Source organism: Pan troglodytes, chromosome 8 (assembly GCF_028858775.2).
Source record: "Pan troglodytes isolate AG18354 chromosome 8, NHGRI_mPanTro3-v2.0_pri, whole genome shotgun sequence".
Lineage (NCBI taxonomy): Eukaryota > Metazoa > Chordata > Mammalia > Primates > Hominidae > Pan > Pan troglodytes.
In genome coordinates, this window is record NC_072406.2 from 55,398,707 (window position 1) to 55,470,795 (window position 72,089).

At 40.4% G+C, this 72,089-nt stretch overlaps 2 long non-coding RNA genes and 1 pseudogene across 5 annotated transcripts; 2 read left to right on the plus strand and 1 right to left on the minus strand.

The window, feature by feature from the left end:
• On the plus strand, nucleotides 16,638-17,527 carry PANTROV1R-PS246 (vomeronasal 1 receptor panTroV1R-ps246 pseudogene; annotated as a pseudogene).
• LOC101058911 (uncharacterized) lies at nucleotides 30,168-50,734 on the minus strand. Of its 3 annotated transcripts, XR_010146862.1 has the most exons (7): nucleotides 50,506-50,734; nucleotides 49,703-49,812; nucleotides 46,113-46,252; nucleotides 44,937-45,002; nucleotides 42,242-42,344; nucleotides 33,143-33,212; nucleotides 30,168-33,044 (listed from the first exon to the last, which is right to left on the minus strand). It is a non-coding gene; the product is annotated as an uncharacterized LOC101058911 (long non-coding RNA). The 3 variants fall into 3 exon arrangements; XR_010146863.1 differs by lacking the exon at nucleotides 46,113-46,252 and having other exon boundaries at nucleotides 30,168-33,039; nucleotides 50,506-50,730; XR_010146861.1 differs by lacking the exon at nucleotides 46,113-46,252 and having other exon boundaries at nucleotides 50,506-50,730.
• Nucleotides 50,735-55,029: 4,295 nt separating this feature from the next.
• On the plus strand, nucleotides 55,030-65,400 carry LOC112204594 (uncharacterized). 2 transcript variants are annotated; one of them, XR_008537631.2, is made up of 4 exons: nucleotides 55,030-55,206; nucleotides 60,452-60,511; nucleotides 60,967-61,207; nucleotides 62,372-65,400. It is a non-coding gene; the product is annotated as an uncharacterized LOC112204594 (long non-coding RNA). The 2 variants fall into 2 exon arrangements; XR_008537630.2 differs by having other exon boundaries at nucleotides 63,337-65,400.
• Nucleotides 65,401-72,089: the final 6,689 nt, after the last annotated feature.

A 72,089-nucleotide genomic window follows, 5' to 3' on the forward strand; every position in this document is an offset into this window, starting at 1 on the left:
GTTGATTTTTGTATACGGTGACAGGTAGGGATCAAGTTTTGTCCTTCTGCATATGGATATCCAGTTTTCCCAGCACAATTTATTGAACAGGTGGCCCTTTACACAATGTACGTTCTTGGCATTTTAATTAAACGTTAAAGGACTTATAATATTATAATTCCACTTATATGACTTTGTAATAATAAAATAAATTATTGTTGATATATGTGCAAGTATATTTACATCAATCAGAGTTCAAATGGTAACAGAGAGATCACTCAAGTATTACAACTGAGAGAATTTGATGAAGATTATTTAAAGCAGGTGTTTTAATGGTAAAAATGAACACTGAGCTAACACAGGATGACAACATCAGGTAGCAGCTACCTGTCTAGGGCTGGGCAACAATGGAAAAGATTAAGGTTCTCGGAACCTAGAAACTCACAAGAGTGGCCCCAGAGAGCTAGAATTAGACAAGACAGCGGAGGCAGGGGCAGTGCCAGGATCATGCTGGTACCTCAGGTATTCAGAGAAGAGCTTTGCAGAACTGGAATTCAGATGCTGTCCAGTTGCTAACTGAACTTTCAGGAAGGCATGTTGAAGCACATTGTGTTCAGCTCTGAAAGTCGTTACTGTCCAGCTGGTGCTGGTAGCCAGAGTGGGATCAATGTGGAGAGTTCTGGGAGAGCTAAAAGAAGCTGGAGGGTGATCAACATGTTCTGGAATTAGATAGTGGTGATGGTTGTGTAACTTTGTGACTATAATTATTGAATTACACACTTTTAAAGGAGTAAATTTTGTATGTAAATTGTATGCCAATGTTACAAATACTTTTTTTTTTTTTTTTAAGACGGAGTCTAGCTCTGTCACCAGGCTGGAGTGCAGTGGCATGATCTCGACTCACTGCAACCTCCACTGAAGAAGGAATTCATGAATTTTACAAGTATAATCAAAGACCACCAAGAAATTTTTACTTTTTCCTTCAAAAGCTAAGTGTAGTGTAGCACCCCCTGCCCATAGTCTAAGTTACAGAAGAATACTAACTGCCTGTTTTTCTTTCTGTGTTCAGTGAGCCTTATCTGTACTCACCAGTTTCACATTCCTTGAGGCTCAGCGAGTTCCTGCTGCACCTCCCTAGCACAGCTGCAAAGTTACAAGGTTGATATGCATATGTTACAGAAACATAGTTTCCCAAGGATGTGGAACATGTAGTATAGATAAATGTAAAAGACTGATCAACTGCCTTTGTTCTCGCTTCTGTAAGTAGACTTCATGAATCACATAGCTCCCAGCCACTGACTGCTTAAAAGGTGGCTGCATTCTTTATCCAGGGCTCAGACTTTCCTGGACGCTAGTCCTACTGAGCCAGGTGATCCCCTTAATAAAGGCTTTCCTGAACTCTCTTCAGTCTCTCCCGTCTCTGATTGTCCCGTAACATTTCTGGGGGCCTGTCTGGGATTGGAGATGGCAGGTTTCTGTCTCCTTTGCCTGTGGGCTAAAGCCACAGGACGCGGGAGATTTGGGAACTTTGGTGCCACTGGGGAAGACTTAGCCCAGAAGGAGAACGGCTCCCGTGTATTGGAGCCTCGCCCTGACAGCGCAAACGGAACCGACTCAGGAGTTGCAGGACAGTCACAGGAGCAGTGCGCTGGCAGACTACTGAACCGCCATAAGGTTGGGCCCTGGAAAAACCCATCCCATAAGGACAGAAGGGGAGCTTGATCACCTTCCCCGGAACGATCACTTATCCAACCCAGAGTGGCTGGGGGCAGCAGGAGTGGCCTGCCAATTTGGATGAATCTCGTGTCCCCACACAAGTGAAAGTGGTTCACTGGATCTGGAGACAGAAACTGGGAGTGTTTTGGTGTGTGTGAACCTACTCGGGACATAAAGAAGGCTTCTTTCATCTGATCAGTCCTGGGGTAGGAGTGGTTTGTGTATGTGTGTGAATGTGGAAGCCTAACTAAGCTCACTCAGGACATGAGAGAGGCTTGTTTCATCCGATGAGGAGTCCTGGGGCAGGGGAGGTGTGTGAAAGTGTGTGAAAGAGGTGGTCTCGGAGAAGCCAACACGGGGAGTGATGTGGGGAGTTGCAGATCTTAGTGCAGACTGTGTCCCTCAAGGTGAGTGTGGGACAAGCCAGACCTAGGTCACTGCATAAGACCGACAAGATTCACTTCATGGTAGCTTCACAGCAATAGTTGGCTGTGACCTGGCCAAGCAGCATCCAAACCTCCTGTAATAGGACCCTGTCTGGTGCATCCAAGAGTGAAAGTGAGAGTGAAAGTGTGCCATGAGGGAGGCAATAGGAGGAAAAGTATTGAAGCCAACTCCATTAGAACATATGTTGAAGAACTTTAAGAAAGGCTCTGATGGTGATTATGGAATGAAGTTAACACCGCAGAGGCTAAGAACACTTTGTGAAATTGACTGCCTCTCCTTCAATGTAGGGAGGTCGGCCAAGGGAACCATAGATAGGGAAATAATTGGCCGAGTATTTAGGGTGGTCACTGGGGTTGGAGAACAGCCTGGACAACCTGATCAGTTTCCATACATAGACTCCTAGCTGAGCGTGATTCAAACCCATCTGAAATGGCTACAGGCCTGTTTTGAAAATTATTGTAAGACTCTAGTGGCTAGTACAAAACAAGGAACCATAGAAAAGACCCACAAAGTGTAGGCCCAGGAGAAAGAACAGCAAGGAAAACAGGAAAAACCTGTCCTACAGGCCCCACTAGAAGAGCTAGAGACTCCACCCCCTTATGTTCCAATTTATCCGCCTCTGGCAAGGCTTAGGCAGGAAGTCACTCCAGCAGCTGCCTGTGGAGGGTCAGACTCAGAGGAGAGTACCCTTCAAACTTCACCACATAGGGAAGAGCCAAGGTCACTGCCCGATAATTCAAAGGAGGAACTCCAGGATGACGTTGGCCATCTCCGGTCAGGACACGCCCGAGCCTTGCAGATGCCATTCAGAGAACCTAGGGGACAGATCTATTTAGATGCACAAAATGAGGTTCAAGGAGGAGAACGGCTTTATGTTTATCAGCCCTTCTCTACTACAGATATTTTCAACTGGAAACAGCATACTCCCTCCTATACAGAAAAACCCCAGGCTCTTATCGACCTGATGCAGTCCATCTTCTTAACTCACAACCCAACCTGGGCTGACTGCAAGCAGTTCCTTCTGTCACTGTTCAATACAGAAAAACACTGCAGAGTAATACAAGTGGCTTATCAGTGACTAGAAAGCAATGCTCCAGTAGGCACAGGAGATGTCAGAAAGTATGCTCAGCAGGCTTTGCCAATAGAAACTGACCCAGGCTGGGACCCAAATCAGGCCTAAGGGCTGCTGAACTTGCTGAGATACCAAGGGGCTCTGATACAAGGAATAAAAGCTGGAGGGAAAAAGGCAACAAACACTGGAAAGGTTTCAGAGGTCCATCAGAAACCAGATGAAAGTGCCAGTGAGTTCTATGAGAAGCTTTGTGAGGTTTACCGGCTCTACACACCTTTTGACCCAGAAGTGGCAGGGAATCAGTGCATGGTTAATGCGGCATTTGTGAGTCAGGCACAAAATGACATTAAGTGAAAGTTGCAGAAGCTGGAGGGGTTTGAAGTTATGAACATTTCCCAGCTTATCCAAGTGGCAACTAAAGTGTTTGTAAATCAAGATGAAGAAGCAAAGTGGGAGGCCAAGCATAGAGTGAAGGAAAAGGCAGAGTTCTTGGCTGCAGCCCTGATTGAAAGAGAGGCTGGATTTGCAAGAGGACATGGACATGGTCGTGGATGCAGTCATGGTAAAGGACAAGCTAGGGCTAGGCCGGGTCAGGAGACCAGGACAGGTCAGGAAGGTTGGCCTAGACTAGAGAGAAATCAATGTGCGAGATGCAAGCAAAGAGGGTATTGGAAAGATGAATGTCCAGAGAAAGAAAAGAATAAAGGCTACAAGCAGGGACAGAATGGCTGGACAAGGCCTCCTTCTGCTGCTGGGCAGGGCATAGTAGGATGCGATGTGGATCTAATTGGGCTGGCAGGAGCCAGTGACTACCTTGAAGACTGAGACAGACTGGGCTTCATCTCATTAGGCCCTGAGGAGCCCATGGTCTCAATGGTAGTAGGGGGCCGAAAAATAGACCTTATGGTAGACACAGGTGCTGAACACTCAGCTGTGACTCAAACAATTAGGGTGTTATCAAAACTCTATGCTAATATTATTGGGGCCACAGGTATCACAGAAAAAACACCTTTTTTCACATCAAAGAGAGGTATAATTGGAAACCAAGAAGTCCAACACAAGTTCTTATACTTGCCAAACTGCCCAGTGCCGTTGTTGGGAGAGACTTGTTGCAGAAGCTGCAGGCTCAAATCTCCTTCACACTGAATGCAGATATGACCTTGAGCCTAGGGCAAAAGAAGGCTATGGTACTAACTCTTACAGTACCCAAGGCAGAGGAGTGGAGACTTTATGAAAGTAGTTGTCAGAAGTGTGGAAAGGAGTACAGCTGAGAAAGAAAAACTGTTCACAGACTTACTCCTTAAGTTACCAGGAGTCTGGGTGGAGGACAATCCCCCAGGGTTAGCAGTAAATCAAGCACCTGTCATAGTAGAGCTACTACGAGGAATCTACCCAGTGTGGATCCATCAGTATCCCATTCCCATAGAGGCTCACCAAGGGATTGCAAAACACTTAAAATGACTCCCTGAATTTGGAATAATAGAGAGATGTGTCTCCTCATGGAATACTCCCCTACTGCTGGTGTTAAAACCTTCTGGCAACTACCAGCCTGTACAAGATTTAAGGACAGTCAACAAGGTAGCCAGTACACTGCATGCTATTGTGCCTAACCTGTACACTATGCTTGGACAAATACCTGCTAGTGCTGCTTGGTTCATATGCTTGGACATTAAAGATGTGTTCTTCTGCATCTGATTAGCCCCTATAAGCCAAGACATTTTTGCCTTTGAGTGAGGCCCATCTCAGTATACCTGGACTAGACTTCCCCAAAGATTTAAAAACTCCTCAACTATCTTTGGAGAAGCACTAGCCTCAGACTTAAAGGCTTTCACACCACCAAGTGATCACTTGTCTTACTGCAATATATAGATGATCTGCTGTTAGCCAAACCCACAAGAAAATAATGTATCCAAGGAACAGAGAGTCTCCTTCAAGTGCTGTGGGAAGCTGGCTATAAAGTGTCTAAGAAAAAGGCACAGATCTGTGGCTGAGGAGTTCAGTATCTTGGATTTTACTTCTCCCAAGGACAGTGTGAGCTTGGACAGGAGCGAAAAGAGATTGTCTGTAGCATTCCTCAGCCAGACAGAAGGCAGCAAGTGCAGGAATTCCTAGGGGCAGCTGGTTTTTGCCAATTATGGATTCCTGACTACTGGCTCCTAGCAAAGCCTTTATATGAGGCAACCAAAGGAGGGGAAAAGGAGCCCCTCCTTTAGGGAAAAGAACAGGACATGGCTTTCAAGGAAATCAAGAAAGCTTCAATCCAGGCCCCAGCACTAGGACTGCCAGACATGACAAAGCCCTTTTACCTGTATGTTCATGAAAGAAAAGAAACGGCTACAGGAGTCTAAGTGCCAATGCTAGCATCGTAGTATCAGCCTATAGCATATTTGTCCAAGCAACTAGACTTGGTGGCTATGGGATTGCCACCCTGTTTCAAGGTGCTGGCCGCCACTGCCTTGTTAGCCAAAGATGCTAACAAGCTCACATTTGGGCAGCAGCTGATAATTCAGGTGCCCCACACAATTGTCACCTTGATGGAACAGAGAGGACATTGTTGGCTCTCTAACCATAGGATGCTAAGATACCAAGGACTCCTATGTGAGAATCCATACATCACCTTAGAGACTGTGAATACCCTAAATCTGGCCACACTGTTACCAATAGAATGTGCAGAACATGGAAAGTCCCTGTTATGTGCCCCAGGGTACCACTGCTGTGTAGAAACAGTGGATGAAGTATTTTCAAGCTGGAAAGACTTAAAGGATCAACCCTTAAGAAACCCAGATGTTGAATATTTTACTGATGGAAGCAGCTTCATATCTGAGGGTATCAGAAAGGCCAGATATGCCGTAGTCACATTAAGCTCGGTGGCTGAAGCCTGCCCCCTACCAGTAGGAACCTCAGCGCAGAAGGCAGAACTAATAGCGCTCACAAGAGCACTATTTCTAGTGAAGGGAAAGTCAGTCAATATCTATGCTGACTCAAAATATGCTTTTGCCACCTTGCATGCTCATGGAGCCATTTACGATGAAAGAGGACTGTTAACTACTGAAGGAAAATAAATAAAGAACAAAAAGGAAATAGAGCAGCTCCTAGAGGCTGTGTGGGCTCCAAAGGAAGTAGCAGTCATCCATTGTAAAGGACAACAAACAGGAGGAAGTGATAAGGCTACAGGAAACAGCAAAGCAGACAAGGAAGCAAGAAAGACTGCAATGACAGAAAAAAAAAAGAAAGAAGAGACTTATGCCATGCCCTTATTAGAGCCTCCCCTTGCAGACACTCCTAATTACTCGTCCAATGAGAAGGCATCGTTTGTGCAGGAAAACGGGAGTTATCAGAAAGAAGGCTGGTGGAAGTTTTCAGATGGGAGACTTACCATTCCAGAAGCCATTGCCCCCCAATTTATAAAGCAGTTTCACCAAGGAACACACATGGGGAAGACAGATTTAAAGATTCTCATAGGGCGGTATTTCATTGTGCCATGCCTAACTGCCATGACTCGAGCCATCTACGAGCAGTGTGTTACTTGTGCCCAGAATAACCCAAGGCAAGGGCCTACTTGGCCTCAAGGAATTCAGGAAACAGGAGCAGTGCCATGTGAAAACCTACTTGTAGACTTTACCGAACTGCCTCAGGCTGGAGGCTATCGGTACATGTTAGTGTTTGTCTGCACCTTTTCAAGGTGAGTTGAGGCATTCCCCATCAGGACAGAAAAGGCACGAGAAGTAACCAGGATATTATTCAAAGACATTATTCCTAGATTTGGACTGCCTCTAACCTTAGGCTCAGAAAATGGACCAGATTTTGTGGCAGTAGTAGTATAGCAACTAACTCAGATGTTAAAAATTAAATGGAAACTGCATACAGCCTAACATCCACAAAGATCTAGAAAGGTTGTAAGGATGAACTGGACACTGAAACAACTGTTGAAGAAGTTTTGCCAAGAGACTCATTTAAGGTGGGACCAGGTATTGCCCATGGTCCTTCTCTGAGTCAGGTGTACCCCTACAAAATTAACTGGGTGTTCACCTATGAGATAGTGCATGGCCCACCACCCCCACTTATATCTCAAGTAAAAGGAGATTTAAAGGAAATTGGAGAACTGACCCTAGGAAGACAAATGCAGGTATATTAGGTGAGGTAATGCAAGAAGTACAAGGGTGAGTAAGAGAAAGAATACCTGTTAGCCTTACAGATGCAATACATTCCTTTCAACCTGGGGACTTCGTATGGGTTAAATGCTGGAATCCTACCACCCTTGGGCCCTTATGAGATGGCCCCCATATTGTGACCATGTCTACCCCTACTGCTGTTAAAGTTGCAGGTATTACACCTTAGATCCATCACAGCTGACTGAAACCTGCAGCCTCAGTTCAAGACCTGTGGACGAGTCAGCAAGATCCAGATCATCCAACTCAACTGATCTTGCAGAGGAACCAAGGCACAGTAGGAAAAGACGACCACCCTGCTCCGACCACACCAGAAGCTGGTCTGTCAATGCACAGCTGAAGCTTAAGGAAACGTCAAGCCCTGCTCTAGTCACACAGCTGGAAGGTGACTAGTCTACGCATGGCTGAAGCTTAAGGAAAAGTCAAGTCCTGCTCTAGTCACACAACTGTAAGCTGACTAGCCTATGCACGGCCAAAGCCTGAGGAAGCCAGCACTAGATAAGTAAATGTAGATTGAATTTGCAAGTGTAGTTATACTATTGCTTATACTGATTGTCTTGCTGTCATGCTATCTTTGCAATTGCTATCAAACTTGTTGCCCGGGAGGATGCCCGTGCATAGTATAAACTTAATCACACTAATGACAATAATGTTAACAGGCATGGGAGGAAATCAAGATAACTGTCATTGTATGATAGAAAGTTGGTCTGGTAAAGGTATAACTAAAACCCTGTTATATCAAACTTATTATGAGTGTACAGGAACTCCCCTGGGGACATGTGTTTATAATCAAACCAGCTACTCCATCTATAACCCAGGAAATAGGCAACCTCAAGTATGTTACAATTCAGGCCTCCTACCCTGTGGCTTCTGGTTTGAAATTAAAATAGGGAAACCTTTATTACCCTCATATGCCAATCCTAAAGATGTTAGAACTGGGAAACTCATAAGCAAAACACAGGTATTCCCTTATTTACATAAAGGATCTGTTTCTATATATTTTGATGCCTGTCAGGCTGCACACCTCAGCAACCTAAATAATCTAGGAGTAGTCTGCAAGAACTTAGGACAAGAAAGACTCAGCAGCAAGGCTGCTAAGATCGTAACAGGAGAACCAGAAGAAGAATGTCCTGATTGTAACATTCAAAGGACCACACATGAGTTCAGCCAATGCCTTTATGCAGGAAGAGTAGCTCTGCTAACCAGCCAAGAAGCAAAGATTGGTTGTGCAACTAAAATATGCAACCCCCTTAATCTGACCATATTAAAGCCAAACATGCCTTTTTGGACTAAAGAACACCAAGGAGAGCTAAGCTGTGCTCGAGAAGGAGCAAATCTGGGTGTTCTGTTAATCATTATTAAAAAGACACAGTGAGCTAAAGCTCAAGTCAGTCCGATGTCACAGTTCAGATTTTTCAAATCCTTCAATAAACATTTTAACCCCAAGGAGCCAAAAGTTCAGATTCCACCAATGTTAGCCAAGAACCTATTCACTCAGCTAGCTGAAAGTATTGCTACTAATCTTAGAGTCATCTCATGTTATATATGTGGAGGTACCAGTGTAGGTGACCAATGGCCCTGGGAGGCTAGAGAAATAATACCACAAGATAACTTTACCATACCAGAATTTGTTACAAAGTTCAATTGAAACCCAGGTGTCTGGCTATTAAAAACCCCTATCATTGGAAGATACTGCATAGCACAATGGGGAAAAGACTTTCAAACTCAAGTAGGAGATATGACTTGTTTAGAAATATGACTTGTTTAGGTCAGCAGTATTTTGAAGAGTCTAAGAACAAGACACAGTGGAGAAGCTTTATAAACAATTTCTCTACCATATTTTAACTCTCTCTCTCAGTTTCCAGTGCTAAATGAGTCGTAGCATTAACTAGACACTCCAAATGTTTGGAAAGCACTGGCAGGACTACATTGGATCTATGGGACAAAAGCCTATTAACTATTGCCAGAGAAGTGGACCGGAGCCTGTATTTTAGGGACAATAAGGCCGTCCTTCTTCTTGCTCCCACTGAAACAAGGGGAAGATTTTAGTTACCCAGTCTATAATGAAGAAAGAACAAAAGAAATGTCTTTACTCAGATAAGTACTGTAGAAAACATAAGCACAAACATAAAGAAGGACATTCAGATAGGTAGCTGGAAAGATAAAGAATGGCTTCCTGAAAGAATTATCAAATACTATGGGCCAGCTACATGGGCCCAAGACAGATCATGGGGCTACCACACCCCTATTTACATGTTAAACCAAATTATAAGATTGCAAGCAGTACTAGAAATCATAGTCAATGAAACAGCCTGAGCCTTGGATCTGTTAGCCATACAGGCCACTCAAATGAGAGATGCTACATATCAAAATAGGCTAGCATTAGACCACCTCCTAGCCTCAGAAGGAGGAGTCTGTGGCAGGTTTAATTTGACCAACTGTTGCTTACAAATCTATGATAATGGAAGAGCTGTTACGGAAATTACTGCTAGAATATGGAAGTTAGCCCATGTCCCAGTCCAGACTTGGTCTGGGTGGAGCCCAAACTCACATTTTAGAGGTTGGTTCTCATGGTTTGGAGGCTTTAAAACCTTGATAATTGGTTTTATAACTATAGTAGGAAGATGTCTAATACTGCCTTGTCTTTTACCTCTCCTCAACAGAAGCATCCAGTCTACTATGGAAGCCATAGTGGACCGAAAAACTACCACCAAAATAATGGCATTACAAAAATACCAACCTGTCCCCCAGGAAGAATATGAGCCTACACAGGAAGAGATAAATGATTGTGGTGCTCTTTATTAATCTACATTTATGGTGAGCACCAAAGGTGGGGGATGAAGAAGGAATTCATGAATTTTACAAGTATAATCAAAGACCAAGAAATTTTCACTTTTTCCCTCAAAAGCTAAGTGTAGTGTAGCCCCCACTCCCCGTCCCGTAGTCCAAGTTAGAGAAGAATACTAACTGCCTGTTTTTCCTTCTGCGCTCAGCAAGCCTTATCTCTACTCACCGGTTTCATATTCCTTGAGGCTCAGCGAGTTCCTGCTTCACCTCGCCAGCACAGCTGCAAAGTTACAAGGTTGATACGCATATGTTACAGAAACATAGTTTCCCAAGGATGTGGAACATGTAGTATAGATAAGTGTAAAAGACTGATCAACTGCCTTTGTTCTCGCTTCTGTAAGTACACTTCCTACATCATGTAGCTCCCGGCCACTGATTGCTTAAAATGTGGCTGTTTCTTTGTCTGGAGCTCAGAATTTCCTTGACGCTAGTCCTACTTGAGCCAGACGGTCACCTTAATAAAGGCTTTCCTGAACTCTATTCGGTCTCTCCCATCTCTGATTGTCCCACAACACCACCTCTCAGGTTCAAGTGAATCTCCTGCCTCAGCCTCCGGAGTAGCAGGGATTACAGGCAAGCACTGCCACATCCAGCTAATTTTTGTATTTTTAGTAGAGACGAGGTTTCACCATGTTGGCCAGCATGGCCTCGATCTCCTGACCTCGTGATCCGCCCACCTTGGCCTCCCAAAGTGGTGGGATTACAGGCATGAGCCACTGCGCCCAGCCCAAATACTTTTTTAAAAGAAGAAGCTGGAGACCAGACCTAATGGATAAAGTAAAGGGCTACTGCTGGGGTGAGATTAACAAGAGCATACTGCAGACAGGAAGGAGGAGGAAATTCCTTAATCTGTTATCCTTCCTACAGTCATCATTATAAAAATTTTAAAATTAGGCCAGGTGCGGTGGCTCATGCCTGTAATCTCAGCACTGTGGGAGGCCGAGGTGGGCAGACCACTTGGGGTCAGGTGTTTGAGACAAAACTGGCCTACATGGTGAAACCCCACCTCTACTAAAAATACAAAAATTAACCGGGCATGGTCGCAGGTGCCTCGAATTCCAGCTACTCAGGCAGCTGAGGTGGGAGAATTGCTTGAACCTGGGAGGCAGAGGCCTCAATGAGCAGAGATGTGCACCGCTGCACTCTAACCTGGGCAACACAGCAAAACTCTGCTTCAAAAAAATAAAAATTAGTCTGGGCATGGTGGCTCACACCTGTAATCCCAGCACTTTTGGAGGTTGAGGCGGTTGGATCACCTGAGGTCGGGAGTTCGAGACCAGCCTGACCAACATGGAGAAATCCCATCTCTACTAAAAATACAAAATTAGCCACATGTGGTGGCGCATGCCTATAATCCCAGCTACTTGGGAGGCTGAGGCAGGAGAATCACTTGAACCCGGGAGGCAGAGGTTGCGGTGAGCCAAGATCACACCATTGTACTCTAGCCTAGGCAACAAGAGCGAAACTCTGTCTCAAAAAAAAAAAAAAAATAGAATGATATTAAATGTTAAAAATACAATGCTTCATTAGCTCACCCAGAAAAGATTCCAAAGCACATAAGACAAGCCTATGCTTTATTTGTAGGCCCTTGACATAAATGAAGTTAAGGGCACCACCACTTAGCTTTCACATAAACATGGGTCACAAACCACTGTTGACACTGTGAAATTCTGTAATTCCTAAGACTCTTTCAAAAATTTTGAGGGAATTGAACTATTTCAACTTTTGAGCATAACATGAGAATTTATTTGCAAACATGATTTAGAATTCCCTTAAAGTATGACAATTTAAATTCTTATGAAATATGAGAGAATATATGTTTTCTATAGGCTCATGTATAATGGATAAAATACAAGGTAAAAGTTGAAAAGAGCCTCACAAAACTGATAGCAGTCATTATCTTTGTGGAAGAGGCAACACTGGGAACGCTGGTCAAAAGAGCTTTTGTACTTACATGAAAAGGCAATGCATTTTACTATTACTTGTGACAGTGTAAATTCATAATTTTAAAGAATAGACAACACAAACCTGATACATACACTCACATTTGGGACAGCAGGAGAGGGGACAACCTAACATGGCTCTTTCTCTATGGCATGGGAACTTCCCCTCTCTGGTTTTCACTCTTGACATCTTCAAACTGGGTCAATCTACTCTACCACCCAGGGTTCTGAAAATAAAATGTAGGAGCTCCTAGCCCAAGGCCTACCTAGAATATTGTAATTCCTCATTAAATGTGCTTAAGTATTATATCAGAGTTCTCCAGAGAAACTAAGTTTGTGTGTGTGCGTGTGTTTGTACACTTGCATATATGTTTGTGTATATATTTATGTATGTGTGTATGTGTATATACACACACACACACACACACACATATATATGGGAGAGATTTATTATAAGGAATTGACTTATGCAATCTTGCAATTATGGAGGTTGACAACTCTCCAGATCTGAAGGATGATGAGTCCATGTTTGGGGACCCAGGACAGCCAATTGTGTAGTTCCAGGCTGAAGGCCTGCAAGCTTGAGATGCAGGAAGAGCAGATGTTTCAGTTCAAGTCCAAAGGCAGGAAAAAGCTAATGTGTCAGTAAGAAGGCTTATTTTACTCAATCCTTCAACTGACCAGATGAGGCCCACTCACATCAGGAAGACAGTCTACTCAGCCTACCAGTTTTGTTTTCTCTTGTGTTAGTGGGGGCTTTTGCTGTTTTTCTTTGAGGGGGGGAGTTATTTTTAGCGTAATTAAACTTTTCATGTTTTTAACTTTGTTTGATTTTAGATTTGGGGGTAGATGTGCATGTTTGCTACATGGGCGTATTGTGAACTAGTGGGGATTGGACTTCTAGTGTACCCCATTACCTAAATAGGCAACATTATCCAAATAGTGAGCCCTCACCCCCTTCCCACCCTCCCCCCTTTTGGAGTCCACAGTTGTCTATTATTTCCAAAACAAACAGAAAAACATTCTACATTCATGGATATGAAGGATCAATGTTGCTAAAATGGCCATACTACCGAAAGAAATTTACTTTTTAATTCAATGTTATTCCTATCAAACTACCAACAACGCTTTTAACAGAATTTTTTAAAAATGAAAAATCTTATTTGAAACAAACAAAAAAGAGGCTGAATATTCAAAGCTTTCTATGCAAAGGAACAAAGCTGGAGTGATCGTACTACTCAATTTCAAACTATACTATAAGGCTACAATACCTAAAGGAGCATGTGTACTGGTACAAAAATAGACATATAGACCAATGGAACACACTAGAGAACCCAGAAATAAAGCCACACATCTAAAACCATCTGATCTTTCACAAAGTCAACAATAACAAACAATAAGGAAAGGACTCCCTATTCAACAAATAGTGCTGGGATAACTGGCTAGTCATATGCAGAAGATTGAAGCTGGACCACTTCATTATACCATATACAAAAATTAACTCAAGATGGATTAAAGACTTAAATGTAATATTTAAAAGTGTAAAAAACCCTAGAAGAAAACCCAGGAAATATCATGCTGTACATTGGCCCTGGCAAAGAATTCATGACAAAGACTCTAAAAGCAATTGAAACACCACCACCACAAAATTGACAAGTGAGACCTAATTAAGCTAAAGAGCTTCTGCACAGCAAGAGAAACTACAAACAATAAACACGCAACCTACAGAATGAGAGAAAAAACTTATGTATCCAGCAAAGGTATAATAGCTACAATCTATAAAAAAGGTAACTCAACAAGCAAAAAACACACAACCTTATTTAAAAATGAAAAAAGAACATTAACATACACTTCTCAAAAGACACACATGTATCCGACAAGCATATAAAAATACTCAATATCAGTAATTATTTAAAAAATGCAAATCGAAGTCGTGAGATACCATCTCACATCAGTCACAACAGCCATATTAAAAAGGCAAAGAATAATAGATGCTGGTGGGTAGTGAATAGTAAAAGCTTATACACTGCCAGTGGGAATGTAAATTTTTCCTGCCACTGTGGAAAGCAGTCTGAAGATTTCTCAAAGAATTTAAAACCAAACTTTCATTAGACCCAGCAATCCAATTTTTTGGTATATACCCCAAAGATAGAAATAATTCAACTATAAAGACACATGCATACTTATGTTCATCACAGTACTATTTACAATAGCAAAGACATGGAATCATCTGATGTCCTTCAATAGATAAATGGATTTTACAAATGTGATATATATGTATACACACACACACACACACACACAATGAAATGGTATTCAGTCACTAAAAAAGATAAAATTCTGTCCTTTGCAGCAACAGGGATGAACCTGGAGGACATTAAGTGAAACACACCAGGCATAAAAAAAAAAAAAAAACACTACACATTCTAATCTATAGAATCTAATAAAGTTGGTATCATTGAAGTAGAGAGTAGAATGGTGGTTACTAGAAACTAGAGTGTGTAAGAGAGTGCAAAACGGGGAGAAAATGGTCAATGGGCAATAAGTTACAGTTACATAGCAGGAATATATTCAAGTGCACAGTAGGGTGACAATGGTGAACAATTTTGTATTAAATATTTCAAACGGCTAGAAAAGAGAATTTTGAATGTTCTCACCACAAAGAAATAACATGAGATGTCAAACATGATAAATCCCATAATTTATTACATATATATACACACATATCTAATGCTCACATTATGCTCCATCTGTATGTAAAATTACTGTGTCAATTAAAAACAAAATTAAAGGCCAGGCGCGGTGACTCATGCCTGTAATCCCAGCAATTTGGGAGACTTAGGCCGGCAGATCACCTGAGGCCGGGTGTTTGAGACCTGTCTGGCCAACATGGTGAAACCCCATCTCTACTAAAAATTCAAAAATTAGCCGGGCATGGTGGCAGGTGTCTGTAATCCCAGCTACTTGGGAGGCTGAGGCATGAGAACTGCTTAAACCTGGGAGGCAGAGGTTGCAGTGAGCCATGATCATGCCACTGCACGCCAGACTGGGTGATAGAGACTCCGTCTCAAAAAAAATTATAGAAGGAAAAAATGAGGTCATAAACTAACCATCTGTCCCCAAATTGTATGGAAAGACATACAAATAAAGATAATGACAACTCACCAGAAGAAAAACCTGTAAGAAAAAACTTCAGTAGCAATTAGTACTATGGTAGAAAACGTACACCGTAATTGAGGAGTTGCTGAAGCCTAAGAGTGGAAAAGTTTGAGAGTTAAAATCTCCATGGAGGCCAGTCTTAGTTCCTCCTCACTTTTGAGAGTTTTATTTTCAGAAGCCTTACCAGATTCTCACAGTAGAAATAGAAAAATCTTTTCTTTCTGGCATAGGGAAGGGAAATGTACCCTTCTAAAAGCCACTCAGGGCATTCTGTTCTTCTTACCAAGCTCTGCCATCATTAAACTATTTTAGCAAAGCCTGACCTACTGGGGTTTTGTCTGAGTTTATATGACCTGAGGTAAGGGAAATACCCATCACCAAACTGCTGCAGTATTCAGTTGGGAAGAAGAGAAATATTCAATTTCAGACCACTTGAGCCCTTCATGTGAGCAAAGGGACATACCCAACTCCCATTCTCTCTAGCCTTCCTGTTAAACCTAAGAGGATGGGAAATGTGAAGCATTTTCTAAGATAACAACACAGGCACAGACTCACTAAAAGACACAACACTCACAGTGGTTGGAATGAACATATCCATCTGTTCTCAATAAATGTACCTGGACAAACTGATGGGAGCAGAGGTAATAAGCAACCTACATTTTCCTCCCTGTATCTCATGTTCTGTGTCAACAGATGTGTCCTCTGGAGGACAGAGCAGTTCTCCTATGTTTCTTTAAAAGAAGTAAGATTTTTCTGACTCCCAAAGTAATTTTGATCTAGTTCAATTCTGAAAACTAAAATCCACTAAGGAACATATACAAAGAACACCACAAATCACCCGTACGGAACTCACAGGGACACATTAGGAAATGTGACACTGGGTTGTACTAATTTTGAAGGCTGTATTATTGGGAGTTATACTTTGTTGACAACTTCTGGGAATATACAATCCACTAGGCAGAAGCTACATAGAAAAATGAGCTTTGACATTAAAATGTCTGAAATCCAGATGGTACAACAAAAGTTTCAAAATCGTATACTCTCTACAGCATGACTGTGAATGTGTTGATATTATATATATAATATATATATATATTATATATGTTATTTGATGTGGAAATGAGTGAGGAGGCTGGATTATCCAGAATGTATATGAGATAATCAGAGTTAACCACGAAGTGGGTAAAATTAATATGAAGATGGTAATCATTTGGAACACTAAAGAACACTGATAATGTGAGATCTATTGTTTTTCCCAGATACAAGAAATAGGTTTGTTATTAAGACTAACACGCTTTCCGCTTCTGTTATGCTTAAAAATGCCTTTTTTTCCCCCAAGCTTCCACTGGACTTTCACCCAACACCTTTTTTTTTCTTCAACATCTTCACATTCCTTTAGGATCACAAATCTAAGCACCATGGCCTAATCAGCTATCACTTGGCCTTCATTAATATTCCTCACTGTGGTGGATGGTTGGTCTCCAGGTATGCTTGAATCGCTGCACTTAGAGAATGAGTTCAAACTTAAGTCCTTGTTCTACATAAACAGAGTGAGGATGGCCTATGTATCTGTAACACCTGTCTCCTGAGTGTACACCCAGCCAGCACCATCAGCCCCAGCAACTGCCAGTTGGCAAGGTTTAAACAGAAATTCACAAATAACATTATCACTGTCATCTCTTTTTATTTTTTTGCTTTTATTTTTTGGTCAGTTTGTCTTTCAGTAGTGATATAATATTCTTCACTGTGGCTTCTTCCAATGTGATGCATACCAGTCTACTTAAGGTCAGCAAATACTGTTCCCTTTCTCCCATGAAGTCCTTTTTTTACTCTGACATTATCCGGGGATGTCTTCATTATAGGAATTACACTGCATTCAATCGCACACATGGTGATCTTTTTGTCCCAGCATCAGAGGCAATCCCAGCACCTTCACAGCACCAGGATCTCTCCAAGAGCCTTCCCAGAGAAAAGGGCCATTCAGACCATCCTGCTGTTAGTGAGCTACTTTGGGTGCTGGGTGGACCTCATCATATCATGCTCTTCAACCCTGCTGTGGACATATAACCCAGTCATCCTGAGTGTGCAGAACCTTGTGGGCAATGTCTATGCCACTGTTGTTCCACTGGTACGAATCAGCTGATAAAAGGATAGCTGACATTCTCCAAAACATGCAAAGTGCTATAAAGATTTAACGAGTTAGCAATGGAAAACATTTCTAAAAGAATAGTCTTATCCTATAAATTGTTCAAGTAGCCTTGGAATTCTTTTTATCTTATTTAATAAATTGCATGGAATCACACTTTTATTAATATTTATATGCTTTCAAAACTGATGCATCCAATGTCTACCATGGATAGACATTTCCATATCAAGTCTCTTACACTTTTATTTTCATTTTATCTTGGTAGCAGAAAATGTTTCTCTCGAAGTATACTCTTAACAATCTTCTATTGGTAATCAAATCTCTCAAAAGTTTTTACTTCTGAAAAAATTTAATTTACTCTTATTTATGAAAGACACTTTAGCTAAATATCAATTTTAGCTTTTATACTAAGCTTGTTCATTAGAACTTCCCTGACTGGAAATAATATGTTAATTTGGATTTTACATTTAATCTATAATTTATTTTAAAGGGTTTAAAATAAAATTTACATGTAAATAGTTGGTCTTCTTTATTAATGAAATTTACTTATACATTAACTATAGCCTCCATGCTGTACATTAGGTCTCCAGTCCTTATTCATATTATAAAACAGGTTTGTACCATTTGACCAATATCTGATTCCCCCAAGACACAGCCCTTGGTCACTAGCATTCTATTGTCTGTAACTATAATTCAAACCCTTTTTTAGACTCCACATATGATTGAAATAATGCCGTGTTCATCTTTCTGTGCCTGGTTTATTTCATTTAGCCTAAAGACCTCAAGATGATCCATGTGGTTGCAAATGGCAAGGTTTTTTTCAAGACCTGAACTGTGACACACACACGTGCACACACGCACATACCTATACATATACATATATATATATATATAATTTCCTTTTTGTTGTTGTTGTTGTTAGATACAACAGGCTGGAGGGCAGTGGCATGATTATAGCTCACTGTAACCTCTGAATTCTGGGTTCAAATTATTCTTCCACCTCAGCCTCCAAAGTAGCAAGGACCACAGGGGTACACCACCATGCCTAGCTAATTCGTAAAGACATGGTCTTGCTATGTTACCCAGGCTGATCTTGAACTCCTGGCCTCAAGTAATCCTACTCCCTCAGTATCCCAAAGCACTGAGATTACAGGCTTGAGCCACCATGCTCAGCTATATAATATTTTACTTACTTCTGTGTTAATGGACATTTAGGTTGTTTTCATATCTTATCTATTGTTAATAATGCTTCAATAAACATAGGAGTGAAAATATCTCTTCAAGATAGCGATTTTATGTTCCTTGGATATTTACTTAGATGTAAGATTGATGACTCATATGATAGTTACATTTTTAATTATTTGATGAACCTCCATGCCGTTTTCCATAATCGCTTTACCATTTACATTCCCAGTGATAGTGTACGAAGGTCCCTTTTCTCTTCATTCTTGACAACACTTGCTTTCTTTTGAATTTTTGATAAATATCACCTTAATCTTTGTTTGAATGCAATCTCATTGTGGTTTTGATTTGCATTTTTCTCATAATTACTAATGGCTTCTTTAAAAAAATAACCTATTAGTTTTTGGCTACTTTTCAAAAAAATGTGTCACTTTTTATTGTTACTTTTATTTCGGGGGGTTAAGTTTCATGAGTTTCTGGCAGATTTCGAATACTAATCCTTTATCTGATATTTGGCGTACAAGTATTTTTCTCCAATTCTGTAAACAGCCTTTTAAAGACACTGAACTGTCTTTTGCTATGCAGTAGACTTTTTATTTTGATGAAGTCCCACTTTTTTTCCTGTGCTTTTGGCGTCAAATACAAAAAAATTATGGCTAGGACCAATGCCAAAGAATTTTCCTCAGTGTTGTCTTCTACAAGATTTTTCATTTCAAGTCCAGTGTCTACGTCTTTAATGTATTTTAAATTAATTTTATGTATGCTGTAAAGGCTGGGTGCAATTTGTTTTTGCATGTGGATATCGCCATTTTCCCATCACCATTTACTGAGCAGTTTTTTTCTTTTTCCATTGTGTATCTTTATGCCATTGCTGAAAATTCATTGACTGTATACAGATGGAGACATCTGAGATATATATACATATCGATATAGATCTATATCGATATGTATATATCGATATAGATCTATATCGATATGTATATATCGATATAGATCTATATAAATACATATATATATGAGCTCTCTATTCTGTTCCAGTGGTCTATGTCTTTGTGTTTATGCCAATATTTTGCAGTTTTGATGAGTACAACTTTGCTATACAGCTTGAAATCAGGCAGTGTAATGCTTCTAGCTTTGTCCCTCTTGCTCAAAATTGCTTTATTTGAGTCTTTTATAATTCCATACAAACTGTAGATTTTTAAAATTTTTGTTGAAAATGCTATTGGAATTCTGATAGAGATTGCTTTAAATAATACATCGATTTTAGTATGAATGTTTTAGTAATAATTTTTCTGATCCATGAACACTAAGTATTTTTAAATTTGTCTTTTCTATAATTGCCCCCATTAATATTTTACAGTTTTCATTATACAAATCTTTTACCTTATTATATTTATTCTTAAGTATTAGGTTGCTGCAAATGTAATTGTGGTTTTTGCCATTACCAATCCAATACTTTATTCTTTCTCATGTTACAGTAAATGTAACTGTCTTCTTGCTTTTTCCCGGATATTTGTTGTTGGAGTATAAAAATGCAATTGATTTTCTTTACATTGATATAGTATCCCGCAAAATTCCTTAGTTTACCAGTTCTAAATTTTTTTCATGTAATGATGAGCACACTGGCCTGTGTTTACACATTAATTGACAGTTTCTATTAATCTATCACAGAGCCTAAAAGTGTGCTCTGTTGTATTTTTGCTGTGACAAATTCCATGGCATCTTTTAGTCTTAATCTTTTTTTAAATGCTTTTGTTTGGTACTTGATAATAAGGTGTGTCTTTGTTTACTTTTCAATTGTGAAACACATTTATCTCCATGCCTAGTCAAACTTTCTAATAAAGTTCTCTAATAGTTTTATGTACATTTAGTTATTATAAATCAAAATAGTAAATTTTTATGATAGTTTCAAAGTTACTAAGATTGAAAATGTCAATTTTTCACTGCTCATGAATCTGTGGTTTCCTTATTTTAAACAATTATGTATGATGTCTATATATTTGTGTGTGTGTTTAATGGCTTACAATCTTGCCCAACATATTTGTATGTAGTAAGCAAGTACTAATCAAATTAATCAAACTATCTTCTTTATACTATTCTTCAAATGGCATATTGTTTGTTCTAATTAAAAACTGTGTTCATGTCTTATATAATTATCAAAAAAAATTAGAAAGTCTACTTTGTCTGCCCTCTTGAGAAAATCCAAAGTTAAATGGTAGTTTTACTAATTTCCTTTAGAATCACTACCTTATTTTCCTCACACAATAAATGTAAACATTATTGGGTGGAGTCAAGATGGCCGAATAGGAACAGCTCCGGTCTATAGCTTCCAGCGTGAGCAACGCAGAAGACGGCTGATTTCTGCATTTCCATCTGAGGTACCGGGTTCATCTCACTAGGGAGTGCCAGACAGTGGGTGCGGGACAGTGGGTGCAGCGGACTGTGCACGAGCCGAAGCAGGGCAAGGCATTGCCTCATTCAGAAAGTGCAAAGGGTCAGGGAGTTCCCTTTCCTAGTCAAAGAAAGGGGTGACAGACGGCACCTGGAAAGTCAGGTCACTACCAACCTATTACTACGCTTTTTCAACAGGCTTAAAAAACGGCACGCCAGGAGATTATATCTCCCACCTGGCTGGAGGATCCTACGCCCATGGAGTCTCGCTGATTGCGAGCGCAGCAGTCTGAGATCAAACTGCAAGGCAGCAGCGACGCTGGGGGAGGGGCGCCTGCCATTGCCCAGGCTTGATTAGGTAAACAAAGCAGCCAGGAAGCTCGAACTGGGTGGAGCCCACCACAGCTCAAGGAGGCCTGCCTGCCTCTGTAGGCTCCATCTCTGGGGGCAGGGCACAGACAAACAAAAAGACAGCAGTAACCTCTGCAGACTTAAATGTCCCTGTCTGACAGCTTTGAAGAGAGTAGTGGTTCTCCCAGCACGCAGCTGGAGATCTGAGAACGGGCAGACTGCCTCCTCAAGTGGGTCCTTGAATCCCGAGCAGCCTAACTGAGAGGCACCCCCCAGTAGGGGCAGACTGACACCTCACACGGCCGGGTACTCCTCTGAGACAAAACTTCCAGAGGGAACGATCAGGCAGCAGCATTTGCAGTTCACCAAGATCTGCTGTTCTACAGCCACTGCTGTTCTGCAGCCACTGCTGCTGATACCCAGACAAACAGGGTCTGGAGTGGACCTCTAGCAAACTCCAACAGACCTGCAGCTGAGGGTCCTGTCTGTTAGAAGGAAAACTAACAAACAGAAAGGACAAGGACATCCACACGAAAAACGCTTCTGTACGTCACCATCGTCAAACACCAAAAGTAGATAAAACCACAAAGATGGGGAAAAAACAGAGCAGAAAAACTGGAAACACTAAAAAGCAGAGCGCCTCTCCTCCTCCAAAAGAATGCAGCTCCTCACCAGCAATGGAACAAAGCTAGACAGAGAATGACTTTGACGAGCTGAGAGCAGAAGGCTTCAGAAGATCAAACTACTCCGAGCTACAGGAGGAAATTCAAACCAATGGCAAAGAAGTTAAAAACTGTGAAAAAAAATTAGACGAATGGATAACTAGAATAACCAACACAGAGAAGTCCTTAAAGGAGCTGATGGAGCTGAAAGCCAAGGCTTGAGAACTACGTGAAGAGTGCAGAAGCCTCAGGAGCCAATGCGATCAACTGGAAGAAAGGGTATCAGTGATGGAAGACGAAATGAATGAAATGAAGCTAGAAGGGAAGTTTAGAGAAAAAAGAATAAAAAGAAATAAACAAAGCCTCCAAGAAATATGGGACTATGTGAAAAGACCAAATCTACGTCTGATTGGTGTACCTGAAAGTGATGGGGAGAATGGAACCAAGTTGGAAAACACTCTGCAGGATATTATCCAGGAGAACTTCCCCAATCTAGCTAGCAAGGCAGGCCAACATTCAGATTCAGGAAATACAGAGGACGCCACAAAGATACTCCTCGAGAAAAGCAACTCCAAGACACATAATTGTCAGATTTACCAAAGTTGAAATGAAGGAAAAAATGTTAAGGGCAGCCAGAGAGAAAGGTGGGGTTACCCTCAAAGGGAAGCCCATCAGACTAACAGCGGATCTCTCGGCAGAAACCCAACAAGCCAGAAGAGAGTGGGGGCCAATATTCAACATTCTTAAAGAAAAGAATTTTCAACCCAGAATTTCATATCCAGCCAAACTAAGCTTCATAAGTGAAGGAGAAATAAAACACTTTACAGACAAGCAAATGCTCAGAGATTTTATCACCACCAGGCCTGCCCTACAAGAGCTCCTGAAGGAAGCACTAAACATGGAAAGGAACAACCAGTACCAGCCACTGCAAAAACATGCCAAAATGTAAAGACCATTAAGGCTAGGAAGAAACTGCATCAACTAGCGAGCAAAATAACCAGCTAACATCATAATGACAGGACCAAGTACACACATAACAGTATTAACTTTAAATGTAAATGGGCTAAATGCTCCAATTAAAAGACACAGACTGGCAAATTGGATAAAGAGTCAAGACCCATCAGTGTGCTGTATTCAGGAAACCCATCTCACGTGCAGAGACACACATAGGCTCAAAATAAAGGGATGGAGGAAGATCTACCAAGCAAATGGAAAACAAAAAAAGGCAGAGGTTGCAATCCTAGTCTCTGATAAAACAGACTTTAAACCAACAAAGATCAAAAGAGACAGAGAAGGCCATTACATAATGGTAAAGGGATCAATTCAACAAGAAGAGCCAACTATCCTAAATATATATGCACCCAATACAGGAGCACCCAGATTCATAAAGCAAGTCCTTAGTGACCTGCAAAGAGACTTAGACTCCCACACATTAATAATGGGAGATTTTAACACCCCACTGTCAACATTAGACAGATCAACGAGACAGAAAGTTAACAAGGATACCCAGGAATTGAACTCAGCTCTGCACCAAGCAGACCTAATAGACATCTACAGAACTCTCCACCCCAAATCAACAGAATATACATTCTTTTCAGCACCACACCACACCTATTCCAAAATTCATAGTTGGAAATAAAGCACTCCTCAGCAAATGTAAAAGAACAGAAATTGTAACAAACTGTCTCTCAGACCACAGTGCAATCAAACTAGAACTCAGGACTAAGAAACTCACTCAAAACTGCTCAACTATATGGAAACTGAACAACCTGCTCCTGAATGACTACTGGGTACATAACGAAATGAAGGCAAAAATGAAGATGTTCTTTGAAACTAACAAGAACAAAGACACAACATACCAGAATCTCTGGTACACATTTAAAGCAGTGTGTAGAGGGAAATTTATAGCACTAAATGCCCACAAGAGAAAGCAGGAAAGATCCAAAATTGACACCCTAATGTCACAATTAAAAGAACTAGAAAAGCAAGAGCAAACACATTCAAAAGCTAGCAGAAGGCAAGAAATAACTAAAATCAGAGCAGAACTGAAGGAAATAGAGACCAAAAAAAACCCTTCAAAAAATTAATGAATCCAGGAGTTGGTTTTTTGAAAAGATCAACAAAATCGATAGACTGCTAGCAAGACTAATAAAGAAGAGGGAAGAATCAAATAGATGCAATAAGAAATGATAAAGGGGATATCACCACTGATCCCACAGAAATACAAACTACCATCAGAGAATACTACAAACACCTCTACGCAAATAAACTAGAAAATCTAGAAGAAATGGATAAATTCCTTGACAGATACACTCTCCCAAGACTAAACCAGGAAGAAGTTGAATCTCTGAATAGACCAATAACAGGCTCTGAAATTGTGGCAATAATCAATAGCTTACCAACCAAAAAAAGTCCAGGACCAGATGGATTCACAGCCGAATTCTACCAGAGGTACAAGGAGGAGCTGGTATCACTCCTTCTGAAACTATTCCAATTAATAGAAAAAGAGGGAATCCTTCCTAACTCATTTTATGAGGTCAGCATCATCCTGATACCAAAGCCGGGCAGAGACACAACCAAAAAAGAGAATTTTAGACCAATATCCTTGATGAACATTGATGCAAAAATCCTCAATAAAATACTGGCAAACCGAATCCAGCAGCACATCAAAAAGCTGATCCACCATGATCAAGTAGGCTTCATCCCTGGGATGCAAGGCTGGTTCAACATACGCAAATCAATAAATGTAATCCAGCATATAAACAGAACCAAAGACAAAAACCACATGATTATCTCAACAGATGCAGAAAAGGCCTTTGACAAAATTCAACAACGCTTCATGCTAAAAACTCTCAATAAATTAGGTATTGATGGGACGTATCTCAAAATAATAAGAGCTATCTATGACAAACCCACAGCCAATATCATACAGAATGGGCAAAAACTGGAAGCACTCCCTTTGAAAACTGGCACAAGACAGGGATGCCCTCTCTCACCACTCCTATTCAACATAGTGTTGGAAGTTCTGGCCAGGGCAATTAGGCAGGAGAAGGAAATAAAGGGTATTCAATTAGGAAAAGAGGAAGTCAAATTGTCCCTATTTGCAGATGACATGATTGTATATCTAGAAAACCCCACTGTCTCAGCCCAAAATCTCCTTAAGCTGATAAGCAACTTCAGCCAAGTCTCAGGATATAAAATCAATGTACAAAAGTCACAAGCATTCCTATACACCAATAACAGACAAACAGAGAGCCAAATCATGAGTGAACTCCCATTCACAATTGCTTCAAAGAGAATAAAATACCTAGGAATCCGACTTACAAGGGATTTGAAGGACCTCTTCAAGGAGAACTACAAACCACTGCTCAGTGAAATAAAAGAGGATACAAACAAATGGAAGAACATTCCATGCTCATGGGTAGGAAGAATCAATATCGTGAAAATGGCCATACTGCCCAAGGTAATTTATAGATTCAATGCCATCCCCATCAAGCTACCAATGACTTTCTTCACAGAATTGGAAAAAACGACTTTAAAGTTCATATGGAACCAAAAAAGAGCCCGCATCGCCAAGTCAATCCTAAGCCAAAAGAACAAAGCCGGAGGCATCAAGCTACCTGACTTCAAACTATACTACAAGGCTACAGTAACCAAAACAGCATGGTACTGGTACCAAAACAGAGATATAGATCAATGGAACAGAACAGAGCCCTCAGAAATAACGCCGCATATCTACAACTATCTGATCTTTGACAAACCTGAGAAAAACAAGAAGTGGGGAAACCATTCCCTATTTAATAAATGGTGCTGGGAAAACTGGCTAGCCATATGTAGAAAGCTGAAACTGGATCCCTTCCTTACACCTTATACAAAAATCAATTCAAGATGGATTAAAGACTTACATGTTAGACCTAAAACCATAAAAACCCTAGAAGAAAACCTAGGCAATACCATTCAGGACATAGGCATGGGCAAGGACTTCATGTCGAAAACACCGAAAGCAATGGCAACAAAAGCCAAAATTGACAAATGGGATCTAATTAAACTAAAGAGCTTCTGCACAGCAAAAGAAACTACCATCAGAGTGAACAGGCAACCTACAAAATGGGAGAAAATTTTCACAACCTACTCCTCTGACAAAGGGCTAATATCCAGAATCTACAATGAACTCAAACAGATTTACAAGAAAAAAACAAACAACCCCATCAAAAAGTGGGTGAAAGACATGAACAGACACTTCTCAAAAGAAGACATTTATGCAGCCAAAAAACACATGAAAAAATGCTCATCATCACTGGCCATCAGAGAAATGCAAATCAAAACGACAATGAGATACCATCTCACACCAGTTAGAATGGCAATCATTAAAAAGTCAGGAAACAACAGGTGCTGGAGAGGATGTGGAGAAATAGGAACATTTTCACAATGTTGGTGGGACTGTAAACTAGTTCAACCATTGTGGAAGTCAGTGTGGTGATTCCTCAGGGATCCAGAACTAGAAATACCATGTGACCCAGCCATCCCATTACTGGGTATACACCCAAAGGATTATAAATCATGCTGCTTTAAAGACACATGCACATGTTATGTTTATTGCAGCACTATTCACAATAGCAAAGACTTGGAACCAACCCAAATGTCCAACAATGATAGACTGGATTAAGAAAATGTGGCACATATGTACCATGGAATACTATGCAGACATAAAAAATGAAGAGTTCATGTCCTTTGTAGGGACATGGATGGAATTGGAAACCATCATTCTCAGCAAACTATCGCAAGGACAAAAAACCAAACACTGCATGTTCTCACTCATAGGTGGGAATTGAACAATGAGAACACATGGACACAGGAAGGGGAACATCACACTTTGGGGACTGTTGTGGGGTGGGGGGAGGGGGGATAGCATTAGGAGATATACCAAATGCTAAATGACTAGTTAATGGGTGCAGCACACCAACATGGCACATGTATACGTATGTAACAAACCTGCACATTGTGCACATGTACCCTAAAACTTAAAGTACTATAATAATAATAAAATAAAATAAAAAAATAAAAATAAAATAAAATAAATAAATAAATTGTATTTAAATGATCCATCCTACAATAGAGAGACTTTGGGTCATTCATTGATTGGGCTGAAGCCTCACTCTATATTATTTCTGATTTTTTTCATGTTAACAGCCTAGAAAATCTATTACTCATAGAATACTACAAATTAGAAATTAATATCTTTTTTTTGTGTGACAGTCTCGCTCTGTCGCACAGGCGGGAGTGTGGTGGCATGATCTGGGCTCACTGCAAGCTCTACCTCGCAGGTTCAGGCCATTCTCCTGCCTCAGCCTCCCGAGTAGCTGGGACTAAAGGCGCCCGCCACCGCATCTGGCTAATGTTTTGCATTTTTAGTAGAGACGGGGTTCCACTGTGTTAGCCAGGATGGTCTCGATCTCCTGACCTCGTGATCCACCCGCCTTGGCCTCCCAAAGTGCTGGGATTGCAGGCATGAGTCACCACGCCTGGTTGAGAAATTAATATCTTGGATGTACAAATTATAAGAGTAAACTGAAAAGTATAATATAAAATATATATTTATATATTATGAATTATCACTCAAGTAAAGCAGAAGTATTAATTTAAAATATTTTCACAAAGAAAAGTCCAGGGCAAAATAACCTGTATAAAACATTCTACCAATATTCAATAAATAATTAATACTAATTCTTCAGCAGAAAATACTTCCAAAAAATGAAGAAGAGGAAACATTTTCCAATTCATTCTAGAGCCCAGTATTACTGTAATACTAAGGCCAGACACAAGTATAATAGGAGGACTGTGGGCAAATGTGCCATATTCATGTAGACACATACATCCTCAGAAAACATCAGCAAGCTAAATCCAGGCACATAAAATATGAATATATACCAAGACCAAATGTGATTGTTTCGCAAATGCAGTTGTGACTTAATATCTAAAACTCAATCAAGATAATGCCCAATACTAGTAAAGAACAAAAAATGAACCTTTAAATAGGCACAGAGAAAGTTACAAAAATCAAACATCCATTTCTGACAAAACCTCCAGCAAACTACTAATAGATTTAACATTGTGAGACCCACTAAGAGGTATCTATGAAAAACCTATAGCTAACATCATACTTAAGAGTGACAGACTTGTGCTTCTTTACCTGAAAGTTTGAGAAGGCAAGAATTTCCACTTTAACCACTCTATTCAGCAGTGTACTGGAGGTATTAGCCAAAGAAATTCTACGATAGAAAGAAATTGTCCAGACTGTAAAATAAAAGTAGAACTGTCATTATTGCAAATGAAATAATTTTCTGTAAAAAAAGGGATTCACGCAACTTACAAGGGACGTGAAGGACCTCGTCAATGAGAACTACAAACCACTACTCAATGAAATAAAAGAGGATACAAACAAATGGAAGAATATTCCATGCTCATGGGCAGGAAGAATCAATATCATTGAAAATAGCCATACTGCCCAAGGTAATTTACAGATTCAATGCCATCCCATCAAGCTACCAATGACTTTCTTCACAGAATTGGAAAAAACGACTTTAAAGTTCATATGGAACCAAAAAAGAGCCCGCATCGCTAAGTCAATCCTAAGCCAAAAGAACAAAGCCAGAGGCATCACGCTACCTGACTTCAAACTATACTACAAGGCTACAGTAACCAAAACAGCATGGTACTGGTACCAAAACAGAGATATAGTCCAATGGAACAGAACAGAGCCCTCAGAAATAATGCCACATATCTAAAACCATCTGATCTTTGACAAACCTGAGAAAAACAAGAAGTGGGGAAACCATTCCCTATTTAATAAATGGTGCTGGGAAAACTGGCTAGCCATATGTAGAAAGCTGAAACTGGATCCCTTCCTTACACCTTATACAAAAATTAATTCAAGATGGATTAAAGACTTACATGTTAGACCTAAAACCATAAAAACCCTAGAAGAAAACCTAGGCAATACCATTCAGGACATAGGCATGGGCAAGGACTTCATGGCTAAATCACCAAAAGCAATGGCAACAAAAGCCAAACTTGACAAATGGGATCTAATTAAACTAAAGAGCTTCTGCATAGCAAAAGAAACTACCATCAGAGTGAACAGACAACCTACAGAATGGGAGAAAATTTTTGCAATCTACTCCTCTGACAAAGGGCTAATATCCAGAATCTACAAAGAACTCAAACAAATTTACAAGAAAAAAACAAACAACCCCATCAACAAGTGGGTGAAGGATATGAACAGACACTTCTCAAAAGAAGACATTTATGCAGCCAACAGACACATGAAAAAATGCTCATCATCACTGGCCATCAGAGAAATGCAAATCAAAACCACAATGAGAGACCATCTCACACCAGTTAGAATGGCAATCATTAAAAAGTCAGGAAAAAACAGGTGCTGGAGAGGATGTGGATAAATAGGAACACTTTTACACTGTTGGTGGGACTGTAAACTAGTTCAACCATTGTGGAAGTCAGTGTGGAGATTCCTCAGGGATCTAGAACTAGAAATACCATTTGACCCAGCCATCCCATTACTGGGTATATACCCAAAGGATTATAAATCATGCTGCTTTAAAGACACATGCACACGTATGTTTATTGCAGCACTATTCACAATAGCAAAGACTTGGAACCAACCCAAATGTCCAACAATGATAGACTGGATTAAGAAAATGTGGTACATATACACCATGGAATACTATGCAGCCATAAAAAATGATGAGTTCATGTCCTTTGTAAGGACATGGATGAAGCTGGAAACCATCATTCTCAGCAAACTATCACAAGGACAGAAAACCAAACACCGCATGTTCTCACTCATAGGTGGGAACTGAACAATGAGAACACATGGACACAGGAAGGGGAACATCACTCACCGGGGCCTGTTGTGGGGTGGGGGCAGGGGGGAGGGATAGCGTTAGGAGAGATACTTAATGTTAAATGACGAGTTAATGGGTGCAGCACACCAACATGGCACATGTATACATATGTAACAAACCTGCACGTTGTGCACATGTACCCTAAAACTTAAAGTATAATTTAAAAAAAGAGGAAAACTACTTGAATAAGCTTCTTTTACTGTTTTTATAAAGCAAAAAAAAAAAGAGATTCACTATCAGTAGAACTAATACACAAATTTATCCGTGTTACAAGACAGAAAACTGGCATGCCAAAGTAGATTATGGTTTATATAAAAGCAACCAACAATTAAAAATAAAATAAAGAAAACAATTCCATTTATAATGGCATCAATAAAAAACATTAAGAGAAAAAATTCAAGACAGATACAGGAATTTTACACAATTTGTAACACTGAAAGAAATCAAAGATAAACTGAAAAATAACTGGAAGTCATTTTATGTTCAAGGATGGACTGTTTGTAAGGCAAAGGTTACATGTTTGAGGGGATGGATACCCTACCCTCCAGGATATGAGTGATTATTATGCATTGTATGCCTATATCAAAACATCCCATGTACCCCATACATACGTATACCTACAATAATTTTTTAAATACTTAATATTCTTAGGATAACAATACCCTATAAATTGATTTGCAGATTCAATATAATCCCTTCAAATTTCCAAGTATATTTTTTTAGAAATTAGAAAGTCTCTCACTCCCTTAAATCAATATGTATGTACAGAAAATCAAATTTCACAAAACAGTTTTTAAAAAGAAAAACAGAATCACATGACTTATACTTCCTAATATCAAGTCTTACTAGAAAGGATAGAGTACAATTCCACAGTTTCTTCACATTTTCCATCTGTTCTGACCAAGAATACACAGACGCTTGACTGCTCTGTTATTCTGTGGCCCGGATACCTGCATGCTTTCCCCTGCAGACTTGAACCCAAGTCAGGGCTCTGAACATTCGCAGACATAAGTAAAGGTGTTGTGTTTAGGTTGTAATTCAAAACACTAAAAGAAAGTATCCCTGGTCCTGGGAGATTCCTTAAACTCTCCTATAAACTGCATAACCAGACCCCTCACTGCAAAGATACCTAGACAAAGCATCCTTGGTCTCCTTTCCTCCCAATAAGATGAGCTGCAGCCCTCACTGTGTGTACATTCCTTAAGAAATGCTTTGGGCTCATCATATCAGGGTTTAGAGTTTACTTCTTTGGAATCCTAACCCCCTTCATCTCAGACAGTCTGGAACAGTCCCTTGTGAAAATTCCTCTGTGATCACCTTTGGGGCAACTCCAGCTAAGTGCTGAGCTGGAGGAAGAAGTAGGGGAGTCAGCAGAATTTTAAGGAATGGGCTGGGGAAAAGAGGATCCCACTGGGAGATCCTGAGATACCTGTAAGAGTCTATGTGGGCTTTGTTGCCTGCCCCTCCCTGATGCCCACGAGCTGCCCCAGAGATGCTGAGATGCTCCAAAATCTCCAGCAGGATACAGGAGGGTGATGGAGGGTCTGAAATTGCAAAGGGTCAGTAAGGAAGTCTGGTGCTTGGATATAGAGGGACAGGACTGGTTGGCATCAGCCATGGGCAGCCTGCATAGAAACAGGCTAAGCTGGAGGCCCAGAGTAAGGTGTGCAAGGCCCTGGGGAAACAATGATGAATGATATCCTCAAGGGACACAGGGTCTAACAGAAGATAGAATTTTACAGAAAGATGATTCTGGCTTCTCTATTCTATGCTGGAGTAGAATTACATACCAGGGACCAAGGTAGGAAAATATGGAGTGCTTAACTCTGGGTATAGGAGTCTGAGAAAGTTTCCCAAAGGAGAAGGCAGACTCATAGTATCAGTGAAAAATGTTTTAATAAAAGTGGCTGCCAAACGGAGAGAGAGATCTGCCCTCTCAGGGAGTTGGGGTGATGGTGGGAGTGGTGGTGGATTCTGAAAAGCTTCACAGAAAAATTGATAGGAAAGGCTTTGCAGGATTATGAGGGGTGTGTAATCTTGAAATGCAGAGGGAACCAGACTGGCAAATGTTTGGTAGCACAGAAGTATACAGCACCTTTGGTAAATGATGTGTAGTACAGTGGCTAGAATGTAGGTGTAGGATGGAAGTCTAATGTAGTGCCCGAGTGTAGAGGGCTTTGAATTTTGTATGAAGGAGTCTGACTATTACAGCAGGTACTTGAATAATGTCATTTCGCTCAGTACCCTTTCATTGTAATGTTGATAAGAAAAAACAATCAACTCCCAGCTGGCCACTTCCTGTGTGTCCTTTACACATTCTCCCCAGGTCCACATGGGTTTTCACTGGGTACTCCCAGTTTCCTCCCACATCTCAAAGATGTGCCCATTATGTGAACTATCATTTCTAAATAGTCCCCATTTGAGCTCTGTGTGTGTGTGTGTGTGTGTGTGTGTGTGTGTGTATGTACACTCTGCCATATGATGGCACCCTATTCCAGATCCAGGGCTGGTTCTGCCTAGCGCCCTGAGTTGCTAGGAGAGACTCCGGCCACCCATGACCCTTAGCTAGAATAGGTGGGTAAATAATAATCTTACTTGTCTTTATCACTGATAAAGGGAGGTTTTTTCCTGCTTTGTATTAGTCGCAAAGCAAGAAAACCCAATCAGAAACAAGGCCAAGTGGGTTTTCTTTCCTGCCTGGGATGGAGAAGAAAAGAGTTCTTGCTCTAAAGACACCCTTTCCCTGAAAAATGGAAGGCATGGAGTTTTTAAGAACTAGGTACAGGGAGGGAGAACAATGTTAGCATGAGCAGGGTGGAACTCTAGGTGCACAGGTTCAGTGCATATAAACATACATCTTTATACGACTCATGTCACAAAATGGCAAGATTTTCTTTGGGAGAGGGAATTTTAGTATCATAGTGATATGTTGATGATCTAGGCCAGAAGCGGTGGCTGACGCCTATAATCCCAGCACTTTAGGAGGCTGAGGTGTGTGGATCACCTGAGGTGAGGAGCTCACGATCAGCATGGTTGGCATGGTGAAACCCAGTCTGTACTGAAAAAAAATATATACAACAAAATTAGCCGTATAAGTTGGCGTACACCTGTTAATTCCAGCTACTCAGAAGGCTGAGGCAGAAGAATCGCTTGAACCTGGGAGCCAGATGTTGCAACGAGCCAAGATGGTGCCACTGCACTCCAGCCTGGACGACCGAGTGAGACTCTGTCAAAAAGAAAAAAAAAAAGTTATCTAAAAGCAACTAGGGCTCACCTGTTCGAGTTTGTGCTGGTTGGGGATCTTATCTCCTGGTATGTGGTCAGGGGTGGAGAAGCCCTGGTGCTGGTGGGCCATCTGGTTTCTTTATGCAGCTATGCCTACAAATAAAGAAACTAAAGAAACACAGTAATAAATAGATCTTTCCCAGTTATTTCATCAAGGTGGCCCTGGTAACACTTTTTATTAATTTTTCTTTATCTTTTTTGGGGGGGGCGGTGGGGAGACGGAGTCTTGCTCTGTCACCCAGGCTGGAGTGCAGTGGCTCGACTTCAGTTCACTGCAACCTCCACCTCCCAGATTCAGGTGATTCTCCCTCCTCAGCCTCCCAAGTAGCTGGGATTACAGGCACGTAGCACCATGCCCGGGTAATTTTTTGCATTTTTAGTAGAGACAAGGTTTCGCCATGTTGGCCAGGCTGGTATCACACTCCTGACCTCAAGTGATCCTCCAACCTTGGCCTCCCAAAGTGCTGGGATTACAGGCGTGAGCCAACACGCCTGGCCTAATGTATGTAGAGCTCACATTTTTCTTAAATGTATGTAGAGCTCACATTTATTTCAGTATTTAATACTGGAAGTGTTTTAGGCCTTTCTAAGTTTGGTCATGTTCTTGTGACCAGAAATATGCCATAGAAACTTAACTATTTCTATCAATTAGACTATGGTAAGGTTGGCTTAATTGTAGGTCACAGTTTTCAAGAATGTATTAAATCCTCACACTAAGTGAGAACTTAACTGTATTCAGCAGGCAATGGAGAGTCAGGAAAGTTTAAGCAAAAATGTGTAATTATTCTACCAGAAAATATTTGATAAGACATAATTTTATGAAACATCAGGTTTATAACAAAGTTATTAAATTATGTACATATTAGGGTTGTGAAGATAAAGGCCACATAGGCCCATTTCAAGTCAACACATAAACATAGAAGGATGATTAACAAAATAAGCGTGTAGCTTATGCTAAATGTTGATTGGAATAGACAATAAATTATGGAGAACTTCACATGATACTAAGCTTGGATGGGATCTAAGAAGTTTTACAGGTCAATGCCACTCCATCTACTGGCTGATTTGCACTAGTTTAATAAATGAACAACAAAGATAACATGTATCAGTAGAAGTTAAAATCATTTTATTGAATATCTGTCACGTCTGTGCCATTGTAGTGTACTAGGTGCCTTATACCACTTATGAGTCCCTCTACTTACGAAACGCTTTTCACAAAATACGAGTCTCCAAAGTCAATGGCATGAATAGTTGTGGTCCAGACATATGATGTTTGTTTTTAAAATCTTTATACAGCCTTGTATCCTTTTTCCTTTTCTTCCTTTTACCCTTTTTAAAATGTGCTGAGTTTTATCTAAGGCTAACCTCTGTAATGTTGCTATATGCCAGTATTCAGTTACTGTGTTTGATGAATCATAAAATGATGTGAAGCTTTAATTAGTGTTCTTTTTAAATAAAATGCTATTTATGAATGCATCCATCAAAATGCTTTTGATTTGGGTATTCACAAAATATTAGTTTTCTGTGGATCTAACAATAATGCAAAAATCCAAAATGAATATAAAATATTAGCTAATATATATTTCAAAGTGTTCTACAAGTATAAAAACTATTGTATGACATTACTTTCATATATGTAAAAAATAATTTTTAGTCAACATAAACATACTCCTTATATCTAAACTTGTATTAATTCATTTAAGAGTTAATATAGTATTGTAAAGTCATCAAATATTTAAAAACAAAATGTATTTTGACTTGGAATATACATAAAATTAACTATTTTCAGCTGAGTCCAGTGGCTCATGCCTGTAATTCCAGCACTTTGGGAGGCCGAGGCAGGTCAACTGCATGAGGTCAGGAGTTTGAGACCAGTCTGGCCAACATGGTGAAACCCCATCTCTACTAAAAATACAAAAGTTAGCCAGGCTTGGTGGAGCGTGCCTGTTATCCCAACTACTCCGGAGGCTAAGGCGGGAGAATCACTTGAACCCCACAGGCAGAGGTTGCAGTGAGCCGAGATCGTGCCACTGCACTCCAGCGTGGGTGACAGTGAGACTCCATATAAAAGTAGTAATAATAATAATAATAACAATTTTCTGTGAGTCCCAAGATAAAATAGCATTACAGAACACTGAATAATCCTGAGTTTGGTTTTCTTGGTTGCATTCTGTTTTATATTTAGTTTTGTTCACCTTGACCAGTGGGCTTGTGGTTCTTAGGTGCAACAGGGTTTTCATTTTTAGGTTCAAGATTTTAAAGCTTTAATGTGGTAATTTCTCTAATTTTTTTGACAGTTATTTCTCAGGTTACAAGTTAAAATAAAATTTCCATTTCACTGAAGTCTTTGGTTTATTAATGATTTCATGACTTAATATACAATGAGTAATAAGGGGTGCTACAAATTTTCAGGAATCAACACTAAATAACTTATTCATGGAAGCAAACACTACCTGTTTCCCAAACACCTATTAAAATACAAAAATTTATCAATAGTTTTTTAAAATAACTAAAAATGAAAATGAAAAAACATATATCCAGGTTAAAAAAAACTGTATTTCAATTAAACAACAAATAATTTTTGGGGGGTCTCAACACTACTACAAAATTATTTGCTGTTTATTATAACTAATAATAAGACAGCTACAAAATAATTTTTTAAAATGAAGAAATAGTAAGTACAAAAAAGATATTAACAAATATTGGTATATTGGTGAAGGCTGGACTCAGTGGCTGTTTTCCAAAGTGGTTATACCAGTCGGGTGTGGTGGCACACACCTGTAATCCCAGCACTTCTGGAGGGAGGCAGAAGTGGGCAATCCCTTGAGCTCAGAAGTTTGACCTAGGCTACATGTCAAAACCCTATCTCTACCAAAAAATGTAAAAATCAGCCACACATGATGACAAGCACCTGTAAGTCCCAGCTACTTGGGAGGCTGAGGTGAGAGGATCACTTGTGCCTGGGAAGTCATGGCTACACTGGCCATGTTCATGCCACTGTACTCCACCCTGGGCAACAGAGCAAGATTTTGTCTCAAAAAAAAAAAAAAAAAGTTGGTGACAATGTGGAAGAATTAGAACCCACACACATTACTGGTGGGAACATAAAATGGTGTCATCAATTTGGGTGTTTCTTTTCTGGTCAATTGATTTTTTTAAAAATCAAGATATTGTCTCCCTGTGTTGCCCAGGCTGGTCCTGAAGTCCTGGGCTAAAGCAGTCCTCCAAACTCAGCCTCCCAAATAACTGAGATTAATGGCGTGAGCCACCATGCCTGACTGGTGTAACCACTTTGAAAAACAACGTGGCAGTTTCTCCAAGGCTAAATGTATAGTTATCACATAATGCAACAATTTCATTTCTGGGTGTAAATCCAAGAGAAGCAGAAATATATGTTCACACAAAAACTTGCATGTGAGTGTTCATAGCACCATTACTCATGACGGCTTATATGCAGAAACAAATGTCCATCAACTGATTAATGGCTAAACATAAACTATTATTCAGCAACAAAAGGTAAGAAATACTGATACACACTATAACATGAAAGACATTTGAAAACATTGTGCTAAGAGAAAAAAAAAGCAAACTTGTATCACATACTGTACAATTCTATTTCTATTAAAGGTCCAGATTAGGCAAAACTACAATAAAAGAAAATAAATCAGTGGTTGCCTATGAAGACACAGGAACGTGGGGGAAGTAGGAGGTAGCAGCTAAGAGGTGAGGGTTTCTCACTCTTAAGTGGGTAACTCATAAATGGGTAATCACTTCTAAAAGTGACTGTGGTGATGGATGCACAGCTTCACGAATATTCTAAAAACTACTGAATTTCTCTCTTTCTTTCTTTCCTTTCTCTCTCTCTCCGTCTCTCTTTACTTCTTTCCTCTCTCACTCTCTCTCTCTCTCGACATGGTCTCCTTCTGTCACCCACACTAGTGCAGTACCGCCATCTGGTCTCACTGCAACCTATGCCTTCTGGGCTTAAGTGATCTTCCAGCATCATGTCCCCAAGTAGCTAAGACTACAGGCATGAGCCACCATACCCAGCTAATTTTTGTATTTTTTCTAGAGATGCTGTTTTGCCATGTTGCCCAGGCTAGTCTCGAACTCCTGAACTCAAGCAATCCACCTACCTCAGCCTCCCAAAGTCTTAGCGTTATAGGAATTAGCCACTACACCCAGCCTGAATTGCATACTTTGAAAAATGAATTGTATGATATGTTAATCATATTTCAATAAAGTTATTATTATAAAAAGGGCCAGATGCAGTGGCTCACACCTGTAATCCCAGCACTTTGGGCAGCCAAGGTGGGCCAATTGCCTGAGGTCAGGAGTTCAAGACCAGTCTGGCCAACATGGTGAAACCACATCTCTACTAAAAATAGAACAAAAATTAGCCAGGTATGGTGGTATGCGCCTGTAATCCCAGCTACTCGAGAGGCTGAGGCAGGGGAATTGCTTGAAACAGGGAGGTGGAGGTTGCAGTGAGCCGAGATGGCACCACTGTACTCCAGCCTGGACAACTGAGCTAGACTCCATCTCAAAAAAAAAAAAAAGAAAATGGGGGTTGAGCACAGGTGGCTCAGGCCTGTGTATAATTCCAGCACTTTGGGAAGCTGAGGCAAAGAGATCACTTGAGGCCAGGAGTTTGACACCATCCTGGGCAACACAGCAAGATCCCATCTCAACAATAAAAAATAAAGAAGTTAGCTAGGCACAGGGGCAAACGTCTGTAGTCCCAGCTACTTGGGAGGCTGAGGTTGGAGGATTGTTTCAGCCCAGGGGTTTCAGGCTGCAGTGAGGCATAATCAAGCCACTGCACTGCAGCCAGCCTGGTGACAGAGCAAGAGCTTGTCTCTAGGAAGAAAAACAAAAGTAATGCAAGTTTTCGTCACCTTCTGAGAGTAATCGACTTTCAGGAGGACTAGAAAAACAAAAAAAAGGACCACTGAATGGTTGAGGGTGTGTTCCTGGTTAGGCTCAGTTGCTGGCTGAGTGGTATCTGAAAAATTAATTAGTAAAATTACAGCTCTAGGGATCAGTCATGCAGTCAAATGATGAATGCTAAATTCATTACAAACGCCCAGGGTCTCAGGGGATCCTCCTGCCTCAGCCTCACCATAGCCAGGACTACAAGTGAGCATCACAACTCCCAGCTACTTTTTTTTTTGTGGAGACAGAAGCTTTACTATGTGCCCAAGCTGGCCTCAAAACTCCCACCCTCAAGAGATCTGCCCAACTCGACAACCAGAGTAACTGATTCTACAGACACATGCCACCGTGTCTGGATAATTATATTTTATTATTATTTATTTGTGTAGAGAGGAGATCTTGCTATGTTGCCAAGGGTGGTCTCAAACTCCTGGACTTAAAACAATCCCCCCATCTCTGCCTCCCAAAGTGCTGGCACTACAGGCATAAGCCACTGCACCAGCCTGACTTAAGGTTTCCTTAATCTAGCATCCCATACTTCATATAATTGGGAAAGGCAGTACTGTTTTTTTTTTTAATTACTTAGTATTTCAACAAGAATCAACCATCTCTCAGGGCCAGGCACGGTGGCTCACGCCTGTAATCCCAGCACTTTGGGAGGCCAAGGTCAGGAGTTCAAGAACACCCTGGTCAATATGGTGAAACCCCGTCTCTACAAAAAAATGCAAAAATTAGCCAGGCGTGGTAGCAGGTGCCTGTAGTCCCAGCTACTCAGGAGGCCGAGGCAGAAGAATCTCTTGAACCTGGGAGGTGTAGGTTGCAGTGAGCTGAGATCTCCCCACTGCACTCCAGCCTGGGCGACAGAGCGAGACTCCGTCTCAAAAAAAAGAAAAGAAAAAAAGAAAAAACAAGAATCAACCATCTCTCACCATTGCCATGACCCTGGTCAAAAACACTTATCTCCCACCTGGATGTTGCCACAGCTTGGCCTCCCTGCTTCTACCCAAATCTTCCCACAATCTTTCTCAACTCAGCAGCCAAGGGATGCTTTTAAATCAGGAGACAGATCATGTTGCCTCTCTGCTCAGAACCCTCCCACAGTTCCGATCTCAGTCAGAGTAAAAGCCAAAGCCCCAGCAAGAGCCTCCCAGAGATTACACAATCTTTACTGATCAGACACATCATGGAGTTCCCTCCTAGCATCTTTATCCTGTTGTTTCTGCCTACAATGCTCTCACCTCAGCACCTTGGCCAGTTGCTTCCCCCACTTCAAGTCTTTGATAAATTTTCACTTAGGGCAACCCTGGCCACTCTATTTAATATTGCCATCTGTCCCCATTCCTGCCATGCTCTTTTTTTTCCATAAAATCTCGCTGTGCCACTCAGGCTGGGGTGCCATGGCACGATCACGACTGAGACCTCGAACTCACTGGTGAAGCAATCGTCCTGCCTCAGCCTCTCTAGTAGCTAAAGACTACAGGTGCATGCCACCACACCTGCTAATTTTTAAAAAAATATATGGAGCATCACTATGCTCCCCAGCCTTGTCTTAAACTCCTGGGCCAAAGCAATCCTCCTGCCTCGGCCTCCTAAATACCTGGAATTATAGGTGTGGGCCACCAGCCCTGGGTTCATGTTCATTTCTTCGTGCTGCTGTTACAAACTGCCCTACATTGAGTGCCTTAATACACGACAAATCTACTACCTAACAGTTCTGGGAGTCAGAGTCCAAAATAGGTCAATTAAGGCTAAAGTCAAGGTGTCAGCAGGACTGCATTCCTTCTGGAGGCTCCAGAGAGGATGGGTTCCCTTGCCTTTCCCAGCTTCTAAAAGCCACCCCCATTTCTTGGCTCATGGCCCCTAACTGCATCTTCAAAGCCAGAAGTGAAGCATATTCAAATCTCCCTCTCTGACCTCTGCTTCCATCATCACATCTCCTCCAATTCTGAGTCTCTTGCCTCCCTCTTTCTCTTATAAAAACCCTTGTGACTGCTGGACACAGTGGTCGTGGCTCACACCTGTAATCCCAACAGTTTAGGAGGTCAAAGCGGGGAAACACTTGAGGCCAGGAGCTCGACACCAACCTGGAAAACATAGTGAGATCCCCAACTAAACAACAAAAACCAAAAGAAATAAGAAAAGAAAAAATTGGCTGGGCATGGTGGTATGCATCTGTAGTTTCAGCTACTTGAGAGGCTGAGGTGAAAGGGTTGCTTTAGCCCAGGAGTTCAAGACCAGCCTCGGCAACGTAACAAGATCCCATCTCTACAAAAAAATACAAAAATTAGCTGAGCATGGATGGTGTGCACCTGTAGTCCCACATACTTAGAAGGCTGAGGCAGGAGAATTGTTTGAGCCCAGGTGGTTGAGGCTGCATCACTGCACTCCAGTATGGGTGAAAGAAAGAGACTCTGTGTCCAAAAGAAAAAGAAAAGAAATACACATCTGGTTTCTGCCCCTGGTCCTGGCACAAAGCTTCTAAAGTTCTCATAAAGTTCTCAGTGATAAAGTTGATAGGAGCATCTTTTGTTTCAATATTTGGTCTTAGTCCCAGGTTTCTAACACAAGACCCTCTAAGACCTTTGGGATCTCCACCATAGTAAGAATGCATTTGATGATGTTACTGAGATGACTGGGTGACTGAAAGCTCCCAGACAGCTTCAGGAGGAGGGCTGGTTGCCAGAACAAACCATGTGATTAGAGGCTTGAAACTTGCAGCCTCACCCACTGAGCTCCAGGAAGAAATAGTGGCTGAAGATTGACTTAATCACCAATGGTCAATGATTTTACCAATCATGCCTGTGTAATGAAGCCTTCAGAAACACCCTAAACAACAGGGCTTGGAGAGTGTCTGGGTTCCTGAACACAAGGGGGATACTGGGAGGGTAACATGCCCAATAGAGGGCATGGAAGCTCTGTGCCCCTCCCCACATACCTTTCCCCTGTGCATCTTTTTTATTCCTTTTTTTTTTTTGAGACAGGGTCTGGCTCTGTCTCCCAGGCTACAGTGGCACAGTCGTGGATCACTGCAACCTATGCCTCCCTAGCTCAAGCCATCCTTTCACCTCAACCTCCTGAGTAACTGGAATTGCAGGCACATGTCACTGCACCAGGCTAATATTTATAAAAATTTTTTTGTAAAGATGAGGTTTCACCATGTTGCCCAGCCTGGTCTTAAACTCTTGAGCTTAAGCGATGCTCCCGCCACAGTCTCCCGAAGTGCTGAGATTACAGGCATGAGCCCAGCATGTACATCTCTTTCACTGGCTGTTTCTGAGATATATCCTTTACAATGAACCAGTAATAGAAAGTAAACTGGTGAGACCCAGTGGCTCACGCCCATAATCCCAGCACTTTGGAGGTTGAGATGGGAGGATAATGTGAGCCCAGAAATTTGAGACCAGCCTGGGCAACATAACAAGACCCCATCTCTACAAAAAATAAAAGAATATAGCCAGATATGGTGGTGTAGGCCTGTAGTCTCATTGGGAGGCTGAGGCAGGAGGATCACTTGAGCCCAGGAGTTCGAGGCTACAGTAGCTTTGATCACATTGCTGAATTCCAGCCTGGCAACAGAGTGAGACTATGTATCTCAGAAAAAAAAATAAATAAATAACCTGTTTTTCTGAGTTCTGCAAACTGTTTCAGCAAATGATTCAACCAAAGAAGGGGGTCATGAGACCCCAGTTTCTAACTGGTTGGTCAAAAGTACACGTAACAACCTAGGGTTTGCAACTGGCATGTGAAGTGAGGGTAGTCTTGTGGGACTGAGCCCCTATCCTGAGGGGTCTGCACTAACTCCAGGTAGTGTGAGAATGGAACTGTGAGATACCCAGTTGGTATCCAGATTGTCCGAAAACTGGTGTAGAATCTCTGCATTTGGTTGGATGAATTTGACCACAGCTACTATTCAGGAAAAAGAGCTACTCATTATATAGAAAAAACCATAAAATTATATGTTCTACAAAAAACAAATCAACCTTATCTACAGCCCAGTCCTACTCAAATATAGACTGTTAGAACAAAAGGTCTCACCATGGACTCGAGAGCTGACATGAGGAATGTCACAACCATCCCGCTCTCTGAGAACTCCTCATCTTCAACGAGCGGGGGGACACTGCAACTTTGGCCATGATCCCTGCGCAAGAAAAGTAGTAAGAAAGTGAGTGGTAGAAATCCAGTGTCTTAAACCCATATCCAGAGCTGTGAGAGTTTTTTTACCAGCTGGCTAATTTACACTTGTCTTGCATCAGAGGAAAAATAAGGCTCAGAAACGAGGTATTCGATTTGTCCAAAACTCTCATCAGATACAGAATCCATCCGCTAACTTTCTATCTGGTATTATTTCCATAACATTAGAACAGTATCACTCCCAAAATAAATCCATATGGCACCCAGCATCAATGCATTTCTCCCAAGTAAAAGAGGAGGCAAGGCGCTTTACAACCCAGCGACGGGCTACTACGACACAGGAAAGAGGTGCCAACCTCCCTTTCTCCCCTGCACAACCCAATACAAAAAAGAGTGGGTGCAGTGGAATGAGGCTGGGTGAAGAGAAGTTCCTCTTCTTAGTGAGAAAATAGATCACAGGGCATCAAGTAACATGTAAAAGTCTCTATAATAAGGCATTTTTTGGAAAACGTTTTCTAATATTTTGGTATCAGGGAAACCCTCAGATGAATTTCAAACACCATAAAAATACAATACATAAACAGAAAATATTAACTGTCAACAATGATATAGCTAAATTGTAACCTTTATGGATTGCTTTTTGGAATGTAAAATGGTACAGCCCACTGTGGACAATGGTTTGGCAGTTCCTTAAAATATTAAGCACAGAATTATATGATCCAACAACACCCTTTAAGCGCTATTTTGGAATGTAAAATGGTACAGCCCACTGTGGAAAATGGTTTGGCAGTTCCTTAAAATATTAAGCACAGAATTATATGATCCAACAACACCCTTTAAGCGCTATACCCAAAAGAACTAAGATCAGGGACTCAAACAGGTATTTGTACACCCGTTTAACAGTAGCATTATTCACAGTGGCCAAAAGGTAGAACCAGCCCTATGCCCATCGGTAGGTGAATGGATAAAGAAAATGTAATATACACATACACAGAATACTATACAGCGATTAAAAAAAATCTCGCCAGGTTCAGCAGCTTACACCTGTAATTCCAGCACTTTGGGAGGTCAAGGCGGGTAGGTCGCTTAAGCACAGAATTTTGAGACCAGGCTGGGCAACATGGCAAGACCTCGCTTCTACAAATAAAAATTTTTTTAAAAAAGGAAATTCTGATAGTGTTATCAATGAGCCTTGATAGCATTATGCTAAGTGAAATAAACCAGACAGAAAAGGACAAATATTGTACAAGTCCACTTATATAAGGTATCTAGAGTAAACAAATTCATAGAAAATAGAATAGTAATTGCCAGGGGCCAGGAGGACAGCTCAATGGGGAGCTATTGTTTATGGAGTACAGAGCTGCAGTTTACAATGATGACAAAGCTCTGGAGATGGAGAGTGGTGATAGCTAACAATGCGGATGTGCTTAACACCAGGGACCTCTGTGCACTTAAAAATGGTTAAAGGTGTTATTTTATATTATGCATATTTTTACCAAAATAAAAAAATAAAAAATAAAACAAGACACCACATAAGGACATACTAAGATGGCAAAATCTAAAGCAACTTTTTAAAACCCAGAGAGTTTTTCTGTAAATAGCATATGAATTAAATGCCTATTAAAAATTAGCCCCTTTAATTTAGTTGAATTAATTCTACTTTTAGAGAGAGCTTAAATAATTAAATAAACTTAATTGGAAGCATAACTGAAAAATTAAACACTAGATGCAGGAAGAGGAACTGTAAAAACATATCTATGTACATAAACCAATCAACTGACAACACTCGAGTGTCCCTTAACTAAAGCCCCAGTATTCCAGAGAAGATGGACAAGCACTTGAAGAGCTGTCAGCAGGAAACTGTTGTACCTAAAAATGTCAGTAAGTCTTCATTAAAGAGAATGTTCTATTTTCCTATTATTAAAGGTTGTCACCTAGCTTTACCATCTGTTACCATGTGCATTGACTACTAGGCCAGATTTAGACATCAAGTAATGAAGCATACATACTTAGGAAGTTACAACTTATAATAACCACCACGATCAGAAAAATAGTACTTTGCATCATGAAGACCTTCAGTTACCACTTAGTTTTCATCCTCACGGGCTTTATTGATCAATATTGTAAAGAGGCATATTACCTCTTATAACTTAAAACAACTTGTAGCCTAGGAAACCATACCAAAAGAATCATCTTTTATTTCCAAGTGAGGTGTTTTAAGAATAATATAATCTAAAAAATAGAATAAACATACAACAGACCAGGCATGGCGGCTCACGCCTGTATCCCAGCACTTTGGGAGGCCAAGGTGAGCGAAATCACGAGGTCAGGAGATCAAGACCATCCTGGCCAACATGGCGAAACCCCGTCTCTACTAAAAATACAAAAATTAGCTGGGTGTGGTGGTGCTTGCCTGTAATCCCAGCTACTCGGGAGGCTGAGGCAGAAGAATTGCTTGAACCAGGGAGTCAGAGGTTGCAGTGAGCTGAAATCACACCACTGCACTCCAGCCTGGCGACAGAGTAAGACTCCATCTCAAGGAAAAGAAAATATATATACAACAAATACAGTAACACATAAAATCTCTTTTTCTCCTAACCTTCTGCTGGTCCTTCAATTTCTGCTGGTACTGTTCTGTCACTGCCTTCTAAAGAATTATGGCTTCCTAAAAAGAAAATAAACATGTAATAAACCAATAAAAACTCACACTGAAAGACAAAAGAGAATCTAGATAGCAATGCAATCACTTTTAAGATATAATAAACATAAAAAAAGATTCTTTTAACTCAATGGAAACAATACTTTCTAATTCAGAAAAAAATAACACTTCTATTAGGCAGCTAAAAATTATTATTTTAAAATATAAATACAGAGTAGACCAAAGTAGGTTTGTGGATTTAATATTAGTTACTATAACTGTATGGTAAAATTACTGGATATTGGAACCTGAAGAAGCACAATTATGTTTCAAGTACCATGTTCATCTGTCACTGACACACACACAGACACACCATTGTGAATGCTTGCTTTGCTCAGACACTTAATTAACTCTCTATAAATAAGTTTAGGGTTTGCTGTGGAATGCTCCCTGTTTTCCATTTTCACTATGGTAAAAGCTACAGAAACTCGATCCCCATAATTTAATCAAAGTTGTACTTAAAGTAACTCGTAAGTAAAAATTAAAGATACTACCTTTAGTATCAAAAAACATTTTAATCCAGGTAATATAATCTGCTTGCTTCTAAAAACTGGGACATAAAGCAACAGATCTGTTAGGCAGTCACATGGTAAACAGGCTTATCCTACTGGAGCAGAAGTTTATTCACAAACAGGAAAGAAAGAATCTAAGATATCGGAGCTCCAGTAAGGATTAAGACCACAAGCTGCCCCCAATATACATCTTCTGTCCTTAAAGATCTGAGCTACTAATATGGAAAAGACTGAAAAACACTGCCTTCAAGTATAAATAAAAATGTATTGCATTTTGGTAAGAATACATCGCTTAGGGGGAAGGGAAGCAGATGCTCATCTATTTTGTCCTATCTATTGATAAATTCAGAAGCTGTACTAAAAGTTAAATAAAAGTTATAAATAAACTTTCTCTTAATTTTTAAAAAGTAATGATTACAGTCTGAAAAATTCATTTGTTGGCTACTATTCTTGAATTAAAAGTGCCATACTGAGGTGAAATCTTTTTGGTTTCCAGTATCTAGCTTTATTATGTCATAATTATCTTGGGATTCTTTTCAACTTACTGCATATTGTGAAAACTCACCTGAACTCAAAACTCTAGGTAAATCTATAAACCACTATGAATCCATCTTTAATTCACTTGTAAAACATACTTTCTCTGCAAACATTTCCTTTCTTTTCTTAACCTTAATATTTGGATTCAGGGAGCATTAAGTTCTTCGACTGCAAAGTCAAAGAAAAAAGAAATGTGAGGTCAAAGGAATGATAGATAATAAAGAAGAGGCCAGTAATTAAAACGTAAAATTTCAGTAAAGAGTAACAGTTAAGATGGTTGTTCCATGTTATTACCCAAACACCAAGGGTTTGGTCCAGGTCCTGCTGCTCACCAGACAGAAACTAGTCACTGAGTAAACAAGTATTACCAAGGAAGAAAGCTTTAACCTGGTGCTGCAGCCCAGGAGATGGGGTCTCAGTCTCAAATTTATCTCCTTGACTGACTTAAACTAGGGTCAGGAAAGAAATACAATAATTTATAAGAGAACAGAAATTAGGGACTGGCGGGAGGCATCTGGTGCCGTGATCTGGTATGTTTCAGTTATTTGATACTTCCTGAAGGTCTTTTTTTGAGGAGAGAACTCAGATAAAACAGATACAAGTTTCAAGGTTTAACAGCAGGGTCAACTCTTATGTTGATCCAAACAAAACCCCATCCATGGGACAATTGGGCTGGTGTCAATGTAAGCAATAATTCTACAGGTCCTTTTTGTTCAAAATCTGAACAATTAAATTTATATTATATGCTAAACCAAAGGAAAATACATCTTATGTGCTCGAGGCCAGAAGAGATAGAAGTAAAACCTACTACTAATAGCCTATGAGTGTCAAGTTTGGGAACACTACAAAAAATTACAAAAAAGTAATAAATGCATAAAAGTTACAGATTAACAAGTGCTATTTCAGAATTCTTCTAAATACTAAGTACATGACCTTATTAATATTTGCATTACTAACCACACAATAAGAACCTGACTTATGACTATTCTGAGATAAGGTATAAATGTGTACCTTTACCTTAAATGGGAAAGTGTGTCATATACCCACATCGAGATTCACAAAAGGGAAAACTGATTTGAAAAATTGTTGCTTGTGAAGTTCATTTATACGTTAAGAAAAGGCCAATACAATTTTTCCTTTTCAATATAGAAAAGTAATTCTTAATACTATAGTTATAAATACTAAAACACAGTCTGTGGAATACAAGAAACCATTAAATACAAACAGTATGTAGGAAAGTGGAGGTAAAAAGATTACACCTTGCAAAGACTTCAGGACAAGTTTTGCATGTCATCAGTTTCAGAAGGGCCTGCTTTGAGATACAAAGATAATACTTCAACAGTAACCCCCCAGGCCAGAGGCAGTGACTTATGCCTCAGCACTTTGGGAGGCCAAGACAGGCAGATCAGTTGAGGTCTGGAGTTCGAGACAGACCTGGCCAACGGGGTGATACCACATCTCTACCAAAAAATACAAAAATTAGCTAGGTGTAGTGGCATGCACCTATCTAGTCTCAGCTACTCGGGAGGCTGAGGCAAAAGAATCCCTTGAACCTGAAAGGCAGAGGTTGCAGTAACCCAAGATTGCACCACTGCACCCCAGCCTGGGAGACAGAGAGAGAATCTGTTAAAAAAAAAAAAAAAAAAAAAAAAAAAAAAGTCATGTTCACGTAGAGTTAGGCTCCACAGTTCACTCTCTTAACCATCCTGTATTCTACCCACTCTATGCTATGCCCGGTCACTGATGCACCTGTATGGTAGCTCATGGCCCCCTTAGAGCTTAGAACCTAGGTTTCATTTCCTCCTCTACAGCTATATAATTTAACAATTTTCCTCTCGAGTTTGTTGGATTCTAACCCTATACATAACAAATCTTATTAATATTACTGCATCTTAAAGGGGGCTGTGATGTCTTCAGTCCCTAGAAACATTAAACAACCTATAAACAAAGGACCATATGAGGGTAAACAGAATCCAAATTTCTATATGCTTTAAAACGCTGAGGCAATGTACTGAGAAACACACCTAAGAAACTGCAACCAATCTACTGTCGACAAAAATTTAGACACTGTCTCTTCAAAATAAGCTATCTGGTGGTACTTATCCATATTCCTACATGTATCAACAGTATTTTACATGTCATAAACTTAAAAATAATTTTAAAACTGTCAAAATTATAGGCCTTAATCCATTTCTGTGGGCTTGAAAAATGATACAATATACATTTGTTTCTTTAAAGTATTCAATAAAATGCATAAACTTCTAGTGCAATCACTAAAAAAAGAGTTCATACCAAAGGTTGTAATACTAGGAAAGAGGGCTCAATACTGCAGGTTCTTAAAGACAAAAGTTAATAAAGCCTTGTTTTTGGTTGTGAATCTTGGCCTTAAAACATTTGCACGATCCCCGCTTCCTTTTCCTGTTGTAAAGATGTGGTGACAAACCAGGTTTGTTCACGCAGATAATAATCTTGAAAATAGTGGGAGGGAAATAACATGAAGGGAATATAGTTTACCTAATGACCTCCTAAATTGGAACTTATTACCCCCATGCCTCTTGCATATCTCCAGACTAATATGTAAGACAGATGAAACAGCTGTTTGCTACCAATATTTTATTTGATGCTTCTTTTTTTTATTCCTTGAATAACTGCTTACAATGCGTTAACAGGAACAGGAAAGCATATCTATTCAAGTACTAAATAATTATGCAAATCTCTAAGACATAGTAATGGACCAATTATTTTTAAAGTACAACACACTGACAAGTACTTTATTTTTAACTCAGTCTTGGTTTGTTGTTAATGCCATTGCTTGGGAAAAAGCAAACAAAAGCAGGAGGTGGTGAAGGAGAAACAGGAAATAGAGGCAGCGGCATAAGCAAATGAAGAACAAGAAGATGATGATGAGAATAAAAGACTGGAAGAAAGGAAAAACAACAGGTGAGGGAATCGGAAGGCCTATTATGATACCTTTTTTCCCCTCCTTGATTCATGAAATTTGAAAAAGTTCAACACTTTTTCACAACAACAACAATAAAGAGCAAAAAGATACACAGTCACCCCTAAATTTTGTTAAGATTGAGATAATGCTCCACTCACGCCTGGCTCAGGTGCCAGCAGAAGGATGGGACCCTCCAGATTCTGCAGGAGAAGGGGGAGGACTCCTCCTTGCCCTGGCGGCACCTCCACTGCTGCCACCGAGGCCAACGGTACAGCACCCACAGCTTCCTACCCACGCCAGGCCAGGTGGCTCCGCAGTGCTCCTACTCCCACTTCCCAGGACCCCCAGACTTGCTGCTGCTGCCACCACTAGGGCCAATGCCAATACAACCACTGCTGCTGTCGCCCTTGATGCACCGGCACTCCCTACAAGGCCCCTACTAGCTGGCCACAGCCACAGCCCTGCCACAGCTGGCCACAGCTGGCTGCCCTCCTACCTACTGCTCCAAAGTGCCACCCACTGCAGTGATGCCAGCCGCCACGTCCCAGGCTCCAGGCTCCAGCCTCCACCCTCCAGCGTGTGGCAGGTTGCTCCTCCTTCTGGCACAGAGCAGCTGGGCCAGTAAAGTCAGAAAAGCCTAGAACATGACGCAGGGAGTGGTAACGTTAGAGCCTCACCTTGTCATGGTGGCCACTGGGTGGCAGTGACAGGTTTCAGTGAACTGGAGACTCCACGGTGGCTGGCTCCCCACCCACAGGAACCGTTGGGCCCACTGGGGCTGCGGCTCCTTGGAGAGCAGGAACAGCAGAACTCAGACCCAGCCACTACCACCCCACCTAACCCCCGGCCCCTCCTGCGCCCCCACCCCGAGGGCCGGTTTCCATTCCTAACGTCTCCACCCACAGGGCCCTGTCCCCCCATGACGCCTGTGCCCCATGTCTACCCCATGACTGTGCTCAGGAATCCCAGGTTGTCTCAACACAGAGTAAGAGGACGCAGACCCAGGAACCATGACGGGCCCTGCCATGCCCATGATTCCCATGGAAACACTGTGTGCCCGCTGAGCAGTAGGAGGTCTGCTTCTAGAGTCTGGAGCCTGGCTCCTTCCTTGGAGGCCACCGCTGTGGCGGCCACCTCTGCCACTACCAGCAGTGCAGCCCCGATTGCGCCCCTAACCCGCCACTGACAGTGTCCCAGATACCCCCCCCCACTCCCAGGGAGTGTAACCCCTAGGGAGTGTAACCCCTGATAGCGCCCCCAACCCGTCCCCACCTCGAACACTGCAGCACCCAGTAGAGACCCCAACCCGCCCCCATACCGGAAGAAATAACGCCCGTAACAGTGCCCCAAGCCCCACTCCATCCCCGGGCAGCGCAGCCCTGGATAGCACCCCAACCCGCTCCTGGCTGCAGGCAGTGATGCCCGGAATAGCGCCCCCAAGCCGCTCCCCACTGTGGGCAGTGCAGTTGAGAATACTCACCTACCATGGCTGCCTTTCTACCACTCCGGCAGCCGTGCAGTCCCTGTCACAGCCACCAGCTTCAGTGAGGCGAGCCAGGGTGCCACAGGCTCCGGCCTCCAGCTTGTGTCAGGAGAAACCACCTTCCCCTCCCCCTGTAGCACCGCATGGAGCCACTGCAGCTGCTCGTCTGCCATTTTACCACTCCAGCTGCGCTTCAGTCTCTGTCGTCGCAGCCAATGTTCTAATTGGATGAGAGAAAACCTCTAGGCTTATTCTGATTGGACTTTATTATCATGTTCTGATTGGTTAGCCTAAGGCTTACTCTCATCCAATCAGAACATGTAACCCAGGAACCTCGGTATATAAAGCATGCTAAGGGGGAGTCAGGCCATTCCAGACTCTTGTGCTTCTGTCTGCTAAGCTGGTGTGTGCCAGGCTTAGAAGGGGGGAAGGGGCCGGGCATGGTGACTCACCTGTAATCCCAGCACTTTGGGAGTCTGAGGCAGGTGGATCACGAGGTCGAGTTCGAGACCAGCCTGGCCAAGATGGTGAAACCCCCGTCTCTGCTAAACATACAAAAATTAGCCGGGCGTGGTGCTCCTGTAGTTCCAGCTACTTGAGAGGCTGAGGCAGGACAATCGCTTAAACCCAGGAGGCAGAGGTTGCAGTAAGCCAAGATCGTGCCACTGCACTATAGCCTAGGTGACAAAGCAAGAATCCATCTAAAAAAAAAAAAAAAAAAAAAAAGGAAGGGGGAAAGGAAGAGCCACCTGCTGCATGCTGGAGGCTGTAGCCTGCAGCTCCACAGCTGGGCTTGCTGCAGTGAGTGGCAGTGATGCAGCATGGCAGGAGCAGTAGGATCTGGATGATTTCCAGCTTCATCCATGTCCCTGCAAAGGACATGAACTCATTCTTTATTATGGCTGAATAGTAGTCCATGGTGCATATATGCCACATTTTCTTTATCCACCAAGCAATAAGATTTATCATCTAGGGGGCCGGTTGCAGTGGCTCAGGCCTGTTAATCCCAGTACGTTGGGAAGCCAAGGCGGGCGGATCACGAGGTCAGGAGTTTGAGACCAGCCTGACCAACATGCTGAAACCCCGTCTCTACTAAAAATACAAAAAAAAATTAGCCAGGAGTGCTGGCGCACGCCTGTAATCCCAGCTACTCAGGAGGCTGAGGCAGGAGAATCACTTGAACCCAGTAGGTGGAGGTTGCAGTGAGCAGAGATCGAGCCACTACACTCCAGCCCGGGCAACAGAGGGAGACTCCTTCTCAAAAAAAAAAAAAAAAAAAAAAAAGATTTATCATCTGGGGTATCAGGTGAGAGGACTAGCTAGGTTGGGTATATGGAATTAGAACTCATGAGTGAAGAAATTCAAAATTAAAGTTAAGAATATTACTGGTCTATATAGCATTTACAGAAGAGCCAAATAGACAATATTCCAGACTATAGAGGTTAGAGAAAATCAAGTTATCTATCTTAAGAGCACACTTTTTTTTTTTTTTTGAGACAGAGTCTCGCTCTGTCATCCAGGCTGGAGTGCAGTGGCATGATCTAGGCTCACTGCAAGCTCTGCCTCCCAGGTTCATGCCATTCTCCTGCCTCAGCCTCCCTAGTAGCTGGGACTACAGGCGCCCACCACCTCGCTCAGCCAATGTTTTGTATTTTTAGTAGAGATGGGGTTTCACCGTGTTAGCCAGGATGGTCTCGATCTCCTGACCTCATGATCCACCCGCCTTGGCCTCCCAAAGTGCTGGGATTCCAGGCGTGAGCCGCCGCACCAAGCCCAGCCTGCTTTTCTTTAAATTTTCGGATAACACAGAACTCAGCAACACTTTGACAGTATGGATGATTACATACTATTTACAATATTATTGTCTTCCTCTATCTACTTGTTTATTTACTGAGAAAAAGGTGTCAGCATAATCACGGAAGCAACCTAATGAATAAACTACACCTTGATTATAAGAAAGAATTAAAATTGATTCATCCTTCTTGAATACAGAGTTTTAAAAATTCTTAAGAGAATTATGGCTTATTGAGTACGCCGCAATCCTTTTCTGTTACAAAAACAAGACAAATGACTGCTTTGGGGTTATTTCCCCTAATAGCTTCCATGTGTTTCTCCATCTGGTACACTGCAAAACTTCTTTTAACTCCTAAGGCCTCAGGAGAATTTCACAGCCCCTTTATAAATCCTGGAAGTTCAGGAAAGTGCCAACACGTGCTGAGCATGCTAATTCCCAGTGTCCTTGGAAAGGAGTCTTGATAGTAGTGGACTCTCCCTTAGGGAAGTCTCACATGGCAGGAAACCAAGCGACTGTAACACAGAGTCTAGTTGTACAGTGTTCTGCCTCACTCACTGTTCCTTGGGTTCGTTTTCCTCAGCTGGGCACACACAGAATTATGGCTTTGTTTGAACAGAGTTCTTTTGGACCATATGTACCTATGTTAGAGCCATTTGACTCCCTTCATTATTGGTGGTCTCCAAGCATAAGAAGAATATTGTAGGCCAGGCATGGTGGCTCATGCCTGCAAACTCAGCACTTTGGGAGGCCAAAGAGGAAGGATCACTTGAGGCCACGAGTTCGAGGCCAGCCTGGACAACATAGGGAGACCCCATCTCTACAAAAAATTTAAAAAATTAATTGTACATGGTGGTGCATGCCTGCAGTCCAAGCTACTTGGGAGACTGAGGCAGGAGGATCACCTGAGCCTGGGAGGTTGAGGCTGCAGTGAGCTATGATCACACCACTGTACTCCAGTCTGGGCAAGAGAGTGAGCTCCTGTCTCAAAACAACAACAATAGCCACAACAACAAAAAGATAAAAAGAATATTGTAGATAAATGGGAGAATGTGTTCTTAGAACTCACCCACTTGAAACTCAAGGACATCAAATTGACAGTCTTGGTGACTTTCTAGGTAAAAATCTTCAAAATGAATATAAATAGATGAATTTCCCTGATTTGGATTGCTGAGAGTCCATTCACGGTTTAGGTTTCTCGAGTAATTCCTGACTCCATCATAGCCAGGAGAAGTAAAGTTTCCTTCAGGAGTATTTGGAAGAGACCCACCACACACTAAGAAAACAGAAGGCAACAGAAAGTAGTAGTAAGATTCAGGCCACAACAGAAGAGATAAACAATACAGGAACAGTAACTAAAACATCAACATTACTGCTTTGATTTGTTTTTCTAGATGCAATCAGGATTATGGGTAAAAGGCATGCAAATTATGGAAGTTTCTGCACGTTTATAGAGGAAAAATGTGCAAAAGTCGACAACTTCTCTACTTTCCTGTTGGTGTAGATTAGGTGGCTGGGGTTTGGCTCTGTATCAATATGTCCAAATATTGAAGCCTACTGCTCATTAATATTTAATTTAAAGGAATACCCAAATATAATGGTGGCAGGTCCTAATGGCTTGATAGCAATTCTCCACTTGATCTAATAATTTAATTTAAATCAAACAGATAATAGGACATTGACCTACCAATGAATTTGCCCCCTTTTAATAAAGGAACAGATGCTTCTTGTACCAATGAAATAACTTAGTGTTTTTTTTTAATATTCACTCCCACTTCTAAATTTTAAAACCCTTAGATAATAGCACCAATCCAGGAAATAGGAGGATATTTACAATTAGAGGCCATATCTTGCTTAATTTTGGAATATTCTATATCAAATCAAACCTCCCATTTATTTTCACTGGAAATATGTGTGTGAATAGATGACCAGAAACAGTAAAGCCTGTTCTGTCCCAAGCAAAATTAATTACTCTCCGAGACTAAGTTACCTTCTAGGAGGTAGATGGTTTCTTTCAGCACCAAATAATTGACCAAGGACTACGGAACAGGTCACCAATCCTTTGGGTAACACGACTGAAACTGTGCAAGAAGCTCATCTAATGGCATTAAAAGTTTACCACAGCAGTTTCTTCCTGAAATTAGAAAGCTTTTTTCTGTCTGCAGTAAGTTTTTGATCTGCTTATATGTGTTTGTCTTATGTCAAATATTCCAAGTGAACTTTGATCACTAAAGGGAAAATGGATGGCTCTGCTGACATTGGCAGTAGCTGGGGGGCATCTGCAGTGCACCTGATTAAAATGAAGTACATTTACAATATCCTATATTATCTGCATCTTCACTGGAGGTATAAGAAGCAGTGAAGCCTCAATATGGCCTAGATCCATCCGTGAAAAAAATGACTTTCATTGTGTTTCCTGAAGATTTAATCTCACTGCTTACATTCACACTACTACACAGTTTCTCTAGCTGGGGTAAGTTACTTCTAATGCTATTGAATACCTGTTGGAAAAAGAGTTTAACCTTTAGACACACAATCCATCTTACTGCATATTTCCTAGGAGGTGATATTCCTAGCCCAGACCCACTTCCTTCTATGGGAACCCTCCCCTAAAATGAATGACCTAACAATGCAGGTTTCTATCCCAGTGCCACAAGCCACTATGTTACCCTGAACACATTTTGTGACCTCAGGGTGGTTTCACTAGAATGAAAGTATTGCAGTAATCCCTTCCTGCCATGTGGTGACAGATTAAAAGCTGCTATACACTTTGGAACTGGAAACTGAGCTCCCAATGTAAAGGAGATAAGCCATAATGCTTACAATATGTTGTGCAGAGCTCACTGGTAGGCAGTTTTTCTTAACAATGCATCAGGACTTTTGTTATTTGTAAAGGAAGCTTAAAGGTTAGTTTCTGATGATTTGATGTATATAATAAAGCAGATATTTTTATTTTAATATTTATTTATTTATTTATTTATTGAGATGCGGTTTTGCTCTTGTTGCCCTGGCTGGAGTACAATGGCATGATCTCAGCTCAGCTCACTGCAACTTCTGCCTCCCAGGTTCAAGCGATTCTCCTGCCTCACCCTCCCAAGTAGCTGGGATTACAGGCATGCACCGCTGTGCCCAGCTAATTTTGTATTTTTAGTAGAGACGGGGTTTCACCATGTTGGTCAGGCTGGTCTCGAACTCCTGACCTCAGGTGATCCACCTGCCTCGGCCTCCCAAAGTGCTGGGATTACAGGTGTAAGCCACCATGCCCAGCAAGCAGATATTTTTAAATACCTTGAAAAGTAATTTGAAAAATCAATCTCCATATGCAATTAAACATAATAGTTCTTTCCTCATTAGTTATGGATTCAAAGCTTCAATTTTCTCATTTGAATTTTTAAGAATGGATTATTATTGACTCCAAAATATTAAATAATAACTGTAGTCATTCACATAGTTACAATAATTGGCAAATTGTTCCAATGCTGTACAAAATAAAAAAAATTTAGATGAAATAACTAAACAATAATTCATTGATTGAGTGATTGATGTTCCAGTGTTTAAAAGGATTTGAATGACTCAAGATTAGAAATAATGACTCAGACTATGGCACTAAAAGTTACGCAGTAGGAGAATGCACTCCACAACAAAACATGTCAGTTTTTAAAATTTACTATAATTAATTAAATTTAGCTCTCTGGGGACTTCTGGTCTAAAGTGTCTTCCAGCTCACACGACCAGAAGAAGAGTTTGCTATCATTTACCGAGCAGACAAAAATGCCAGTCTTGCTCATCATCTACTCAGTCTGTCTTATCCAATCAGCACAACACCCTCCCAAGCAGATAACAGTATCCCTGTTTTCCAGATTAAGATACCAGAATTCAGAATGATGATGTAATTTGCTGAAGTTCAAATAATTACTAATAATAGAACTGGGATTCAGACAATCCCTCTGATTCCAAACCATGAAGTAGTGTATAAAGAAATAGATGAGGACAAATATTTCTATAATGCTGAAAACAGGAATGGGCATCACATTGCCAAAACCAAAAGTGATTAGAACCAACTGTAAGGTTAATGGGACATGTTGGAAACCATGATCAATGGCTGTTATCCTGCCTCTGAGTCTGCCTTTGGCGTAGAATCACAATGACTGAACATGTTATAGTCATCCATTTATCACATGGACTTCTGCTGTTAGAAGCAACCAGAATGCAATTCCCATCATTGTCCTCTAATCCCTTTTGTACTCAGAAACTACAACTCTCAGAATACAAATGGATGGGAAGTAGGCACGTGAGATTTAGGACAGGCTATAACATTTGCTATGAACAGGGACAAAATCAGATACAGGTCATATCGTAGGACACACCGGGTGGCATAGCTTTTCATTTTCTCTGTCTGTACAGAGAGTCAGATAGGCAAGTGGGTTTGGAGAAATTTTAGGCTCAGACCAGCTGGATAAGGCATTAGCCACGAAGCAGTGCAATGAAAGTTAATGCTGCCTCTGCACCGGCAGATCTTCTTTCTTCTTTTCTCTTTTTTTTCTTTCTTCTCCTTCTTCTTTTCTCTTTCTCCCTCTCCTTCTCAATCTCCTCCTTCTTCTCTTTCTCCTTCTTCTTCTTATCCTTTTCCTCTTTTCTCCTTCTTCTTTTTTCTCCTTCCCTTCTCGCTCTGTCTCTTTCTCCCTCTCCTTCTCCCTCTTCTTCTCCTCCCCCTTCTCCTCCTTCTCATCCTCCTTCTCCTTCTTCTGCCTCTTTCGTCTTCTTCCTCTTTTTGGCAAGTTCTCAATCAAGTAGAGTGGCAGCAAAGGCCGACCCACATACCCTTGTTTGGAGCAGAGTAAAGAGGAACCAAAATAAACATTGAACATAAAAAAATATATTTCAGAAAAAGGAATGTGGACATTATACTAAAGAGTCAGAAAAAAAATTAATTCCAAAAGTGATTTCTTGCTGGAGTTTTAACCTCCCCAAGAGAAAAGTCCTGTGGATATGACATGTGTAGATTTGTAGGTTTCCTTATTTAAAGAGTCAGGGCACCCTCATGCATACAGAGATGCCAGTCATCCTTTTGGTAATTCATTCTTAAATATGAATGAACAGCCAAGGATCAGCAGACATTTAGGGAATTGACTAATGTAAAAGGCAGAGACCAATATGAGTAAACGGGAGATAGGAACATGAAGAAAACTGACCCCAAATAAGCAACACAAAACTTCAAAATTACTATTAATATATTCATGTATATATTAATATAGTAAACATGTAAAATATTTAAATATATATTTTTCAAAGAACGATGGTAAAATAAAGATAATTTCAGGTATATCATTTCTTTAAAAATGTATTGTCCTTGCCCATTTCCTTGGGGAGCTACAAGAGGGTATGCCTCACCAAAAGAGGAAATTAACCAAGAAAGGAACGTGCATAGCATCACAAAGCCAGCTTTCTAGCCCAAGAGCAGAATGAAAGAACTTGCAAATCTGCTGGCAAAGGGAAATTCTGAAATGGCAGCTAGCATCAGGCTTGCAGCTGTGGACAAAGGCTCAAGGAAGGATATTACTGAGGAAAAGAAATGGAACTGATATGTTTTACTACAGAAGGTGAAGATGCACACCCAGGGTGGAAAGGGTGTGGAAGAATTAGTGATCAGTGCTTAAAACCCATGAAAATGTAAAAAGGACACAATTATTATTATTCCTTGGGAAAACAAAAGCAAATGTTACCATAGTACACTACTTGGCTCAGTTGTGAATGGTGTTTACGTAATCATGGTAATGTCAACTAAATGACAATTTAAGCAAAAGCTGTGACATATGTATTTTGGGAGACATTTGGGAAAGTATATAAACTGTGCATACCCCATGTGCATTTGTGGTGGCAGAGGGCTAATTCTCATCTTCCAGAGTAGGATGTGGATAGATAATGTCCAAAAAAAGCAAGGAGTAGTAGAATAGGAATATTATATAGAAATAATGACATAAAACCCACCGGCAGTAGCTGCAAGAGTTATAAGTTGATAATTAAGGGATAGGGAGATGACAACTAAGATCTGCTTTGGAATTTGTGGTTGTGGCTATAACTTTTATCTTTATTTGAGTTCTAAAACTATGACTGTTCATATTCTCTTTCCTGAAGGACATGTGAATACTCTGCTTATAAAATTCCTAATAATCATTATATTCAGTATGATTTAAACTATGAAAATAATTTCAAAGGTAAAAAACAACTGTTCGCATATACATCAAAATTTTAGTAATAGATGAGTAGAATTAAAAATATCTTTATATTTTTTATTTTCTGAACTCTCCAAATATTGCTCAATAAGCATCCATTATATTTATAACCAGAAAAATAGACTAAAATTAGAATTCAAGTGGATTTATATCACATAATTACAAGTACATAAAATATGCTTTGCCAAGAAGAGATGAGAAAATGCATCAAAATATGATATAGTGGGAGTGGTTAGTATTTTTTCTACTTCATCTCTGTTTATACATATTCAATCAATAATAGGAAACAAAGTTTCTTTATAATAAACAACCTTAGTCCAAAATTTCCTGTCTCTCAAATAAAAGAAAACACATTTGGTTTCTTATTTTCAAGATCTGAAAGACAACAGTTCAGTCCTTCAGATATTAGAACTTGGAAATAAAATCTGAAGGTTGAAGGAGATCATTTTAGGGCGATACAAAGTGGTCATAAGATACAAATATATTTCATATTTTTGAAATTGACTACCCAACAGAAGACAATTAAACTGAAAACAGAAGTGGCTTCTTATTAAAGGGATAATGATAGTACCTCTACTATCCATTCATTCAACAATTATTTATCTCTATTATATACAGGCATTGGGGATTCAGTGAGTCCCCAGCAGTGAATGAAACTATGGCTTGACCTCAGGGAGCTTACATTCTAGTGGGGGAAGCAGACAATAAACTGATGAACAAATCAAAATGATGTGTGGCAGCAGGTGTAAAGTGCTGTAAAAAAACATGGCAGAGAAGTGGCAGGCCAGGGTGGGGTCTCTAATATAAGGTACTTACACCGTATGGATTAAAAGGCATTCAAGCAGAGACCTGAATGAAGTGAGGGTGTGGAGCAGGCTGCCATCTGAGCAGGGGCATTCCAGATGAAGGCAACAGCTGGACAGGGAGCATCTCAGCACATTCAAGGAACGGAACGGAGGCCAGGTGGCTGGACCCCAGCGAGCAGAGAATAGGGGAGTTTGAGATAAGGCAGATAGGTAGAAGAGGGAGGGGCACCAGATTATGTTGGCCAGGTGGGCCACAGGTGCAATTTGGGATTTTCCTCTGAGTGAGATGAGAAGCCATTAGAGGATTTTCAAAGGGAGCAACATGATCTGATTGAGGCTTAAAACCATCACATGCTGCTGTGTTGAGAATGTAGGGAGTTGAGAATGGAGGCAGTGGGACCAGGTGGAACTCACTAAAATAATCTAAGTGAACAGTGGGGGTGGTAGTAGTAGATATAATAAGTAGTTTGATTGTGGATTTTTTAATTTTATTATTATTATACTCTAAGTTTTAGGGTACATGTGCACAATGTGCAGGTTTGTTACATATGTATACATGTGCCATGTTGGTGTGCTGCACCCATTAACTCGTCATTTAGCATTAGGTATATCTCCTAATGCTATCCCTCCCCCCTCCCTCCACCCCACAACAGTCCCCGAAGTGTGATGTTCCCCTTCCTGTGTCCAAGTGTTCTCATTGTTCAATTCCCACCTATGAGTGAGAACATGCGGTGTTTGGTTTTTTGTCCTTGCGATAGTTTGCTGAGAATGATGGTTTCCAGTTTCATCCATGTCCCTACAAAGGACATGAACTCTTCTTTTTGTGGATATTTTTAAAGAGACACCCAACGGGACTTGCTTGTAGATGCCATATAGGGTGTGAGAGGAAGTATTCCAAAACAGACATCAAGATTTTTTACCTTAGCCACCAGAAGTTTGGAATTATTTACTGAGATAGCATATACTGCAGAAGGGGCAAGTTGGGTGGAGAAATGTACTAATATTAATCCAATCTACCTATCTACACACACATATGTATGTGTAGCACTACACAGTTAACAATCTATTTGTTATTCACACTCAGGGATCTCATTTGCTTTCTTTCACTGCAGGAAGCTGAGAGTGCTGAGGGCACATCTGAAACCACTGGAGTTTGGCGACGTGGAGGTCAGGTAGTAGTGCTCTCCCACCAGGAGTCCCTCTGCACCCCTGGAGAGAGCAGTCATTATGCAGGACAACCCATCTGCTCAGAACTTTCAGTGGTGACTTGTGGTGTGACTCTGCTCCCATTCATCTATGTGCTGCTGTAGGCTTAGCTTCCCACAGCCTCCCCAGCTTTGCCATTTGTCATTATCATTCACTCTTAATATTTATTCTATCTATGACCCTGATGCACAGAGTGATAGCTGATAGTCTCTTAAAACAACGTTTACATTTATTTTGACAGTTTACTGTGTTTTGTTCTCTCAACAATACTTAGAATTTGTCTGAGTTATAGTTGCATAGATGGCAATTTTCCTGACCTAGTTTTCTGACTATGATTTATGGGTCAGTAAACTCCTTAAATGATGGAATATAACATCTCAGGCCACAGGGAACGCTTACTATCACATGCTCACTGTTGCAGGACGGATGCGTGGCCAGCCTCAGGTTGCTAAACGTTAGGGTGATCTGCCTTCCTTCTGGGGCGGTGATTCTCCACTCGTAGATCTGGCCATGAGGATTTAGGTTCGGGTAGTTGGGAGAAGTAGATGTTCCAGCAGAGCCCTGAAGATCCCCACCACACTCTGATGTGGGGGAAGAAAGCCAAGAAAACTTCCAATCAAATCAAAATGTCTCCTTCCATCAGGAAAGCTCTCAAAATTCAGGTATTTAAAAATTATCCTTCTAGACAAAATTATTCTCCGTATTTATGTGCGTGAGGATTTCAGTGAACATATACATTCATTTCCTATCTCTATTAATATTTAACCCTGGCTTCCATGGATGATAGTCCACAGACAGCAATTTAATTATCATCATGGCCCAAGAAATATGAGAGACCAATGAATATAATGAACTTAAGAATCAGGAAAATCAGGTCGGGTGCGGTGGTTCACGCCTGTAATCCCAGCACTTTGGGAGCCCAAGGTGGGCAGATCACAAGGTCAGGAGTTCAAGACCAGCCTGACCAACATGGTAAAACCCTGACTCTACTAAAAATACAAAAATTAGCCGGGCGTGGTGTTGGGCACCTGTAATACCAGCTACTCAGGAAGCTGAGGCAGGAGAATTGCTTGAACCCAGGAGGCGGAGGTTGCAGTGAGCCAACATCGCTCCATTGCACTCCAGCCTGGGTGACAGAGTGAGATTCCATCTCAAAAAAAAAAAAGAATCAGAGAAATCAGCCAGGAGTGGTGGCTCACGCCTGTATCCCCAACACTTTGGGAGGCCAAGGCAAGACCCCATCTTTACAAAAAAAAAAAATCAGGAAAATCAGAAGGTTAATGTAGGTATCCAGTTTTTCCAAACAAGATCTTTATTTCATCTGAGTTTGTTGGATTTGCAGTAAGGCAAATTCTGAGTAACTACAGGACTTTCTTAAGGCAGGCATTGCAGTATAACTCTCATCCTCTTATTATATCTCTCGTGATACTAGTTATTTTCCCTTATAGCATTGATCACAGCTGTAACTTTTTGTTTATCAGTGTGACTTTTTGATTAAGGTCCAAGAAGATAGGGGTCATGTTTTGTTTTGTTTTTCAAACTATTGTAACACCAGTGCCTAGCATAGTGTCTGTCCAATGCAGGTGCTCAATGTTGTTTTGAATGAATCAATGAAATCACCGTCTATGCTGGATTCAAATCGCAGTCTGAATCCTGAGGCAGTCAGAGAGCCATCTATGACAAACCTGACCATGGCAGTATTGCTAGAAGTGTCTATGCTGTCAGGAATGGTGTTTGCACAGTATCTTCCCAAGATGTTTCCTGTGAGAGACAAATAATTAAATATATATGTCCAGGTGATTGATTTCTTTTAACCTCTATTCAAGGTGTCCTGCGTGTACAAAGAAAATAATAAAAAACAAGAGCTTGCCCATGAAGAAATGTTAATCTCTCTCAGGAAAACAGGAAAACATGAATGAAAATTAACATATTCAAATATATGAAGAAGTGAAAAAAATGCAACCAGTTAGGGGAAGGATATCTCAGGATAATGAGGAAGGCCAGTTTTTTGGTTGAAAAAGTGGTCTGAGACAACAGAGTGACAAATATCTGCCTTATGCTACTGCCAGGAGACATGCATGACCCTCTGTCTGCCTCAAGCTATAGAACACCCCTCAAATAACGGCATGTGGCAATGGGATGTCTCAGCAGCAACAGGTTGCCTTCCCACTACCATTGCTCTCCCCAGGTGGCCTCCAGGGTAGGCTATATGACACCTGGGCTCTGGACATCCATTGTTAATGGTAGAATTGAGGTAGAGAATCGCTGGTACTGCCCAAAGCCCATTAATCTGCACTTCTTTGCAGAGTATAGACATGCTTTGCCTTTCTTGGAAGTGAAGAAACTTCAGAGGCTGAATAAGTACATGCGAAAATAAACACCCCGAAGAGAGCAGATATATTTCACTAACCAGAAGTATGATAGTCCCAGGTCTCCACAAAGTCTTTTTCACAGCCAGAGGAATTCTGAAGGTTAAAATCTTCAAAAGAGATGGTCAGGTAGTGTCTGGAGAGCCCCTGGAGATGCCAATCACAGAATAAGTTGTCTCTATATGGAAGCATTAGATGGCCAATGCTTTCAACAACACCACTTTGCCCTGTTACTCTTCCCCCACACTGAGCTGAAAAAAAAAAAGAAAGAAAGAAAGAAAAGAAAGAAAGGATTCTATTACAAATTGTGTTTTTTTCATTTCACCAGCACATGTGAAAACTTTTAGGTGCCAAGTGACTATGAATTGAAGTTTTTAAAATTCTGAAAATGCTTAGTGCTTTCCTCATTATTTGAATTCTAGGGTTGATGTAAACAGAAGTGATACCACAAGTCCAATCCAATAATGGGAAACAAGATGACGACCAAATGGCACATTCTGTAATCTCACATTAATTCTTTTGGGACACTATGTAAGAGCTATCAGTTGCAAGCAAGTTTCATCTCAAGAACAAACTGGTAGACTCATCTGACCTGCCTAGAACCTTGTGTTGATTCTAAAGACTGAACCCAAGCTCACCTGGAAGGGGGGACACCTGCTATATCTAGTTTTACTATCAACTAAACTGTTCACTACTGTAGCTGATATCTCAGGGCCTTGAAAATTACTATTCAATTATGTCTTATTAGCTGGATGTGGTAGCTAATTGAATTATATGCAGCTTGACCCGGGATATAACATGATCTATGGTGTAGTTAAATACTGTTACAACTAGCCTTTCTGAACTTTTGCTATATTAAATATTTGTTTGGTTTGTGTCTAGACCTATTAGATACTAAATTGTGTGCTATTGTGACCATACTATAGTGAATCTTCAACAAGCAAAGTTACTGCTCAATTTTTAAGTAAGGAAATCAAAATCCTGAAGAGACATACTTGCTTTTTATCCAGTGACTGATTTGGCACTAGAGACTCAGAGAAAAAAAAAAGCTTAATCATTTTATATATGATGAGGAATTCAAAGACATTGTTCTAAATATAGTTATCTGGTTCTTAAATAGTTGTATTACTTAAAGTAATAAACATACTGTAGTTCTTCCTTTTCCTTGGCGGATACATTCCAAGTCCCCCCAGTGAGTGCCTAAAACCTTGGATAGTACCAAACCCTATATAGACATATAGACAATTTTTTTCTACATATATGTACCTATGATAAAGCTTACTTTAACAATTAAACATAGTAAGAGATTAATAATAAAATAGAACAATCATAACAGTATACTGTAAGAAAAGTTATGTAAATGTGGTCTCTCAAAATATCTTGGTGTACTGTACTCACCTATTTTTTGGGCCTCTGTTTACCAAGGGCGTTGAAACCATGGAACATGAAACCATGGATAAGAGAGAACTACTGAATTTCATAGTAAGCAGAAGAAACAGGAGTTTGATTTAACTACACATATTTCTTCACAAATAAGTTAGAAAAAATATAAAATATTCAAGTTTACTAAGATTACATTTTAAAATAAAAATTAAAAGAGAAATTAAAGTTGATGACTATGGTTTTAAACATTTACACTCCTTACTTGTTTATAGCATTAAAATATTTTTAAAATTATGCAGATAGAATGACTTCTTTTTAAAAAGTCATGGTTTTAAAAAAAGTTTTAACATATTCATCCTGTAATAACTCTTTTATTTAATATAAAAATGTTTTCCAGGGTTTTTATAGTTTTGTGTTTTACAGTTAAGTCTTCAATCTATCTTGAATTGATTTTTGTATATGGTATAAGGAAGGGGTCCAGTTTCAATCTTCCACATATTGCTAGCCAGTTCTCCCAGCATCATTTATTGGATAGGGAGTCTTTTCCCCATTGCTTGCTTTTGTCAGCTTTGTTGAAGATCAGATGCCTGTAAGTGTGAGGCCCTATTTCTAAGCTCTCTATTCCATTTTATTGGTCTATGTGTCTATTTTTGTACCAGTACCATGCTGTTTTGGTTACTGTACCCCTGTAGTATAGTTTCAAGTCAGGTATTGTGATGCCTCCAGCTTTGTTCTTTTAGTTTAGGATTGCCTTGGTTATTTGGGTTCTTTCTGGGGTCCATATGAGTTTTAAAATAGTTTTTTCTAGTACTGTGAAGAATGTCATGGTAGTTTGATAGGAATAGCATTGAATATGTAAATTTGGGGAAGCAGTATGACCACTTTAATAATACTGATTCTTCCTATCTATGAGCATGGAATTTTTTTTCATTTGATAGGGTGGAGGGTGGGAGAAGGGAGAGGGGCAGAAAAAATAGCTATTAGATACTAGGCTTAGTAACTGGGTGATGAAATAATCTTTATAATGACCCCCATGTCACGAGTTTACCTATATAACAAACCTGCACATGAAACCCTGAACCTAAAATAAAAGTTAAAAAATATATATTACCTATAGAATACTTGGCCTTGAATCCCACATGAGTGGGGCTGTTGTCAGAACGAAATCTCAAATACATAACCTCTCCTGACGACCACTGACTGCTGGGCAAAGATGTCCCACAAAATTTGGAAAGTATTGGTGCATCTGAATCCACTCCATCCCACAACTAGAGGTAGTTAGAAGGACAGCTAAAGTGGAAACAAAATTATGTTAAATTTACATGGTCAATTGCCTTGACTTATTTTGATAATGACAACTTCACTTACTTTCTTTGAAGATATTATTAAATCCTCATTTCTTAGCATAAAAGACTATGATAGACTCAGCGTAAGCCACGTGTCACATTAAAATGCTGTATGATGTTTTTCCTAATAATACATTCTTTCATTAGCAGCTCAGAAAGACAGGTTTTACATGTTCTACATTGAAGAATATTTACTTCCCTTCCATATTCTGTATTGGTTTTACAAATATAAATGTTGTTTTCAAATTAATCCCTATGAATTTCAAAAAAAAAACAAGTATTTTGTTCCACACAATGATTTGGTACATTTCACATGATAAAGATAAATTCTCTAACAGCTCTGTAATTGGGACTAACAGAGAGTCCCAACTGGAATTTTCTGTGTCCATAAGAGTAGACAAGCATGTATCTAGCGTTTCTTGAGGAACTTACATCAGCTAATTAATGCTCCATGAGTGGAAGAGTAGATTAAATCCAGTGTCAGAAATAGCAACAAAAGCTCTTATATCTTAGTTTTGCACCACAGCTGCATTCATGCAAATGTATACACACTTTTGTTAAAGGAAAGAGGAAAACGGTTTTTTACAATCTATATATTTTTACTTTCTCTTCAACATAGTAAGACTTACTCTCTGTTTTGTAATACTTTCAGAACTCTTATTAAATAAAGACTGAGAAATTATACTGTAAGTGCTTTAGTACTGGTCTGACACTAGTGACCCCTGGTGACACACCACACAAATTCCCATTTGTTAAACAGACATTTTATCATTTGTGACACTGAATAAGAGGCTGGGCAAATAAATATTCATCTCTCAGAAACATGACATATTTCCTGCGGGAGGAAGAATGGATAAACATCAATCTCAAGTAGCCACCCTCAACGTCCCTTGCAGGAAGTGTCTAGGGTCACAAGGGACAGTATCCATGTACATAACCTACTCAGCTGATGGGAGAGTTGCTGGCAGACTGTGTTTTCATGCCTGAGTTATTAAGCATTTCCCTTTTTCCCTAGATTTGCTTGCAGTATGTGCTACTGAAAGAAATGAATTGTTCTGAGACATGACAGTTAAAAAATACTAACTTCGGGTAGGAAAAAAATGAAACTGGAAGTGACATACTTGGGTGTTATTTCAATATCAAATTGATCTTCAAATTGCAGCCGTATGCGTGTTTCCGGTGGAGCCGCTAAGATCCAAATGCAATCAGCGTGCAGGGGATAATCATCAGGGTGGTTGGGGGAGGTCACATACCCAGCAGAATCAGCTTTATGGATGTAGATGTTGCCCCCACAGGCTGTCAGCAAACACAGTTAAATCAATCTATGCTCTGGTGAAGGAGATGCATTCAATGGACAAAAATCATCTTTTAAAGTCAACTTCTCTGTAATTTGTCTCAATTTCCTTTCATCTGTTATGATCCTCATTTTCTTTTCCAGCAAACGAATTCTCAATTTGCTATCGAGGCAGCTACCAGGTGTGACACTTTTTAATTTGCCAGATCATCTATCTATTCTCATTGGAAATTTCATTCTTTCTTAAAGCCAACCAAATGATTATGGCACATTGTGCATGGGGCAGAACGTCACAGAAGCACGAATAAATATCCAGCACTTCGATAAGCATGTAAGTATGCTAGCAGTTACAGCTTCCCACTGAGCGTTCAGTACAGCAGAATGATGCAGAGCTATGATCTTGGTATACTTAAAAGACTAAGCAGATATATCTTTGCACAACTCTGGGGGCATTCATTCATCACATTTCTTCAGGATTTAGATGCATTTGAGAAACAAGGTCAATGGCATGAGACAATTTATGAGCCATGTTTTGCTAGATGATAACGGAGCTTTTTAATACTTCTTTTCTAAAAAAAAAAAAGTATTATCGAAAAATACTTTTCTATTGTCAATAAATATTCTTTGGCATTTTCAACAAACAAACCAGACAGGAATAAATGTACTTACAATGCCAATGCCAATGAAATTAACCTGTCCAATCACTTAGCCACACAGATACTTGATCTGCTCAATTCTAGCAACATTTATGTCCACTGTCACTCATCCACTTACAGTCACATCCTGAATTCTGTCAATACCTCCAACTCCCCCATCTCTGAAACTGCAAATTGCAAATCTCTTTGATGACGTCCAACTCCCTTGCTTCATGTCTTTCCTTCAATGTCGAAAGACGTTCACAAAAGGACCTATGTTAAAGGCTGAGAAATAGGAGTGGCATGGAAGTAGATATGGTGGGAAGATAGCCAGATAGATATGGGAAGTAGAAGCCTGGCTATAGTTATGGAACATGGTTGAGTTGGTAAGTAGAGAGAAATAAGAGTGATGCTATTGTTTCAGGTTGCCAAAAATAGGTTGTGAAATCAAAAGACTTTTGTTTAAGTCTGATGTTAATGGCAGTCATAACAAGCTTCATGAAAGACAGGGAGAAAGCAATGGCCATAGCCATACTTGCATGAACAGTGAGTCCACAAAGAAATAGAAGAGGTGCAGTGTCAAATATACCCTTAGTGTATCTCTTAGTGTATCTGAATTACCATTAAATGTTGACTTTAAAAACTTAAATCAAGACTGAGTCTATTGGCTGGGCACAGTGGCTCACTCCAGTAATCCCAGCACTTTGGGAGGCTAAAGCAGGTGGCTCACCTGAGCTCAGGAGTTCAAAACTAGCCTGGGCAACATGGTGAAATCCCATCTCTACCAAAAATACAAAAATTAGCTGGGCGTGATGATACATACCTGTAATCCCAGCTTCTAGGGAGGTTGAGTAAGGAGAATCACTTGAACCTGGGAGGTGGAGGTTGCCGTAAACTGAGATCACGCCACTGCACTCCAGCCTGGGTGACAGAGCAAGACCCTGTCTCAAGAAAGAAAAAAAGACTGAGTCGATCATAAATAAAAATAGAAAAGTAGAGTTCTGTCATGTGGGCTGACATCTACTCACTAGACTCAAGACACTGCTACTCTCAAAATGCTTTGGTACCAGGTGAAAACCTGACCATTCCTGACTCAGTTGCAAAGCTCAACATGGAGAGAGGGAGGGATGAGAAGGTCCCAGCCTAGAAAGCCAGAGTGCAGGTGCCCACAGAGCTGCATTAAAGCTCCCTCCTTGTGCCAGAGCTCTGTGCACTGGGAAGTGACCAAAGCCCCTTCCCTGGTGTTTTGGACCTTACTCCAGCTATTCGATGATTTTTGTGTGTCGGTTGGTAAACACTCTTACTCATTTCTTTTACCAAAATGAAGAAATGATGTTGACTTTAAATCTCATACAATGTGCAATAAAACATATGATTTCATTGATATTTATTTATATATAAATACATTTAGGAATCTGGGATACAAGTCATAGGATCATTTTGAAATCTATATTATCTAACTTCTGGTGTGACAAAGCAAAAATTTATTATTATATTACTTTCTACTGACATTACTCCGTTTTTTGGAAGTGATGCCTATTTATTTATTTAATTTATTTATTCAATTAAACATTACTAAAAAGTAAATGTCACCAAAATCAAATCATTACAGTAGAATTAAATGCAATTATAATCAAGTGCAATTAAGTACAAGGAATTAAGGAAAGATCTTAGGTAATATATAATTAAATCAGTAATAATAGAATCAAAAGATTATATTTCTTTTAAAAACAGCATACACATTATTACAAAATAAGGCAAATGTAATTCTTATAATGTTTCTATAACTAGATTTAACTTACAATTAGACATCTTATAATGGAAAGGTCTAAGGAGTTTCAGGGATCAAGAAGAATAGTGTATCTTATACTCATGGAAAATTTCACTTTGGTCACTAATTAGATATGTGGCCTTGGAAAAGTCCAAGCCTCGTTTTACTTATCTTTAAAATCGAAATAATGGTACTTTACTTGAAAAGTAGTCACAATGAGATATTGAATGTATCAAACATAATAAGTACTTGAGAGTAGGCATTCTTATTAATTCTATTACTGTTAGTTCAGAAAAGAAAACTTTATATGTTTTTTTCTCAAATCTACTTAATCAAAGAAGACCAAGCAATTGCAGGAAAAGTAGATATAATTCTCAGTGAAAATACTTACCTTAACTCTTTGCCTCATATTTGATCTTAAATCCTTGCCCTTCATTACTATAATCAGAAATAAACTGAACAAACATTTGATTATCCGAGGTGAACACAGTCGATGAAGCATGACTGCCACAAAAATGACCATTTCCTCCACAGGGTCCAAAGGGTGGAGAATAGATATCAGGGCCATTTCCTAGCTGGAAAGACAAATTAAAATTGCATCAACTCCTTTACATTGCAAAAGAAGGAGTACGTAATTCTTATCCATTTATGTCCCAGGAAAGAAAAACTATCATTTTGTTTTCTGAATGAAGTCTGTGGAAAACGTAATTAGAAAGGGTAGCAAGCAAGACCTACCACCAAGTAATCCCCCTGGTTGCAAGAAGAATCACCATTTGGAATCTGGAAAGGCTGTTCAAAATGGACAGCAATGGTCAGGCCACTTTGGACCAGGACGTGCCAGGAACAGTTGAGGTTGGATGGGTAGGTCTCTGGATACCTGGGGAACATGACGATCCCTTGTCTGCATGCAAATATGCACCAGAGCCTTCCCACAAAGAAACAAAGGTAGGTTATTTCAATAGAATTGGCAACTGGATTTTTATGCTTTCTTAGTTTTCTTGGGGGGTTTTCACAGTGTAGGCAATAAAAATGCTTGAAAATAAAGCCAGAGTGTAGGAAATGATTAGCATAACAAGCATGTATTGAGCACATGCTATTGGCTACTCCGTTTGTGGTGGTTGTTGAGATATGGGATATAGAGGTAAGTAATGAAGACAAATTACCTACTTTCATAAAGATTTCCTTATAGATGGGGAAGACATAAAATAAACAATACATAATATGTGAGATAGTGATAAATTCTATAAAGAAAAATGGATGGGAGGAGGGAGAAGGGTACTTTATTGTCAGAGTTAAGTTGGAAAAGCCATGTCATTGGAGTAACATCTTAGCAGAGACATTAATGAAATAAAGAATCAAGCCAGATGTTTATGTGGGAGAAAACATTCCAGTTCAGAAAACAGTTAATGTAAAGGCTTGATGTGGCAGAGGTACATCATGGAAGTCAGAATGGATGAGGCAGAATGAGAGATTCCAAAGGTAGCAGCATGTCTAGGTCATGCAGGAAACTGAAAAGACTTATTCTGAGTAAGAAGAGGAAGACGAAGGGTTTTGGGCATCAGAATGGCAATGATCTCACTTACATTTGAAAATATCACTCTATGTGCAGTCCTTAGACTGTAAGGAGTGGAGGGCAGGGAAGGGCAGGAGCAGAGTGTCCAATAAAAAGGGGACTGCCTGAGGCCAAGGAGAGATGATAGGTGCATGGGCTAGGCTGGTAGCAACCGAAATGGAGAGGCGTGGTTGAAATCTAGATACATTGTAAGGGTAGAGCCAGTGTGATTTGTTGATGGTTAAGTGTGAGACAAACAGAAAAGTCAAAAATAACATCAAGATTTTTGACTTAAATAATGAGAAAAATGTACTTTCCATTTGCTAACATTGTGAGGAGTGTAGAATTGGGGGCGGTGGTGGCATGGAAAAGGATGGGAATAAAGTGTTCAGTTTTCAAAGGTTACATTTTTTGTTATTGGTTATCTATCTATCTAATTGTGGTACAAGTGGTTTTTGGTTAAATGGATGAATTGCATACTGGTGAAGTCTGAGATTTTAGTGCACTGGTTACCTGGCTAGTATACATTACACCCAATATGTAGTTTTTTATCCCTCATACCCCACCCATCCTCCCTGCTTATGAGTCTCCAAAGTCCATTATATCACAGGTTAAATTTGAAATATATTCTAGACCATGAGCTGCCAAGTATACATATATGCACACACACACATATATATATACACAAACACACTTATAGATACACATATTTATATATATTATATACATATATACGCACACATATATACACACACACATATAAATCAATTACAATGGTTCTACCCTCACTATATACATTCATATGTATACATGTATGTATGTATAATGAGCTGCCATACATATTAATGTATACATGACAGTGAGAGGGCAGGAGGTGAAGGAAGAGAATGAAAGGAGCAGGCATTAATTCTCCAGTGGTCAGGGACTAGAAGCTCATCAGCAAGGAAGGGTAGACGGCTCACACAGCTAGTTAAATTGCAGAGGTGAAAATTTATCCCTTGTAAGTTGGATTCCTAGGTATTTTATTCTCTTTGAAGCAATTGTGAATGGGAGTTCACTCATGATTTGGCTCTCTGTCTGTTATTGGTGTATAAGAATGCTTGTGATTTTTGCACATTGATTTTGTATCCTGAGACTTTGCTGAAGTTGCTTATCAGGTTAAGGAGATTTTGGGCTGAGATGATGGGGTTTTCT